Raw genomic sequence first — 52080 nt, 5'->3', positions numbered from 1 at the left:
GGGTGCGCAGGCAGAAAGGTGAAGCTGGAGCCTGGAAAGGGGCCTGGAGTTTCCTGGGCTGTAGTGAGAGCTTTGAACTTTATTTAAATGCACTGGAAAGCCTATCGATGTTAAGCAAGAGGGAGTGACATGATTCAGTGTATGTTTTTGAAATATCCCCCTGGCAGCTGCTCGCAGGGGGATTATAGGGGGCAGGTAGGAGCAGAGAGGCAGGCGAGGAGGCTGGGATGCCCTCTGGGGGGCTGGTGAAGGTGGCTCAGCCCAGGGGGCGGGGGCAGGGGAGGTGACAGGGGGGCAGGGGAGGTGGGGTGGGGCAGGGGAGGTGGAGGAGAGCATGATTCAAATGCATGTGGAGGAAGCACCCACAGTCCTTGCTTGCATCGGGAGCGTGGGCGCACACAGAGGGCGGAATCGAGATGAATCCCCAGGCTTTTGGTTTGAGTGGATGGAGTTGCCCTTAGCTGAGGTGGGGAAGCCTGGGTAGGAGCCAGCTGAGGGCAAAAAGTCACAAGTTCAGCACTGGCCAAATTATGTTGGAGAAACCTTTTAAGTATCCATGGTGATGTGGAAAAAATGAATACTTCAGTCAACACTCATTGCACACATTTTGCATCAGGCAATTTAATCCTTTCATCAACCCCTAGGAATAGATACCATTATTATGCCCATTTCCTTGATGAGGAAACTGAGGTTTGGAGTAGGATATAGCATAGAGGATGAGAAGAAAGCCAGGCAGAGTCTCAAGAAGCCGTCACATCTAAAAGACCACAGGCAGGGGGTGCCTCTGAAGGGAGTCCTGGGCTTCCCAGAAGGTAGTTCTTCTGGATCAGCCTGATGTGGCCAGGGGTCACGTGAGAGAAGGTTGGGATGACAGAGTGTCCAGGGGATGGAGACACAGCATGAACACAGAAGAGTTGGGGCCGGGAGCTGGATCACAAGAGGTCTGGGAGGAATGGGAAGGGGAGAGGAGGACAGAGAAAGTGGCCTCACACTTTCCAACGTCTAAGTCTGGCTGGGGAGGGCAGGAGAGAGATGGGGGCAGCTAACAGGGCCTGAGGGTCCTGGGCTGCCACCCTGCCCATCTGGGGGCAGGGACGCCCGCCGTTTGCCAGAGGGATGGACACTTCAGAATAACTTCCAGCCGATGGTGCTTCAGTGCTGTGTTAGCATGGAGCACTCCCTCCCGCCCTTGGATTTTCTTCAGGGGACCAAGGACAGAGCGTGGGGTTAGGGGAGGCGGATGACTCACTGTCACCTCTCTCAACCCTCAGTATTCCCACACAAACCAGGGCTTTGTCACAGCCAAGAGGTCTGTGGGGCGCCCTGGTGCTTCCCAGGGACTGTGGGCCCGTAGGAGACCAGCGTGCTCAAATGCCAGAACAAGGAGCCTCGCCTGGCTGCTGGACTAGGCACCCTCCACGCTCAGAAATTTAATATCAAGAGGAAGTGGGGTGATGGGGAGGAATTGGGAGATTGGGATTGACACATGAGTACTATTGATACCATGTATAAAACACATGACTTATGAGAACCTACTGGATAGCACAGGGAGCTCTACTTAATACACTGTGGGGACCTGAATGGGAAGGAAGTCCAAAACGGAGGGGATTTATGTACACGCGTGACTGGTACACTGTGCTATACAGTAGAAACTAATGCATTCTAAAGCAACTATATTCCAAAAAATCTAATTTAGAAAAAGAAAGAAACTAGTAAACACTTTCCTAACTTCAGAAAGTCCAGAGTGACCACAGCTCTCAGCTGAGTTAGCCATCCCCCTGGAAGTGTGCTCTGGGGAGTTTTAGGCCCAGAGTGGGGAAGGGTCTTGCCCAACACCTCATTCCATTGATCAATCCCTCCTTCATCAGTGCCACCAGATGATAATCCTCTGGCATTGTCACCTCCTCCTGGAAGCCTTCCCTGGTTCTCTTCCAGGCTGGGAGAGGGACTTCCCTTTCATTCCCAAAGTCCCTCAGGTATAACATCACCAGGCTTGCCTATCCAATTGCCTAACCGATTGCCTGCGTGTCCACTTGGCTCCACAGATTGAAGGCAGAGGCCACATCTGATCCACCCCAGTGCCCAGCTCAGGGTCTGCACAGAGCGGAGGTGTGAGTGTGTTTGTTGAACGGATCTCATCTAAACCGAACTGCCGGTGCCTTGTGAAGGGCCACAGACTTTGATCCTTCTCTGGCTCCCAGGCAGAGTACCACGTTTAGCATCCCTACCAAGTGGACATGCAGAGGCACAGAGGCCCTGAGAGATAGGAAACTGAAAGGGACATCAGGCTTCTCGTGCTCATGTTCCAGGGGAGGAAGCTGAAGCTCAGAGCGACAAAGGCACAGTCCATGGGCTGAAGATCAGAGGGCACAACATGAATCATGCTCAGATGGCCTTGGCCCTGTCCCATGGCTCTCCTCCCAGAAATGCTAAAGTCTAGGTTTCCTCATCTGCAAAACTGGGCTGGATGCAGCAGTCTCTGGAAGCTCAGCCACAGTCCAGTTCTGTGAACTCACAGACTCCAGGCGCCGCGGTAGGGGGAGGAGAGATCATTCCAGAGGCTGTTTATCATCTTGTCGTACCCCCTTGAGCTCTTGGAGCAAAACATTCCCAAGGAGCAGGGTGATTCATCACAGCACCATTTGCCAGTTCCAGAGAAAAGACAGACCATGAAATACATTCTGCAACTGTTAAACAGGAGACAAAGAAATTTAAAGATTAAGTTTCTCTTTAGCGGACAGAGACGGAATTGGGATATATATATACACTTTTTTTTTCCTCCCAGAGAATCAGGCTTTGAGGGAAGGAAACTATCATGGTTTGAGCCAAATTGTCCCAAAATGCAAGGTGGAATCCTCAGTGAACCCCAAGGACAACATTGCTTTTTAAACAACATGTGGACTGAACCTGACAACAGCCACTGTGAAGGCTGACTGGCCGGATGTGAGTTAAAACCAAATTAGGTTGACTGCTTTTGTTGTTCTTGGTACTAATCCATTCCAGAACTCTGATGGTCAAAAGGAAGATCAGAAACTTATCTTGCTTGCTCCACTTAAATTAAGCAAAGGAGAGCTTGCTGGATGGTTTGGACATCTTGTAACTCAAGAAGACAAGGAGGGAGGTAACAGGTGAGTCTGGTTGGGAAATCTAGGGGGAAGCATGGTTTAATTGTGGTGAACTTGAATGGTGAGCTTCCAGCATTCACAGGAAACCACCGGAACTGCTCCAGCAGTGCAGGGACAGATGGATAACCCCATCTCTTATTTTGAAGTCACTGGATATCAATGCCCTGAGTTTGCATCTCTTATAATATGACTGCTATATTCAAGTCTTTAAAAATGGTACTTTTTGTACATTGGTAGATGCCAGGGGTCAGGGTGAGAGGGGAGATGGGGAGTTAGTGTTTAATGGGGACAGAGTTTCAGTTTAGGAAGGTGAAAAACTCAGGAAATAGATGGTGGTAAGAGTTGCACAGTGTAAATGTACTTAGTGCCAATGAACTGTACAGATAAATATGGTTAAAATAGATGTGTTACATTATGTGACTTTTGCCTCAATAAAAAAACTTTGTTTTGGTCATAAATGATCTTTTTTAAGAATGCATATTCTCATGATTCAAAACCAAATACTTTAAAGGAATTGTATGCCTAATAAAAAGTGACATGAAAGTGTTTTAAAATTGTAATAAAAAACAAACATTTAAAAAACCTTTGTCTCTAGAAACACAGACTTTAAGGGTTAAAAGTAACTCCAAACTGTCAGTATTAAAAGCTCGCATCACAGGAACGTTTAATAAGCACTTACCAACAGATTACAACAATGGAGGTAGTTTAGTCTCTAAGTTGTGTCTGACTCTTGTGATCTCATGGACTGTAGCCTGCTAGGCTTCTCTGTTTGTGAGATTTTCCAGGAACAATACTGAAGTGGGTTAAAAAAATTTTTTTTTTAATTGTGTTTTTCACTCCCATGCCCCGACTGGGCAGAAGTGGGAGTGAACTTGACCTCTTTGACCAAGTGAGGTTGTGTGATAACAGTAAGAAATTTCCAGAGATATGGCTTCTAATTTGACTCTGATGTCAAGAAGCTAAGTCTCCTCACTGGGACTGAAGTTTCCCCACCTGTAAAATCATAGAGACGAGAATGGGTAGAGTGAAAAGAGAGGACCCCTGAGGCATGGGCTTTGAAATCACACTACCTGGATTCTGATCTCATTTTTCTAGCTGTGTGTCCTGAGGAAAGTTGCTTAACTTTTCTGAGCCTCAATTGTCACATCTGTAAAGCAGAGACAATAACATCTACCCATGGGATTTGCTGACAGGTTAAATAACATGATGTGTACAAAGAACATAGCTTAGTGTTTAGCCCATATGAATTTTTTTTTTTATGAAGGTGTGGTTTACACAGTGAAATGCTCAGACCTTCAGCATTCAACTTTGATGATTGCATAGCAAGATACAGAACATTTCAATCACTGCAGAAAGTTTTCTCATGCCCCTTCCTAGGCAGCCCTTCTCTGGGGGTGGGGGTGGGGGATGGGGTGGGGGGGCGGGAAACATCTGATTTCTATCACCACAGGTTAGTTTCATCTGTCTTACAATTCCTACAAATAGAACTAGGCAGTACACATTGTATGTGTGTGTTTGTGGGGATGTTTGGTTTCCCCAGCATGACAGTTTTGAGGGTCATTTCTATTACTCTGTGTATGAGTAGGATGCTTCCTTTATGGTATGTAGTATTTCATCACATAAATGCAGTACAACTTTTCCATTGTACTGGTGATGAGCCTCTGGGCTATTCCCTGTTTTTGCCTATTATGAGGAAAGCTGCTGTAAATCTTCTCATTAGAATTTAGTAGAAGACTTTCATGGACAGATATTTTCATTTCTCTTGGGTAGATACCTGGGAGTGGAATGTTGGATCATAGGGCAGATGTATGTTGCACCTTTGAAAGAAACTCCCAAATGATCTTCTAAAGGGGTTGTATAATTTCACATTTCCATCACTGATGTATGAGCATTCTAGTCACTTCAAACCCTCGCCAACATTTGGTGTGGTCAGTCTTATGGATTTTGGTCATTCTGGTATCACATTATGGTTTTAATTTGCATTTCCCCATGACTAATGAATTCCTGTCATGTGCTTACTTTGAAGATTTTCCAAGGTAGTTCCTCTCCCCTTTGCTGCCATGTAGCTTTCACCCTCTACGATTAGAAGGACTGATGAACAAATAAGGAAGGGGAAAACTGATGACCAAATCTACTGAAAATGTAAGTTCAGTTCAGTTCAGTCGCTCAGTCATGTCAGACTCTTTGCGACCCCATGAAAGGGCTCTACAAATACAAAATCAAACGTAAGCTCAGCCCTGGAACCCCTCCGCTGACTTGGGTTTCCCAGGACTGGGGAGCTAAGGACTTGTTTCTCTTGAATGAATTGGGGGACAAGATCATGGCTGATTTGACATCAGAATATTTTTTTTTTTGGCTGCACCATGTAGTGTGCGTGATTTTTAGTTTCCTGACCAGTGATTAAATGCCTGCCCCCTACAGTAGAAGTGCAGAGTCTTTTTTTAAAAAAAATATATTGTAGTATTATTTTGAGGTTTCCCAGGTAGCTTGTGGTAAAGAATCTGCCTGCAATGCAGGGAACATGGGTTCAATCCCTGAGTCAGGAAGATCCCCTGGAGAAGGAAATGGCAACCCACTCCAGTATTCTTGCCTAGGAAATCCTATGGACAGAGGATTCTGGCGGGCTACAGTCCATGGGGTCACAAAGAGTCGGAGACAACTTAGCCGCTAAACAACAAGTACTATTTTTAATTTTTTGAGGAGGCCCATACTATTCCACACAGTGACTGTACCAATTTATATTCCCATCAATAGTGCACAAGGGTTCACTTTTCTCCACATCCTAGTCAACCCTATTTATCTATTTTTGATAATAGACAAACTAAAAGATGTAAAGAGATATCTCAGTGATTGTAATTTGCATTTCCCTAATGATTAGCTGTAAGAGAGTTCCAGAAAAACATCTATTTCTGCTTTATTGACTATGCCAAAGCCTTTGACTGTGTGGATCACAATAAACTGTGGAAAATTCTGAAAGAGATGGGAATACCAGACCACCTGACCTGCCTCTTAAGAAACCTATATGCAGGACAGGAAGCAACAGTTAGAACTGGACGTGGAACAACAGACTGATTCCAATAGGAAAAGGAGTACATCAAGGCTCTGTATTATTACCCAGCTTATTTAACTTATATGCAGAGTACATCATGAGAAACGCTGGGCTGGAAAAAGCACAAGCTGGAATCAAGATTGCCGGGAGAAATATCAATAACCTCAGATATGCAGATGACACCACCCTAATGGCAGAAAGTGAAGAGGAACTAAAGAGCCTCTTGATGAAAGTGAAAGAGGAGAGTGAAAAGTTGGCTTAAAGCTCAACGTTCAGAAAACTAAGATCATGGCATCCGGTCCCATCACTTCATGGGAAATAGACAAGGAAACAGTGGAAACTGTCAAACTTTTTTTGGGGCTTCAAAATCACTGCAGATGGTGATTGTAGCCATGAAATTAAAAGACGCCTACTCCTTGGAAGGAAAGTTATGACCAACCTAGATAGCATATTAAAAAGCAGAGACATTACTTTGCCAACAAAGGTCCATCTAAGTCAAGGCTATGGTTTTTCCAGTGGTCATGTATAGATGTGAGAGTTGGACTGTGAAGAAAGCTGAGCGCCGAAAAATTGATGCTTTTGAACTGTGGTGTTGGAGAAGACTCTTAAGAGTCTCTTGGACTGCAAGGAGATCCAACCAGTCCATCCTAAAGGAGATCAGTCCTGGGTGTTCATTGGAAGGACTGATGCTAAAGCTGAAACTGCAATACTTTGGCCACCTCATGCAGAGTTGACTCATTGGAAAAGACCCTGATGCTGGGAGGGATTGGGGACAGGAGGAGAAGGGGACGACAGAGGATGAGATGGCTGGATGGCATCACCGACTCGATGGACATGAGTTTGAGTAAACTCCAGGAGTTTGTGATGGACAGGGAGGCCTGGCGTGCTGCGATTCATGGGGTCGCAAAAAGTAGGACACAACTGAGTGACTGAACTGAACTGAATGATTAGCCACATTGAGCATTCTTTCATGTACTTGTTGGACATTTATATATATAGTGGGAAAATGTCTATTCAGATCTGCTTATTTTCTAATTGGATTATTTGTGTTCTTTTATTGAGTTGTAGGCTTTCCTTATATATTTTGGATGTTGATTCATTATTAGATAGAGGACATGAAAATCTCTTTCTGCAGTTTCTCAGTTGCCTCCTCATTTTGTTGTTTCTTTTGTTGTGCAAAAGATTGTTGATACTTTTTTTCCTTTTTGTTGCTTGTTGGTACTGTAAATGATTTTTTTGGATAGGAAGCAGGGAGTCAACCACTGGACCACCAGGGAAGTTCCCAGAATGTTTTAATGATAAACTTGTCCCTGATTGAATAATCGTGTTCACTGCTACCATTTATAAACTGCCTGCTCTGCTCCAGTATTAGCATGGTACATGTATTTACACACAGTATGTATATTTTTACAATAACCCTGCAAGGTTGTTATATGATCTCTATTCGGTGGTCTCTAAACATCAGGTATGAATTTCTTTTCATGTGTTTACTTTTGGCTGCACTAGGTCTTCCTTGCCGCACACGGGCTTTCTCTAGTTGTGATCAGGGGCTACTCTTCATTGCGGTGCACGGGCTTCTCATTGCTGTGGCTTCTCTTATGGAGCACAGGTTCTAGGCACATGGGCTTCAGTGGTTGCAGCTCATGGGCCCTAGAGTGCAGGCTCAGTGATTGTGGCGCATGGGCTTTAGTTGCTCCGTGGCATGTGGAATCTTCCTGGAGCGGGGATAGAACCCATTTCTCCTGCATTTGCAAGCAGATTCTTATCCACAGACCAGGGAAGTCCAAAGATATGAATTTCTTTGCCTAACACCACACAGCTACATCTCCATGGGATCTAGATTCAAAATGCAACTGTGGCTCCAAAATCTCACTCAAGTTGCTTTTTATTCAGCTATGAAAAGGAATGAAGTGCTGATACATGCTGCAACATCTATGAGCCTCAGAAATATCGCGCTAAGCGGAAGATGGCAGACATAAATGGTCACAAGTGTGTGATTCCATTTATGCCAAATATCCAAAAAGGGTAAATCTACCTTTAGACGGATAGCGAGTGGGTGGTTGCCTGGGGCTGTGGGGAGAGAACAGGAGAAGTTGTTTAATGGCTGTAGGCTTTTCTCTTGGGGTGACAAAAATGGTTTGCAACTAGATGGAGACGGTGGTTACACAACACAGTAAATGTAATAAATGTCACTGAATACTTTAAAAAATTTATTTATTTGTTTGCACTGGGTCTTAGTTGCAGCACATGGGATCTTCAATCTTCATTGTGGCACGCAAAATCTTTAGTTGCAGCATGTGGAATCTAGTTCCCTGACCAGGGATTGAACCTTAACCTTCTGCATTGGGAGTACAGTCTTAGCCACTGGACCACGAGGGAAGTCCCTAAAATGGTTAATTCTATGTTACATGACTTTCACCTCAATAAAATTTTTTTAAAAACTAAACACTTCACCCTGCTGTCTTTTCCTCATTAATGAGCATAATCTTACCACGAATGATTAAGTCCTTGGGGTAGTAAAGTTCCCCAGCACTTGGTCCCAATCTTTTCTCTCCCAGAGAATTCCCTGCTTGCTTGAGAATTTCAGGGAGGAAATGGCAGCATGACCCGGAGAGTGGGCCCCACAGTCAGCCTGCCGGAGTTCAAGTGCAGGCACCTCCATGTTCTCATCTGTAAAATGGGGCTGCTACCAGGCTCATGGGGTTGTTTGGAGGATGGACCAGTATCAGGCATGTAGTGTCCGGTCACAGGGAATGTTTAGAGGTGATGTTTATTCACTAAGCTCTACTGTTAGGGCAGACCACCTGCTTCTACTGTCACCTGTGCTGCAAATATTTAATGAGCACCTGCTACATGCCAGGCACTCTTGTAGGCCTTGGGGATTCATCTCTAAGCAAGAACAATAAAATTCCTTTCTTCTTGGAGGTCACACTCCAATTGGGGTATAAGACAATAAACAGACTAAGTAAAATACATAGTATGTTGCATGTGTGTGTGTGCATGTTCAGTTGTTCAGCCATGTCCCGACTATTTGTGACCTCGTGGGCTGTAGCCTGCCAGGCTCCTCGGTCCATGGAATTCTCCAGGCAAGAATACTAGAGTGGGTTGTCATTTCCTTCTCCAGGGGCTCTTCCCAGCCCATACTAAAGAGGAAAAGATAAATAAAGGGTGTGGATAGGAAGTTTTGGAGAAAGATTAGGATTTTTTTTTTTTAATTGGGTTGGCAAGAGGTTTCCCTGAGTAATGTTCTGAGGGCAGTGAGGTGTTTTCATCTCTTCTTGCTGCTATAGCGAGTTAACACAAACTTAGTGGCTCAAAACCACACAAATGTAGTATTTTACATTTCTTGAGGTAGTTCAAAATGGGTCTCATGGGGCTGAAATCAAGGTGCTGGGGGAGCTGTGTTCCTTCCAGAGGCTCCAGGGAGAATTCGTACCTTGCCTTTGTGAGCTTCTAGAGGCTGCCCACATTCCTTGGCTCATAGGCCTGCATCATTCCAACATTCACCTGTCATCACATCTCCTTCTCTTTGACTTTTCCTACCTCCCTCTTTTCCTTATAAAGACCCTTGTGGGTGGGGCTTCACTGGCGGCTCAGTGGTAGAGAATCTGCCTGTCAATGCAGGAGACACAGCTCGATCCCTGATGCGGGAAGATCCCACATTGTGGAACAACTAAGCCCACGTGCCACAACTCCTGAGCCTGTGCTCTAGAGCCCAAGAGCCACAACTGCTGAAGTCCACGCACCTAGAGCCTATGCTCCTCAACAAGAGAAGCCACTGCAGTGAGAAGCCTGAGCACTACAACGAACTGCAGACCCCACACGCTGCAACTAGAGAAAAGCCTGAGCAGCGGTGAAGACCCAGCATAGCCAAAAATAATTAAATTTTATATATATGTATATACATAAGTATATATATAAAGACCCTTGTGGTTATATTGGGCCCACCTGGATAAACGAAAATACTCTCCCCATTTCAAAATCCTTAATCACATCTGCAAAGTCCCTTTTGCCGTGTAAGGTGACATAGTCACAGGTCCTAGGGATTAGGATGGGGACATCTTCAAGGAAGCTGTTCTGTCCACCATATGAGGCATAGAGGACAGCAAGTGCAAAGGCCCTGAGGCAGGGTTTGCCAGGCATGTTTGAGGAAGATGGAGACCAGTGAAGACCAAGAGGAGTGGGCAAGAGGGGAGTGGTCTCTCTTGAGGTCAGAGAGGGGAAGAAGGTACAATGGCTCTTGCAGATCCTTTTGGGTCCCAGTAAGGACTGTGACCTTTACCCAAATAAGTTGGGAGCAGGTGAGGGACAGGACCTTATGGGTTTTAACAGGATGCTTCTGGCTGCTGTGTTGAGAAAAGACTCTCCATTGGAGAGTCTGCAGGATATTGCAGGCGGCTGCAATATCCATGAGATGATGCCAGTTGGACCATGGCAATAGAGGGAAGCAGTGAGATGGGTCTCATTCTGGATTTTGAAGGTCAAGTTGCAAGGAACCACTTAAGAATCAAAAGTGAAGTGTCAAGGAAAGAGGGGAGTCAAGGATCAACAACTGAAAGGATTGAGATGCTCTCCAAGATGGGGAAGACCACAGAGTCAGGCCTGGGGCTGCCGGCAGCAGGACTTTGAGATGCCTGTTGGGTATCCAGAGGGAGATACCGAGTAGAAAGTCAGATTTATGAGTCTGGCGTTGGGCGGGGGGTCTGGAGGGATCTGTTGGCAAGATATCGGCATGTTGGTATTTAAAGCCATGAGCCTGGATGAGATCTCCCAGGAAGTACAGGCAGAGCGATCAAGGACTGAGACCTGAGTCCCTTTGCCGAGGAGGAACCAGTGATGTAGGAAGAAAACTAGGCCAGGGTGGGGTCCTGGAAGCCTAAAGAGTGCCAAATCCCACCAACACTGTCCAAAGTGAGTGCGGAGCGAGGCTGGTGGAGCAGAGAGTGACTACGTCACTTTCCTAGGGCTGTTCTCTGGCAAACAGCTTCTACGGGAGACAGTTTAAGGGAGATGGACCTACCGAGGCAGCCCTGCGATTCCAGAGCTGTCTCCCCTCCAGGCAGCTGGACGGATCTGCCCGAGAGGTCTGATCCCTGCTCTCCTCAGCATCATTCCCCTCTGGTCTTAGCTCCAGTTGAGCTTTTAAGGCTCAGCTCAGTTACTCCCCTCTGCCACGTGGCTGTGCTGCCCCCCCAAGGTTGAACCGGGGGCCCCCACCCACCTCCCACAGCTCCCCACTGGACAGCTCTCCACACCCAGCCTGTACACGTCTCTGTCTCCCACTGGGCCAGGAGCACACTGGGCTTCTCGGAAGCTTCCTGTTTGGGCATCGCCCGGGCTAGCGTGGCGTGAGGTGTCAGACCCTCAGTAAACGTCTGAGAACACCACACTCAGCAGAAGCCCCTTCCTCTGGGATGTGGCTGTGTCTAGTGCTTTGTCGTGCAGACGCCTCCATCCCCTGAAACTTGGGGTGCTGGGATCTTCCGGGGCCCCCGTGGCAGACCGGCCATCACAGCACCCACCTGCTGACACTCACTGAAGAGTTTTAAATATCAGGAAAGGGGCCAAGGACTGGGTCCAAACTCACGTCCTGGCACTCCCGAGGCGTCAGGACTTCAGTCTCCCACCTCTGAAAGGGAGAGGACACGCACTCATCCCTTAAGCTCCTCCTTCTCAGCTGTGACCTTCGGGAGAGTGTCTGGCAAACTGGACACCAGCCGGCCGTTCAGAGGTACCACGGTCGAGGCTCCTCCCTGGAGGCTGATTCAGGGCATGTGACTAGAACTGACCCACCCCAGGCCACGGAAGGCCTCCGAGTGGGTTCTCCTCAAGCCACTCTAAGGATAAGCGGCGTCCTCCTCAGGCAGCTGGACCAGGGACTGAGTGGGACCTGGCCTGCGCAAACTCTTAACACACAGGTGGATGTTCACAGCGTTTCCAGTGACAGTGACTTAAGGGCCACATGAAGCAGTTGGCTGGAACCTTCCTGAAACTCATCCCAGATCTGCTCTGACCAGATGTCCCCCACTCAGGCCACCCTCTTCTCCATGGGTGTGCCCTGCCTTACCCTCCAGGGCAGGGACCAGGATCCCCCTCAGCACAGACAACACACATGAGGCTCAGTGTGCGGGGCCATTCATTGACCTTTACTTCCCCAAATGACTATGGTCAGGGGTTGAAGGAATTGGAGGCAGAGGAGGGGATACAGACAGAAGCAAAAAGCTACACCCTCTATGTGCTGTGATGGGCTGAAGAGAGGTTCGTCTGCGACTGACAAGTCCCTGCCCCTACCCCCTATTTGAGATGCTCAGGAAGTCTGGGCTCAAGAATACACACTCATTCAAGCCAAATCCCTTCCATCAGCCGGAGGAGGACCAGGCCTCTTTAAGGCCTGGTTGCTGCACCAGTGGGACCATTGTGCTAATGGCTTTGGCGCCTTGACCTAAACAAACAGGGGAGGCCTGGCCTGGTTCCCTCTGCACAAGCAGAGACAAAGGTGACTGATTAGCAGGAGATCCGATCTGCGGGGCAAGGATAATGGCAGAGGGTGGTGCTTGCAGCAGTAGATAAGGACTCGAAAAACGTAGTGTAAACCTACAAGGTGGGCGACTAAAAGTAGAACACGGGGATTAAGTCAGAAAATGGAACTCTGTGAGCTGACCCAACTTTTCAAGAGGCTTCCAGGACAGTCTCTGTTCACAGGGTATTTCAGCCCCCTTGGCCCGAACCGCTCAGGAAGGCAGAAGGAAGAAGTGGAGGTCTGCCCGCCGGGGCCTGGGCGCTGTCATGATTGTCCAGATCTCTGTGGTCACAGGGCATGCCAGCCACCTGAGACCTTGTGCCCCAGGAGGGCTGCCCTCCAGGCCCTCATGCCAGGCTGCGAAGGCCGCCTCTTCTACCGCTTCTTCTTGGCCTCCTTCTTGGGTCTCTTGTTTGCAGAAGGAGCAGTGGCCTTGGGCTTCCTCATCACTTCTGCACTTCGGGGCTCGGATGGTTCTGCGTCCTGTGTGGTGACAGAAAGGAGAGTCCTGATTAGACAAATCAAGCCTGACACCAGCGGAATGAGATCATGTCTGAAATGACTCTGCAAACGGGAGCAGAGAAACCAGGGATCAAACCATCACCACAGGGACCTGGGAGTCCTGTGTTCCGGGACAATCCCCGGGGAGCAGGTGAAAGATAAGGGAGGAGGCCTGAGGGGAGGGGCGGCCGTTGGAGTCTCACAGGCCTGGGGGGCAATGAGGCTCCCCCAGTTCCAGCCAAGTGACCTTATGGGCAACCCCCCTCCCCTTTCTGCACCTTGGCTCACCCACCTGTGGGATGGAAACAGTGACGCGCACCTTGCAGGGCTGATGTGAGGAGGCAGAAATGCTGGGGAAGGACCCAGGGAACACAAATGCACCCAGGGGCTGATGGGACACAATGAGCAGGGCCTGGGCAGAGTGCGGGTGGGGAGGCGGCGGTGGGCAGACCTTCTGCGGCTTGCTCTCCTTCCGGCCCTGCCATCCCCTCCTCCCATTCAAGCCACAGAGGCGGGGGCAGGGAAGGGTGGAGAGCGCGGCCACTACACAGGGTTCTGAGGCGCCTGGCAGGGGTGCCCTGTGGGAAAGGGCAGAGGGCAGCCCCGGGGCACAACTCCAGACTCTATGTCCAGGGCAGCTCTGGTTTTTATCTGTCATGTACACTGTGATTTGTTCCCTGGACGATCTGGTTTAAACAAAGGCTCTGCTGCTGAAAAAAGGTTTAAAACCACAAAGCCAGCCCTGGCCTTCACGGGGCTGACAAAGGAAGTGGACTCTGGGGAGGGGACTTGGCCTGCCGCAGCTTCACAGGCTCCTGTCAGAGGAGACTCTGGAGTGGCCCCTGTCCTATCAGGAGTCTGCTCCTCCCTGGGGATAAGCCACACTCAGCTAGGAAGGATGCTAGAGTTCCCAGTTAGCGCAGAGAACACGAGCCATGGTCCGCAGGCCTGGTCAGGCCCACAGGCAGACCTCACTTGGCCTGCAGTGTTTATTTTTAGGAATTCAAGCCAGTTGGGAGATTTCCCATTCAACGTGGAGTCCCTGCTTTTCTTGAAAACTTTAAACATCCGGTGACACCGGCCTCATGGAAGCAATGGGCTGAGCAGTGGCTGTCCTTTATTCAGTGGCCCCCTCCCCCTCCCCAGCTCCCGCCACTCCACTGGCCCCGGCACTGTAGTCAAGAAACGTTTTCAGGACTTGTGTTCTTTTGTTTAAAAATGGGAAAACAAAAAGGAGACCCAGAAGACAAGGAGGGAGCATGGTGTTTCTAGAAAAGCGTTTCTTCGTGCCTAACTGGCCAGCTCCCAGCTTGCTTCACTCTCGGTCTTTCTCTGCTCACTGTCGGCTTCTGGCCCCAGCCTCTAGCTTCCGTCAGACAGAAGAGGGTGGACTGTGGCTGCAGACGGGCGGTCCCCACCTAAGGCCCAGTCCAAAGGTCCACCAGCTCCCTCTTATCAGCCTTCACTAGCTCTCCACCCTGCTCGCCTGCCAGCGGGGAAACCAGGCGTAAATGCCCAGCCCAGTTCCAAGCACCCATGGGTGATCCTCCCTAGATAATCAGGGGGCTGGCCTCTGGTTGGCCAGATCTCTGAGCTCATGCAGTCCCCTCGCTGTGATGCTGTTTATGAAAGAGAGGAAGGGAGGGTGGAAGGGAAGAAGGAAGGAAAGAGAAAAAAGAGAAGAAAAAAGTTACCCCATTAGAAAAACAAAGAAGAAAACCCTTAGAGGCGACACTGCCAAGCGCACGGGCTGACGGCTGCAGAGCCACAGGAGGGCGACGGCCTCAGGCCAGCTTCACAAGCACAGCGCCTCCGGAGACTATGGGAACTGGAAACCGCCCCCAGTCCAGTACCTGCGTGGCCAGTGGAAACCAGGCAATCCCTGCGTGCCCCAGGCAAACAAGATCCGATTAAACAAAAGGGTTTCTGCACAAGGGATTTTCCAGGCCTGCCAGGATCTCCAGGGATGGAGCCCCACTCTCAGTTCAAAGCTGGGGTCTTCTCCGATTTCAGTGGGGCAAGTTCAGAACCCAGAGGTGAGGACACCCAGCTGTCATCCCTTGTGCTTCCTTTACTCCACAGACCTTCTCTCGGGCACCTCATCCTGTCTGTCACCTCCCAGATCTCTCTCTTGACCCAGCATGGAACAGGCACCTCCCAGGCACTTCCAGCTCAAGTGCTGCAGACAGAGCATGGCCCCTCTGCAGCCGGCCTGGCCTTCCTCCTCCACCCCACCCCCTCCAGTAGGCAGAACAACCAGAGTCCCAGTGACCCCACCCTTCCTTTGCTCCCCTCCATCCAACAGTCACCAAATCCTGCTGACTTGACCTCCTCCACCTTGACTTGGCCACCGTCTTAAGCATCAAAGGCTCTAATTCTTTATGCCATGACTTGTGTACCTGCCAAAACAATTTTTCTAAAATGCAGATCCTCCCCACCTTAAACCTTTCAGTGGCTTCCATCACTCACAGTCTTCTGTCTCATACCTGGGATGGCAGCTAAGGAGGCCACCTCTCCAGCCTCCCCTGGGCTTCCACTGCTCAGCCCTAAGCAAGAGGAGCACCCTTCTTTCCTTGGCCACCCAGCAAACCCCTCCCCACGGTTTGCTGCCCCCCCTGCCCCCTGACCAGGAACACACTGCTACTCCCTGTCCAGCCTTTTTCCTCCACTCTTCCTCCAGCAGGTGCATGCTCTCCTCCACCCTGACGCACCAGGCATCCAGGAACCTCAACAATGCAATTACATGTGCTCATGATGGTCTCCCCTCCTAGCCTGTGAGCCCCTTAAACGGCTTCAACTGTTCCTGAATGAATGAATGAATGAAATAACACACAAGATCTCCCATAACCATGGGAACTTCACTCTTGCTTTATGTGCTTCATGAAAATACAGCACTTAAGACTAGATCTTGGGCTTCCTTGAGTGGCTCAGTCGGTAAGAATCTGCCTGCCAATGCAGGGGACGTGGGTTCGATCCCTCCTTTGGGAAGATCCCACATGCGGTGGAGGAAGGAAGCCTGTGTACCACAACTACTGAAGCCCACATGCCTTAGAGCCTGTGCTCTGCAACAAGAGAAGCCCAAAACGAAGAGCAGGCCCTGCTCACCACAACTAAAGAAAGCTCGCACACCACAGCCAAAAAACAATGTAAATAAATTAATTTTAAAAGACTAGGCCTCACTTTTTGCATAGAACAGAGGACACAGCAGATTTTAAACCCAATATATGCACCCTAAGTCAACATCTAGACATAGCCATCGATAAGGACAGTAACAGTAAGAGCCACAACGGCTGCTAATATTTACAACGTGCCAGGCTCCATGTTCTGTGGTCTGGACATGTTTTATTTTTCCCTCACAAAGTGCCGTAATGTGCCCCATTTTAAAGAAGAGACGTTCAGAGAGGTTATGTGACCTGCCTCCACTGGTAAGCAGCAGGGTCAGGATGACCTAAACTGTATGGTATATAGCTTCTTTCAGGTTTCCTAGGGACCTTGGGCTGATGGAGATCAAGACTCAGAGTGAACTATGAATCTACTTTCTCTCTGTTCAGCCAAATCTGAAAGCACGGGTGATGGTGGACTGACAAAAACAGCTTGTTCAGGATCCTGCTGATGGGTGGTTCAGGACCCCCTGCTTGTGGCAGGAGTCAGGAAAGTGGTTTAGTGCTCCTCGAGTCAGGCTTTGCTCCTACAGTTGACAGCAGCTCTCCACGGGCGCGTGGACACAGTCATTGAGTCATCCGAGTGACCTGCCTGTCTCCTCCTCACCCCAGACCTCCTCCTCTCTTCTCCAGCTCAGGTTCTAGCACTGTCACTCACCCAATTCCCCAAGCTACAAACCGCTGAGCCATTTCTGCGTTCTCGCCATTCCCTGCGTGCCCCCACATCCAATCTGTCACCATAGCCAGTCCATTTGGCTTTCCACAGAGCTCTCAGCTCTGCCTGGTCCCCTCTGGACACTCTACTGAGCCGGCTCAGACGACCCCTGCACCGCCCACCCCAACGCCCTGGTCTCCTGCCTGCCCACCTCAAGGTTTTCCTCACCATCCACCGCACTGCTTTCAGTCTATTCTCCTAAAACAATCGTCCTGACCAGCCTGTTCTCTGCTTTAAATGTGTTGCTGGTTCCCTCTTCGTATAAGGCAGATTCCAAGAACCTCTGAGTGGCCTCCAGAGCTATTCCAACTGCAGCTTTGGCCCTGTCCCTGGGCACGCCCCCTCATGCAGCCCACTCTGTCACTTCTGGGCGACTGGCCAGCCAGTAACTCCCAGATGCTCTGCGTCTTTCCAGCTCGGCACAGGTGCTCAGCACCCATCGGCCATCCATCTGCGCCCAGTGCACGCGGGTTCTGGGTCAGGGGAACCAAGAGGAGGTGCACTTCCTGATGTGTGCCATGTGACTGCCTCTCAAACATCAGCTGCTGCGCCTCCCACCACCCTGGTGAGCCCATCCCTGTGAGCCCTATCTCACAGGCCAGGAAACTGAGGCTAACCAAGACTTGGAGACTCAGCCAGTGGGGAAGAGCCCCTTCCCCGAAAGGGGCAGGGAAACGAAGGCAGCTGTTACACACGTGATTCAGCTGCTGGGGTCCTAGTCACACAGAGCAAGTTCCAAATTCTTAGCTAGCGAGAGTGACTCCAAATAAATGGCTGACTTCTCATTCCCCTTCAAATGTGCGTTGCTGGTGCAAGCCAGGCAGACGGCAGACTCCGAAGACGACAGCCCCACCTTTCAGTTGCGCCTCGTCTGCAGCAAGTGCCCCCCGCAATCTCACGTTAGGGGTGAATGAACCCCTCCACCCGGGGAGCTCCTGGGTCTGCGGAGGCGTCCTCTGTGACACAGGCCTCATCAATAATGAAGCAGCTCCACAGCCACTTATGAGGCCAGGAAATTGCTGCTATTCATCAGCTTCAAATAATCGAATCTGTGCCACAGTGCATCCAATCTCTTCCAGCAGGGAGAGCACACAGAATTTTTATAATTTCCATTATACAGTTCAGGGTGGACTGAGTCCAATAAATCAGGACAAAATGTCATTCTACACAGACTGAAGCTCTTCTCTCCTCTGAAATGATCCTGGCAAAGGAGACCCTGTGCTGTGCGCAGGCAGCCCCATGGGTCTTATCTCACCCGATCCTCAAGGATGGTGTGGGACAGACATATATACACGATCACGTATAAAATCAATAACTAATGAGAACCTACTGTATAGATACACTCAGGGAACTCTTCTCAATGCTCTGTGCTGTGCTTAGCCACTCAGTCATGTCTGACTCTGTGACCCCGTGGACTGCAGCCCACCAGGCTCCTCTGTCCATGCGATTCTCCAGGCAAGAATACTAGAGTGGGTTGCCATGCCCTCCTCTAAATCTTCCCCACCCAAGGACTGAACCCAAGTCTCCTGCATTGCAGGCGGATTCTTTACCGTCTGAGCCACCAGGAATCCCACTCAATGCTCTGTGGTGACCTAAACAGGAAGGAAACCCAAAAAAGAGGGGATATATGTGTATGTATGGCTGACTGACTTTCGGTACAGCAGAACACAATACTGTAAAGCCCCTATATTCTAATTTTTTTTAATTAAAAAAAAAAAAAGAACCACATGGGTCGAGTGTGAATGCCGTCCTTTTCTAGCTCAAAACATGGGCTCGGAGAGGGGAAGGTGCCCGGGGCTGAAGCTCCAGCCTGCCCTGCCGTGCGCTCTTGCCTGAAGCCCTGGGCAGGGTGGTGGCTGGGATACCCTGCGGGGCTGGGACTAGCACTGGCTTTGGGCAGGCGACAGGACTAGCTGAAATCAAGAGGGGGAAGCTGTTCATGTGAGTTCCACAGGCGAACAGAGACAGAGTCCAGGACACGCTTGGCAGGCGAGGAGAGCTGTGATTAGAGAGAATGGCCCACAGAGCTTACCCCAGACATGATTCAGCACCCCTGTGGGCCCCGCCCATCAGCTGGTCTGTGGCTTCATGCATGTCCGGCCGTCTCTCCCATGAGTTGGTAAGCCTCTCAAGACCCTGTTTAGACCTTTGCCCTACCCACTGCGTGGCAATCTCTTGAGAACGGCTCATTAAGTAAAAAACACCCTGCTGCCCAATTCAACTGCAAACCCCTCCCAAGCTTAAAAAAACACAGGGCAGAACTGCAGAGGTGGTTCTGTAAGACTACCCCCTGAGGTGTTGAGAATAGGCATACACCCTGCCCAAGTTAACTATTTACTACGGCAGCCTTCACTGGCAATCGGGGGCTGATTTAAAATCAAGACCTGGGACTTCCCTGGAAGTCCAGCGGTTAAGAGACTTTGAGTTCCCGATGGTGGGGGCACGGGTTCGATCCCTGACTGAGTAACTAAGATCCAGTTTGCTACACAGCATGACCAAGATAACAAAATAAAATCAAATCAAGACCTCCATGCTGGATTTCCCAACAGGAACTTCCAGGCATTGGCCCTACTACCTCAGGAAGGCTCCATCCATCTCAGGGCTTCCTGGTTGACAGTGAAGTCTACGTGGGCATCGCATGGAAAGCCACCACTCCTGCCATCAGTTCTGGTGAGCTCTTCTCCGCTGGATCACAGTGCTAAGCACCGGTTATCTTTGTCTGCCCCCCACCCCCGCTCCATCAAGGCCATGCTCTTTCCTTGTCCCATGTAATTCTGGGGGGCTCTCAGTCACTGTGGTCACAGCCATGGCCAGTTAAACATGGCCTGGCCAGAAATGGTACCCAATGTCTCTTCCCACCTATGAGGCAAAGTATAGACATGTGGCCAGGCCACAGCCAAGCAGAGGCCTTCCATGAGATCTGGAAAGTGAGCAGAGGCAAAGAAATGGCTTTCTTCACTTGTAAAGCATGAGCAACAAGGACACAGACTGGGGCTGCTGCAGCCACTCTGCTGATGTGTGGCAAGGACCTAAGAATAAAGACAACACTGGTGGGAAGGCAGGAGATGGTGAGACGAAGGGAGCCCTGATGATCTTCCAGCTTCTGAATCCAGCTGTGCCTTGAAACTCCCAGCTCTAAAAGCCAATACAGTCTCTCTCTCCTCCTTAACAAATTATTTATTTATTTATTTGGCTCTACTGGGTCCTAATGATGGCATTGGTACCTTTGTTGCCACAGGCGGGATCGTCCATAGGTGCGGCCTGTGGGATCTTCCCAAGCTCCCTGCCTTGGGAGCGTGGCATCTGAGCCACTGGACCACCACGAAAGTCCCCTACAGCCTCTTTCTAAGGAAACTGCTGGAGTCAAGTTTCTGAGTTTTCAACAGAAAGAGTCCCCATTAACAGAAGAGACTGAGGCAAGCCTGCAAAGATGGCAGGGTGGGAGTGAAGGCACCTGCTGAGGGGCTTGCGGCTGGCTAGGCATATGTGACATAAACATATGAAAACCTGAGAACAGTCAGCATTTAAACTACTAGGAGAGTTTGTGACTGGCAGATGAACTATTACTACCTACGACATGAGTCACTGAACAAAAAGCCAATACCTGCTTGCCCAAGATGGACAGGATCAACAGTCTGGGCAGAAACGAATCCAAAAGAAGCTTGGGGAGGACGCTCAGGTAGGCTGCGGGGAACATGGAGAGGACTCCTGACCTTCGCTTCCTCATTACCTACTCCTTCACTCCTGGAACGTGGCGCCCACCTCATTCAAACTACTGCCCTCCACTTGGGAGAAAAGCGATAGTTTATCTTCCCAGAAAATGTGACTAAGCATGGAAGCATTTTTGCACACAACTGCAGGAAGCTCACAGGTTTCTGCAGTCTTTATCGAGGGGCACCCTAGGGATCCAGCACTCTGCTAAGAATTTAGTTCTACTGAAACCCAGCTCTGAAGGAGGGCAGTCTGAACATGTCATCATCAGGTGGAGCAGCCTTTCCTCCATCACTCAGCCTAGTCTGTGTCCTCCTTGAACCACACAGGGGTTTGCAGCGAGACCACAGTCTTAGTCCTCTGTACACTAGTCTGCCCGTCTCCAAGAGAGTAAAAGGAATGGAGACCCCAGTTTTGTCTGCATGGCACTCCTGCTCCCTTGGGAATTGACTTCCCACTCCCGCCCAGAGGTCACACTGCAGGATGCTGCCCTCCCCAACACTGGCCACAGCGGTCCCAAGCTGGATCCCAGGTACAGCTCCTTCTCTGGGGATACTGGAACTGGGACCAAGCAGGCAGGCAGCCTCCAGAGGCTGCAGGTGAAAGATGCAAACTTGGGAATCTGTTAGTGGCCATGTTTTACCTTATCACAGGAACAGTGAGCAGAGGAAGGAGGGCAAGAGAAGTGAGAGACAGGAGACTCACAGGAAGGGAGTCAGAGGGGATGTGAGTGATCGGGTCCCACCCATTCCAGAGGCCCAGTTGCATCCCTGCTCAGGGAGACCACCCATATCTTCTCAGTATCTCTACACTGCACAAGAACTGCCTCAAGCAAGCCAGGCATGTCTCAAGTCCAGGCCTTCCCTGAATCTTCATTTCCCTTGAAAGGCTTAGCGACTCATTCTTAGGGTTTCAAGAAGTAATACTATGTTGGTTAAAATAATCCCCAGGTCTCCACCCCCAACTTCTTGCCAGCTTTTCCCTTCCCACTTGGATGCCACCTTTTATTACAAACTTGACACACACAGAACTGAACACCTCCTGGGCTCCCCAAATTGGTTTGTGCTTCAGGGAAACAGTCTAAGGACCAGTGGCTGCAAAACAGAATCACCTGGGCACTTGAAGAAATTTCTAATCCAAGGCTTCAGAGAACTGAACCAGAATCTCCATGGGTACAGAGCAGGCCTTTGAAAATTCCCCAGGTGGGAACAGCCAGAGAGAGAATCACAGACCAGACCAAGAAAAGGCGATTCATGATAACACTCGCCAGTCCCTAGCTCAAGGCAGACATCAACGAATAATTTCTTTACTGTGGAGCCTAAAAGCAGCCCCAGAATCCTTTCCACCACGGCCACCACACAAACAATCAGACTGAGCATGAGAGATGAAACACAGCTGCATCCTGGAACTGACAGAAACGGTACAAGGATCTACCTTCTTAGATTTTAGAACCTGGCCTACAAGAAAATGCTTGGATTAAATGTGGCTCAGGCCTCAATCAGGCTCAAACAAATGTTTGTTTTCTCGGGTCTTAGTTTAATGAGGTGTCAATGAGAAAACGTTCTCATCTGGCTTAGGATTCTAGGGGCTTTGGTTTTAATTTTACAAATTCGTTCTCGTTCCTACTACAGAAAAGAAAGGGGGGGTGGGGTGGGAAGCATTTCTCTATGTGTTCTTTTTTTCCTTCCCTGATTACCCCCAAAAGAGCTTTCAAATAATCTGCTAAGTATTGAAATACTGAAGTCATAAACTAGTTGCAGAAAATCGGCTTACTGGAGCAACAGGAAAGACATTCTTTTGCCTTTCAAAGCCTTTCCCATCATCTAGAGCCAAAAATATTATCTTCTGACCCAAAAAGCCACTAATAAACCTTGCTTCTATAGGCTAAGCAAGAGGCATGATTTTCCCCTAAGCAATGTGGCTGAGAGAACAAGACTGTTCTCTGGGCCCCCCACCCCACCCTCTCCCACCTCCTTGTCACCTTTAGCTTCCAGGTACCTTGCTCCTGCTCTCAAGCTGCCTAGAGTCCCCACAGCTGTCCCCATTCCCACAGGCTCCTTTCTTTCCTCCACAAGGGCGCCCCAGCCCCAAGTTAAAACCCCTTTCTTTTTCCCTCCCTATCCAAATTCCAGTCACAGCTAGCTGCTGAGCACAATCTCTAACCACAGTCTTAGCACTCATTCTCTCTTTGTAAGGCTGTTTATACACATAGAATTTGGTGTTTCCTTTCCATTTAGTTAAGAGTTTGGGAAAAGGCTGCCTTAGGGGGCATGCAGAGGAAAGCTAGCAATGGAATCCCTGCATAACTGAGGACCATTTTCGGGCATGACACATCAATAAAAAGTCAAATTAATGGTACCATATTTTTTGCTACTGATCCACTGAAAAACCAAAAAACAAACAGAAGCAAAAAACGTTAACACAGGAACCTTCAGTTACAAAGACATTTGTGTTCCTTACTCCCCTAAACTTGAAGATAAAAGAAAATGAGAAGTTTTGTACCACATTTGTATTTTAAAACATGAGGTTGTTACAGAGTAAAGTCAGAAAAAGAAAAACAAATACCGTTTATTAAGGCATATATACAGAATCTAGAAGAATGGTACTGCTGAACCTATCTGCAGGGCAGGAATAGAGACGCTGACACAGAGAATGGACTTGTGTACATGGGGAGGAGAGGGAGGGGCGGAGATGGTGGGATGGATTGAGAGAGTAGCATGGACATATGTACACTACCATGGGTAAAACAGAGAGCTGGTGGGAAGCTGCGCATAGCACAGGCAGCTCAGCTCGGTGCTCTGTGATGATCTAGAGGGGTGGGATGGGGGGTGGGAGGGAGGTTCCAGAGGGAGCGGGTACACGTGTGCATACAGCTGATGCACAATGTTGTACGGCAGAAACTGACACAAAATTGTAAAGCAATTATATTCTAATTTTTAAAAAAAGATGAGGTTGCTGATACCAAAACCAAAGATACCACAAATAAAGAAAATTAAAGGGTAATATCATTGATGAACACAGTGACACAAAAATCCTCAACAAAGTATTAGCAAACCAAATCCAACAGTATATTAAAAGGTTCATACACCATGATTAAGAGAGATTATCCAGGAGAGGCAAGGATTTTTCAAAATCCACAAATCAATCAACATGATATACCACATTAACAAACTGAAGAATATGAGCGTATGAGCAACCCAACAGATGCAGAAAAAGCTTTTGACAAAATTCAACATCCACTCATGATAAAAACTTTCCAGAAAGTAGGCCCAGAGAGGACATACTTCAACATAATAAAGGCCATATATGACAAACACACAGCTAATGTCATACTCTATGGTGAAAAGCTGAAACCATTTCCTCCAAGGTCAAGAACAACACAAGGATGCCTACTCTCACCACTTTAATCCAACACAACACTGGAAGTCCTAGCCAAAGCAATCAGATAAGAAAAAGAAATAAAAGGAATTCAAATTAGAAAAGAAGTAAAATTTCCCTGTCTGCAGATGATACTATCTGTCTACCATACACAGAAAATCCTGAAGAGGCCACCAGAGAACTCCAAGAGCTCATTAATGATACAGAAATCTGCTGTGTTTCTATACATCAACAATGAACTATCAGAAGAGCAATTAAGGAAGCAATCCCATCTCCCATGATGTCAAAAAAAAATAAAGCACCTAAGAATAAACCTACTAATACCTAAGGAGGCAAAAGGCCTGTACTTGGGAAACTATAAGACACTGACAAAAGAGATGGAAGATGACACAAACTGATGGAAAGAAATCCCACGCTCTTGGATTGGAAGAATCAATATTGTTAAAATGACCACACTACCCAAGGCAATCAGCAGAATCAGTGAAATCCTGTCAAAAACCAAGGGCATTTTTCACAGAACTAGAGCAAATAATTTTAAAACTTGTATGGCAACACATAAGACCCCAAATAGCCAAAACAACCGTGAGAAAGAAGAACAGAGCTGGAGGAATTATGCACTCTGACTTCAGACTATATAAAGCTACAGTAATCAAAGCGGTATTGTGATAACACATAGATAAATGGAACAGAACAGAGCTCAGAAACAAACCCATGCTCTTATGGTCAATTAATTTACAATGAAAGAAACAAGAATATATAGTTGTGAGAAGACAACATCTTCAATAAATGGTGCTGGGAAAACTGAAAGTGAAACAAGTAAAGCACTTATGACACAGGTGGGCTCAGAGACTTTCGCCCTCATGGTGGTTTTATTACAATCACTTTTACAGGGTGTTTCTCCCAGGTTTCCTTCAGCCGATAATCTTACTTTGCCTGGTTCCGAGTCTGTCCTTGGCATCACTGTATCTCAGGCCCTTCCATGTGTACCCATGCACCTCTTAGCCAAGATGGATTCTAGCGAAGGGGCCTATGGGTAAGCTGACATCACTTACTACAAGCTGACGCCTCTCTTGTTACCTCCAAGGAGCCTTTCTGGGCATGTGTAGTTGGGAAGGTCTCCTTGAGAATGAGAAATATGTGGTCTTTTATCTCTTTTCTGGGCAGGCTCAGCCCTTCTCTCTCCTGCTGTTTTGGAGCAGCTGTCCAGAGGGGAGAAACAAGCTGTTCACCCAGAGGCCCATCTAGCTCCTGCCTCTGCTCCACATTCCCTCCTAAGAGACCTCATCCTCTGTCATGGCTTTAACTATATCTTACTGACTCTCAAATGTTGATCAACACTCAGCACAGACCCTCCTCCTCATATACAACAGTAGATGCAACTGCCTACTTGATGGAATCACCTGGACATTTTAAAAGCCTTTGTTAAAGGCTTTTAAACCCATGTTTAAACCCAGCATGCTGCTTCCCAATCCTCACCCCAAACCCCCCTTTGCCAGAGTTCCTCCCAGTTACACCAGCAGGATCTCTGGGACACAGTCATCTCCAAGATATGTATCTCCAGAATATATTGTTAAATAAGGAAGCACATAAAACTGTGTTTAGTATCGTTTGTACATCAATGGGAGAAAATAAATGAATAAATAAAGAAATATCACACACACATATCCATTTGCATACATCTTCAGAAAAAAGAAACGAAAGGGGGATAAATTAAATAAAAATGGGTACCTACCAGGGGAGGAAGGGGAAAGGGTGGAAGATACAGAGATTCAAGGAAATTTCTGAAACTGCATCCTGTTACATAGTTTTGACTTTGGGAAAGTTTATAATATAAAAGTTTTACATAATTTTTAAATTAAATCAAAAGGAAAAACCTCTAAAAGTAAAAAACAAAATGAAGCAAATCAATGTTATGTCATGGTGGGAGTATACCAATGTGAAGAAAAGGCTTATAAACACAGTACTCTGAATATACATCCCTACTGGGACGTATTTTGGGGCACAGAAAGAAACATAAAGAAATGGTGAATTTCATTATAAATCTTACTGTTAATAGAGAAAAACAACATAGTTACTTGTAAGGTATAGTAAGTATGTTTCAGGTGTGCTGAACAAAGTTTACATTTTTTAAAAGAAGTAAACTGCAGTCCTTAGAAAACCCAGCTTGCAAAGTTGGCCCTTTGGCTGACATTTGGGAAACTGGATTTTGGGTGGTTCCCACAATTCCCAGAACTGATAAGAATGGCTCACTATGCCTAACCTGTCTGTGGAAACAATATGGTTTATGCTGAAAACCTGTCTTCCTGCTGGAAGTCTGGAATTTTGGTTTGTGTTAGGCAGAGGGTGCGTATGTGACCTGTCCCCACTAAAACCCTAGGCAATGAGTCTCTAATGGGTTCCCTTGGTAGACAGTCGTTCACACAACTGGATGGGGTTCCCATTGAAAATCAAAGCTTTATTGGTCAAGACTGGAGGTTGCTAGAGTCCAAACTCACAATTCTGAAAACTAATAGAGGGAAAGAATCAAGCATTTATCCTGCCTTTTACTATGAACAGCATTTCAGACTAATCATATAGGCATGATGAAAAGATCTTCTTGACTGAAGAATTCCAGCTAATAAAATGCAGAAGGAAAGAATGGCTCTAAGCAATGATCAATGGATGCTAAAATCATTTAGGTGAAAGAGGGATGAAGATTTTGTAACAGAGGGATCAGCTATAACCACCTGAACCCACAGGTATCTTAGAATCTCTATATGACAAAGAGACACTAAGTGCCTGTTGATTTCAAAGAGCAAGACATTCACAGCACTAGCTATGAGGTGTTCTCACTAAATAACTGGATCTGAACTGAATCAAGCCTCTAGACTGCATTTCTCATTGACAGAAAATACGAGGAACAAGTTGAACATGTCAAATGACACCACACAGAAGCAATCAGCCAAATCCTGGATGTGGTAGATGACAACCTACCTTCTCCAACAAATCAATGTCACGAGAAAAGTGAAGGTAGGGTGGAGGAAGGAGGCTGTAGAGCTACAGAATAAACAGACCTAATGAACAAAAGTCGAAATAACAAGAAAGTCAATCTGATTACATCACTCTCTTCTTTAAAACCCCTGGGCCCCCACCCCCACTCTTCTGGCTGTACCTCTCATCACGTCCCCTCTGTGCTCTGGCCGCAGGCACCTGCATTCAGGGGTGAGCCCATTCCTTCATTCTTCGGGTCCTTACACATGCAGTTCCTTCTCCTTGGGGGAGGAGTGTAAGTTCAGGTCCTCCCCCTGTTACACACCTTCTCAGTACCCTGTACTTCACAGGGAAACGTGTATCTGTTTCATATCTGCCCTTCTCCCAAAGACTAGAAGTTCTTTGAGGGCAGACCCCACATCTTTCAGCAGAGTCTGACACATAGTAAGTAGGTACTAAATAAAAATCTGTTTCACACATATGCAAACAAATAAGGTATGAACCACGTGGCCCAATGCCACCAGGTGGGAATTTGGAGACACTTTAAATCAATCAAGCCCCTCATAATCCCTGCTAGTCTTCACTGCTGTGAAGTCTGTAATTTTCAGGACCCAGAACCCAGCCCGAGGAGCTGAGGCTCACAGGGAAAGACTCACCGCCTCGTGGGACTTGGGAACGGGAATGATGATGGCCAGCACGCAGATGAGCTGGAAGATGGCCCCCAGGAAGAGTCCGTACCGCAGCAGGTTCTCCAGGAACGTGGGCTCGGGAACCTCGGGAGGGGAGAAGTCCAGTTCGGAGGCCATGGCCCCAGCTGCCTGCTGCCTGAGGTCCCCTCCAACTCACTGCTATCCAGAGCCAGCTTCTAAATTCAAAGAGTTAATGTCACGTTTCTACAACTGATGTTTAAACGGGTCCACTTACACAAACACGCCCACATACATGCAAGAATATGTAAAGCAACTGTGGTGAAATGTTAACAGCTCTTGAATCTAAATGGAGGATATGCGGAGAGTCACTGGACCATTCTTTCAACTTTCTTGTACGTTTTCAATCTTTTCCAAATACGAAGTTACAGAAAATAAATAAATGCAAACACTTCAACAAAAATCTCAAGTCAACATACATTTGCTGAAGGTCTACTCTGTTTCAGGCTTCTTTACTTGTTCATTTATACATCCAGTCATTCACTCAACAAATACCCATTGAACACCAAGCACTGAAGGCTGAGCAAAACAGTCTTCTCTTCTCTCAAGGCCGACCTCTAAGGACAGAAGGACAGAGGCAGACAAAGAACTCATCCAGATGGAACATGCCAGCTAGTGGTCACTGTTTTGACAAAAAGCTTCAGAAGGGCATCACTTTATTTTGTATAGAGTGATAAGAAGACAAGACAGGAACGAAGTGGTGGAGACAGGAAGCGTGAGAGTGAGGCGGGGTGGCATCTCTGGGAAGCATATCCCAAGAGAGAAAAGCAAGTGTAGAGGCCCCTGGTCAGGGATATGAGCCCAAAATGACCAGAGAGGAATGCAGGGAGGAGAGGACGAGGTACGACAGAGAGGAGTGGAACTGACCTGGAAGCACCCTGACCCTCTGATTTTACGAAGTCAAATGTAAAGCCACAGAAGGGTTTTGAGCAGAAAAGTGACATGATCTGACTTACATTTTAAGTGGGGCAAGAGTGGACACGGGGAGACCCATGAGGAGGCTACTATCAGTAATCCAAATAAGAGATGCTGGGGACACAGATGACAGGAGCAGTGGTGGTCAGTGGTGGCAGGTCCAGTCTCAATCCACCTCTCCAGACTCTCCTCTCACCAGAGCCCCCAACCCCTAACACCCTAGTCGAGCTGAAAGACCTGCCTGTAATTCTCCAAGAGCACTGAGCTCTCTCAAATCCTGGGCCTTTACCCAAATTGCATCCTCTGTCGAGAACGCCCTTTCCCACTCTGACCGCTTGGCCAAGTCCCCACTCTACCTCTAAGGCTGAACTCATGTCACCTCCCCAGCATGCTTTTCTTACCGCCCTCCTCCTATCCTGTAGGATTGAACTGCTCCCCCTCTACCACAGCACCCATGAGTGGCTTCCTCTGGCCCACCCCAATTTTCTCAAGAAAGGGGAAAACTTTGGGGAAACAGACCCATCTGACTCCAAAGCCCTTTGTGTTTTCAGGAATCTGTGCCACAAGGCAACTTTCTGCTAAATCTAAGCTGCCTGATATCACGGTCAAGAGCCACATGTGGCTATGGAGAGTTGAAACACAGCTAGTCCAAACTGAGATGGCTGTTAAGTTAGATACACACTCAATTTATAAGTTAGGATGATCATAAGAATGCAAAATATCTCACTAGAAATGTTTTATATTGAATCCATATTGATGGCATGTTGAAAAGATACACTGGGCTAAATAAATTATTAACTTCATCTATCTTGAAAAAGAACAAAGTTGGAGGATTCACTTTCTGATTTCAAAATGTGAAATCTGATTTCAAAACAAAGCTACAATAATCAAAAGAATGTGATACTGGCATAAGAATCTAGGCCAATGGAACAGAATAAAGACCACAGAAGTAAATCCTCCCATATACAGTCAACTGATCTCTGAACAAAGGTACCAAGACCATCCAATGGGAAAAGATAGTTTTGTTAACAAACAGTGCTAGGAAAACTAGAAATCCACATGCAGAAGAATGAACGGAAGTTAACCCAAAATGTTTCAAAGAACTAAACTTAAAAGCTAAAACTATTAAACTTATTGAAGAAACATAGGAGGAATCTTTATGACATTGGATTTGGCAATGACTTCTTAGATGCCAAACCACAGGCAACAAAAGAAAAAAAAAACTGGACTACATCAGAACTGAAAATTTTTGTGCATCCAAGGGCATTATGAAGAGGGTGAAAGACAAACTGGAAAACAGTTTGGCAGATTCTAAAAAACTTAAACCTAAAATTATCATATGATCCAGCAATTTCACTCCTAGGTATATATACCCAATACAATTGAAAGCATGGACTCAGATACTTGTACCCCAATGTTCACAGCTACACTATACACAATAATGAGAAGATGGAAACAACAAAGTATTGATCAACAGATGAACTGATAAACGAAATGTGGTATATATACACACACAAAGACACACACATATTTACTCAGCTATTAATACTGAGATGAATAAAATTCTGACACATGCTACTACATGAATGAATCATGAAAACACAGTAAGTGAAATAAGCCAGACGCAAAAGGACAATATTACATGATTCCACTTGCTAGGTACCTAGGATAGGCAAACTCATAGAGACAGAAACTAGACTATAAGGTTACAGGGACCTGAGGAGGAGGAATGGAGAGTTACTGTTTAACGGGTACAGAGTTTCAGTCTGGCATTATGAAAAAGTTCTGGAAATAGTGGTGATGGTAACACATACTGTACACTTACAAGTGGTTAAAATGATAAATTTTATGCTATGGATACTGCACCACACACAAAAAACTGTACCTGTTTCTTCTTACTTTTTAAATATGGCTACTAGAAAACTAGATTAAACACGTGGCCTGCATTACACCCCTATGTGTGGCTCTGTGTTTGCCCGAAAAGCTTCCTCCAGTTTGGCTCTGACGCTTCATTGCTCTGCAACATTCTTCCAACATGAATGCGGAGTGACTAAAGGATGACAAAAATGATCTTTGAAGTGAATAGGCTGGGGGGTTTATGCAAATACACATGGCCTTTTAACCTAGTCTCTTAGGAAGGTCACGCACCTGTGCTGACAAGGTGGCCATTGTTCCACACCACTCCTGTCTCCCTTGGGAATGGTTTTCAAAGTCTGAGGTTCACTCCCCTGCCCCCAAACCCTCAGAGCTGGCAGATCTTATCCTCCCAGAAAAGATCTGACTTCTGGAAAGAACCCAACATCATCTGGATCCCAGGGTGGTGAATCAGGTGGCGCCTCAAGCCCAGGAATACCATTTTTGGTCAAATACAAGGTATGACACTCAGAGCCTCAGCAGATTGTTTGTGGCGGCTCAGACACTGGCTCTGAAGTGAATTCCAAGGCAGCTGCAAGAACAGCTTCACTAGAGGAAACGTACAGCCCCAACAGGGCACTGTATCCTCGTGCTGTGTGAACTGTAAGGTATAAAAAAAAGCTCTCTCATTTCTTCAGTTACACCTCATAAATACACACTTTTTAAAAATGCCCTTGGCCTTAAACTTTACCTTTAAGGCTGTAACCAGCCTAGGGGGGCTTATCAATATTTAGATTTATTAGTGTTACTAACAGCAACATTGTTAAGAATATTTCTAATACAATAAAAACATAGGGCCAAGAGTAAGGCTAAGGGCACAGACTCTGCTTCTATTACCAATTAGCTACACTTTGGACCAATCTAGAGACTTGATGTTCTCAGGAGCCAAACAATAATGTATTCAAAGCTATAATACATTTAGGCTTTTTTTTTTTTTAATAGCAATTAGGCAATACATAACAAGAGTCATAAAAGTGATTATTATAGCCTTTGACTGAGTAACTCACTTCCTAGAATTTACAGTAAGGAAACAATTCAAAAGAAGAAAAAGACTTCAGGTACAAAAAGACTTCATGGCAGTGCTATTCATAATACTGAAAACCAGGAAGCAACTCAAGTGTCCAACAATAAAGAAGCCGTTAACCCAATTATGGTACATCAAGGCATATTGCCCCTTGGCTTAAATAGCAAATACAGATGTTGCGTATCAGGCCAGCAGAAAGTCTTTGCAAAATTATGTTACACGAAAAAAGAAAACAATTACATAAACACTATCACTGCAACCATGTAAAAATTGTGATTTCACTGGCTAAAGATCAAAAGAGGCCATAATAAAATGCAAATAGTTGCTATTAAAAGTGAAGGGGCCATAAGTTTTAATTCAGGGGAGAATCTTATTGAAAAAAATTAATACAATCTGAAAGAAAAATCCATGCCCTATCTGCTCTCTTCATAAGACTTTTATAGAGTCTAATGAAATGTTAAAAAGCAGAGACATTACTTTGTCAACAAAGGTCTGTCTAGTCAAGGCTACGGTTTTTCCAGTGGTCATGTATGGATGTGAAAGTTGGACTATAAAGAAAGCTGAGCACCGAAGAATTGATGCTCTTGAACTGGGGTGTTGGAGAAGACTCTTGAGAGTCCCTTGGACAGCAAGGAGATCCAACCAGTCCATCCTAAAGATCAGTCCTGGGTGTTCATTGGAAGGACTGATGCTGAAGCTGAAACTCCAATACTTTGGCCACCTGATGCAAAGAGCTGACTCATTTGAAAAAGACCCTGATGCTGGAAAGACTGGGACAGGAGGAGGACGACAGAGGATAAGATGGTTGGATGGCATCGCTGACTCAATGAAGATGGGTTTGGGTGGACTCTGGGAGTTGGTGATGGACACGGAGGCCTGGCGTGCTGAAGTTCATGGGGTTGCAAGGAGTCGGACACAACTGAGCGACTGAACTGAACACATTAAAATGCTGCCCAGGAGAACTTTCTGCAATGCCCGAAATCTTCTATACTTGTGCTCTCCAATATGGTAGCCACATGTGGCTAGTAAGCACTTAAAGGAGAATTGAGGAACTGAATTTTTCATTTTAACTTCAATTAATTTATAAATCATCACATGTGGTTAGAGGACTCCCAGACTGGACAGCACACGTATAATCAGAGGGTGGCTGTAGTAAAGTTCAAGAAAACATAAAATGCTCTATACAGCTTGTGTGTCTGCCTAAGAACTTCTGTCTCGTTTTCTTTGCACCCAGGCTTTACTTCCCCGCCTGCCTGCCTGGGTTTCTGGGTTTTCCTTTCCTGACTACAGAAGTCACAAGAGTGCTACTCATCCTTCGGCTCCCTACGAAGAGGCTCTCAGCTCTCAGACTCTGTGACAGGCTTTGCTCCTCCACCCCCTCCACTGTCACAGCAGATCACCTGCCAGATGAGCACAGCACTTTACAGTCTAACTCATTCAATTCACAACCACTATGGACAGGGGGTATTACTAATGAGGACAAGGAAACCAAGGCTCAAAGAGGTTATGTGGCCTACCCAGGGATCACTTGGCTGAAAAGTGGCAAAGTCGGGATCCAAACTGGCTGGTGGGTAAGACTGAAAACTCACCGGGGGTCAATGGTTCTCAAACTGCAGGTTTTGGCCCATTAGTGAGCCATGGAAACCATTAAGAGGGCTGCCGCTGGCACTTTTTAATTTTATTAGCCAGTACAATAGAAAATATCACATTAGTAAGGGTGAGCATTATATCTTGAAGCTTTTTTTTTTCCAGTTATATCCATCTACATCCCAGCATGCATGTACTGGATCAAAATTCACTTCTTACTATTTGAGAAATACCATACAGTCTAATGTTCGTATTGTTCCACTATAAGCTCCTGAGGTAGTTGGAACCGAGGGTCCATTTTGAGTTTGTTCCAGGGCCTGACACAAATATCTGGTAACTGATCAAACCTACGCTTGTTTCCCATCTTTAAAGAGCAGCCTCATTTAACAAGGAGGGGGAGCTGAGAGGCACAGGGCTTATGCAGGCTCACCCACTGAATCAGGGCAAAGCTGAACATCCCGCTATGTCTCTAACCCTGTGGTGCTCCAGACTTGCTTAAGAGCAAAGGTTTTGTTTTTTTTCTTTACACATGGGGAAACTCATACCCCTACTGGAATTTAATAAAAAGTACAGACCCATTTATTATCAAACATGGAAAAGATAATTTCATAAGGTCATCAGACCTTATGGGTTTGGGGGTCCTGAGACCCCTTGAGGCTCATCCGTGAATATCAGACACCAGTGGTCTGAGACATTCATTCACTGAACACAGAGTTACTAAGTCCCTGCTGTGGAGTTTCCATCCAATCAGAGGCACCCAAACACATAAAGATAGAATGCAATGTTGGCAGTGAGTAGTATGAGAAAATATAGAGAGGGAGGTAAGGGGTGCTATTCTATATGAGGGGATCAGGGAAAGGCCACCCTGAGAAGGCAACATTTCAGCAGAGGCAAAGAAGAAAGCGAAAGAACAAGTTATTTCAACATGTTAGGTACCCCAAGATGGAGGAGAGCAAGGGATAAGGTCTGAGGCGGAAATGAACTTTATGATCAGAGGAATGTAAAATGAGCAGCTGTGTAAGACCAGTAGGACTCTGGGTAAAAGGGGAGCCTCTGGAAGGTTCTTAGCAAAGAAACATCATCATCTGACTCATTTTTAAAGGGTCCCTGTGGCTGCTGTATTGAGAACAGATCGCAGAGGGACAAGAATCTGAAACAGGGAAACCAGTTAAGAGGCTACTATACTAGTCAAAGGGCTTCCCAGATGGCTCGTGGTAAAGAACTGAGTCCTTTACCTGCAATGCAAGAGACCCAGGATCAATCCTTGGGTAGGGAAGATCCGCTGGAGAAGGAAATGGCAACCCACTCCAGTATTCTAGCCTGGGAAATCCCACAGACAGAGAAGCCTGTTAGGCTACAGTCCGTGGAGTCGCAAAAGAGTCGGACATGACTTAGCAACTAAACAATAATTACTAGTCAAAAAGACACACGTGCACCAGGCAGCAGTGGAGGCGGTAAATTCTCAGGTTATAGATACATTTTAAAGAGAGGGCCAACAGGATTTCTGGGATGAAATCTCAAAGAGAGAAATTACCAATAAGACCTCAAGGTGAAATTATTCTGTATGATACTGCAACGGTGAATCTAAGACTGTAAGTATTTGTCAAAACCCACAGAACTTTATAGCACAAAGGGTAAACTTTAATGTACACAAATATTTTTCAAAAAATCATTTAGGTGTCCAGGATGGAATGTAGAATGTGACATTCTGAGTCTAAATATATTACAAATGGATGAGGTAATTTCACTGAAGAGGTAGGGGGAATGAGGTGCTGACCTCAGTAACTGTGGAAACAGATGGAATTTAGAAGACTAAAAGCAAGAGGAACTGTACATGGGCTCTGTTGTTTTCCACATGGGATACAGATTAACAATTCTGAAACTATACACATACACTGGAATTGCACAATTAAGTAAATGGATGGTAGATGGTGGAAGCCAGGTTTGTTACAGTTGGGAGTAGAAGGTTATAGATAAGCCAGAGGAGGCTAGATGATGCACGTGGATAGATAAGCATTGTGGATATCAGTACAAAGTCATATTTAGATTATTATAGATACAGACAGCTACATATATATATATATATAGAGAGAGAGAGAGAGACAGAGACAGAGAGGGCGGGGAAGGAGAGGCTAGTCTATACACATACATCTCTTGCTATGTGTTTACTGAGAGGGCCTAGAAACGTGGGCATACCAAACAGTAGCAATAAGCACATGGAGTACCCAGATCTTGGTGTCTAATACGATTCTCCAAGAAAATGAACCAGGGGCTCCTCAGAGAAATGGTTAACTCTAGGACTGAAGCAGGAAATATATAAGACAAGCCTGTAACAGAAAGTAAGAAAGTGTTCAAAAAAACAAAACACATTGATCAAGGTGTGTCAAAGAGATATAAGACCCACTTCGATTGCCAAAGCCAGAACAATCTGCACAGCAAAACAAATTGAGTAGCCCTGGATTATAATTCGAAGTATGAAAAGAATTATTCAAGGCCGTACTGATATTATTTAATAAGCAAACAAACCTCCCAAGATTTTAAAATAATTTATGTAGATAATCTGTCTTAAAGTGTGAAGTATAACTCCACACTCCTTAAGGATGGGCTGTGCATAATGACTTCCTTCCAGGAGTACAATATGGAAAAGTGGTGGAAGGAGAATAAATTTATAGTGGAAGAACTTGACTACTTCAAGCTAGTGATCTGGGTTAACATCAACATTGGTGACATATACTGACAGTATGTACCCTACTATGACAGTGTGAGGTACATACAGGATAGTGTATACTCTGTGAGGTGATAAAAATGGCACTTTACCTCCGGGATCTTCCTCCCCCAAACCTGTTACTCCAATGCCATCATAAGAAAAACATCAGACAAATCCCAAACAAGAGTCATTTTATAAGACATCTGACCAGTAATACTCAAAACTGTCAAGTTTATCTACAAGAAAAGTCTGAGAAACTACTACAGTCCTAGAAACCTAAGGAGAAATGACTAAACGTAATGTGGGATCTGAGCAAAGAGACTAAGCAAAGAGAAAACTGAGCAAATCTGAAGAAAGCATGGACTTTAGTTAGTTACCAATACTGCTTCATTAATTGTGACATTAGTATTATACTAATGTAAGATGTTAATAGGGAAAATTGTGGGGGGACATATGGGAACTCACTGTAGTATCTTCACAGTAATTTTGAAAATCTAAAATTATTCTAAAATTAAGTTTATTGGAAAAAAGTCAACATTTCAAAATAAATAACCCTTCAGACATGTATAGATGTCCAGACTTAGCAAACAGAAATTAAGTCTTGTCTAACACAGAAAAACCCAGATTCCAAGTATCTTGGTAGGGGATCCTTGGCTTCTGAAGAAATGACTTTAAAATTCTGCTCTGAGACTTCAACTGGAACAGAATGGGGAATAGAAAATCAGTGTCAGGAATTACTACCCTGGGCTGTTTACCCAGACCCCTCCCATTACAACAAATTCCCAAGAACTGCTCAAAACTGAGTTCGAATTCTGTCCTATGCAAAGATAAGCCATCTCCCAAAGTAGTAAAAGCTGTCAGCCAATGGGCTGAAAAAGACGGGCAGATGTCCTGTAAAATGTCATTCTGATGCGGCAAGTGTGATTGCCACAAGAAAAAGTGTGGTTTCATAGATTCATTTCTCACTTCTCTCAAAAAAAAAAAAAAAAAAATCCAGCAAACACGCATTGTGCACTTACTAATCCTTTTGCATTCACCATCTCATTTAATCCTACAAGCAATTCTATGCACCCATTTTACAGAGAAGAAAACAGAACTAGAGAAGCAACCAGAGCTCGCCCACAGTTACCGAGTAATACGGTACACTAAGGACTCGAACCCCAGCCAGACTGACTCCGGAGCTCCTCTGAATGCTCCGCCCTTGAGAAGAAAGGCCAGGTCACAACTGTGAGGAGCACCAGGTCTGGTCCCAACTCAGAGCTAAGGCGCTGGACACAAGCAAAGCAAGGCCCTCGGCCCCTGGGAGTCAAACTGCCCTCCGCAAGTAACTTCCGAACAAGCGACCCAGGAAGTTATTTGCGCCAAACACGGAGCAGTCCCCGGGCCAGCAGAACAGCGCCTCCGGGTCAGGAGCAGCGGCGCCGGAGCCTAATCCCCGTTCCTGTACCACAGCCTCGGCGACTACGCCCCGCCCTGAAGCCCGGACCGACCGCGGGCGCCTCGGTACTCACCTCCCGCGCCGCCGCGCCGCGTCCCCGGAAATGATTTCTTGAGACCTTGGGGCCCGGAAGTGACGCTCCTGAGCAACCAGAGGGCTCGGTTCCGCCCCTCAGCGTTGCTAGGGTTGACGGATCTAGGCTGCCGGGCTTTGTTAGCCTTTTGTCCCAACCCTGTGGTTTGGAGCTGGAGAGAGAGGCCTGCAGAAGTGAAAGCCAGGTTCCCTCGATTCTCTAAGGCGCTGTATCACAGCCCATTTCAGCAAACATTTATACACGTTTATAGACGCCTTAATTTTTTTTTTTTTGGAAGTTTGATTTACAAAGTAGTTTGTAAGTTTTAGGTGTGTTTGTAGTGGTGTGTAGGTTTTAGGTGTACAACAAAGTGATTCAGCTATATATATATATATATATTTTTTTTTTCAGATCCTTTTCCATTATAGGTTGTTATAAAGTATTGAATATAGTTCCCTGTGCTATACAGTAGGCCCTTATTGTTTATCTATTTATCTATCTATCTATTTATCTATCTATTTATTGTTTATCAATTTAATAACGTTTGTTATTGTTGTTGTTGAGTCGCTGAGCCATGTGGATTCTTTACCACTGAACCTCTAGAGAAGCCCATTCTACACAGTGTATCTGTTAATCCCAGACTCCTAATTTATCCCTTCCCCTCATCCTGTTTGGTAATCATAAATTTGATTTCTATGTCTGTGAGTCTATTTCTGTTTTGTAAATAAGTTCATTTGTATCGTTTTTTAAAAGATTCCACATGGAGGTGATATCACATGGTATTTGGGTTCCCCTGGTGGCTCAGATGGTAAAGAATCTGCCTGCAATGCTGGAGACCTGGGTTCAATCCCTGGGTTGGGAAGATTCACCTGGAGGAGGGCATGGCAACCCACTCTAGTATTCCTGCCTGGAGAATCCCCATGGACAGAGGAGCCTGGTGGGCCAAAGTCCATGGGATCACATAGAGTCAAACACAACGGAGTGACTAAGCACAGCACACATGGTACTTGGCTTTCTCTGACTGACTTCACTTAGTATGACTGTCTCTAGGTCCGTCCATATTGCTGCAAATGGCAATGTTTTTCTTTTTATGACTGAGTAATATTCCATTGTATGTACATACCACATCTTTATCCATTCAGCAATTAATGGACATTTAGGTTGTTTCCATGTCTTTGCTATTGTAAATAGTGCTGCTGTGAACATTGGGGTGTATGTATCCTTTTGAATTAGAGTTTTCTTGGATATATGCCCAGCAGTGGGATTGCTAGATCATTTGGTAACTCTGGTTTTTTTAAGGAATTTCCATACTTTTCTCCATAGTGACTGCAGCAAATTTACATTCCCACCAACAGTATAGGAGGGTTCCCTTTTCTCCACATCCTCTCTAGCATTTGTTATTTGTAGACTTTTTAATGATGGTCCTTCTGACCAATCGTGAGGTGATACTTCATTGTAGTTGATTTACATTGTATAGATAGATGCCTTAATTCTGTGTGGGACCCTGAGCTAGGAGCCTGCAATGCAGAAAGGAGACAGACAAGCACAGTTTTGTAATTCAGACAGAAGCAAATTATTAAAATTCATTCAAAACATTCACCAAGTACCTACTCTATGGCTTGTGCTGGTTGTTCAGCTAGACAGATGGAGTCTCTGCCCTCACAAAGCTTACAATTTGAACACACTATAGTATAATGTGATGAGTGTTTAGATGGCAGTACAGTTCCTGACTGAGTATGGGTTGGGCAAATAATGAGGGGGGAGGGGAACTCTAGTTGGACATGGTAATCAGCCTCCACTTTGGACCTGAATGATTCTTGAATCTTGGGATCCATGCCCTTGTGTAGCCCCTTCTCACACTGAATAAGGCTAACAGATATGGTTAATAGGATATTATGGAAATCATGGAGTATGAGTTCCAAGATTAAGACAAACAGATATTGTTCTTCCTCTTTGCACTCTCTTCATCATTCATGAGGGATCCATATTATGAGGATACTCAAGCAGCCCTGGGGAGAGGCTTGCAAGAATAATAACTGAGTCTCTTGCCAACAAGCATCTCCAACTTGCCAGTCATATGTGTGAGTTATCTTGGGAATGGATCCTCCAGCCCCAGCCGAGCCTTCAGATGACTCCATCCCTGGCTAAAATCTTTAATATAATTGAGAGACCTTGAGCCAAAAACAACAAAATCACTCTTCAATTCCTGACCTATGGAAATGATTTTAAACTTCTAAGTTCCAGGGTAATTTGCTTTCAGCATATAGAACTAGTACAGAGAAGATCCAGGAGGAGGAGAGGGGGATGCTAGAGATTCAAAAAAAAAAGAATGAGACCTGATCTTTCCCTCAAGGAGTTCACTGTCTCCTAGAGGACACAGACAGAAATAATTATAATTCACTCAACATCCTCCATCACCCTTACTGTGTGAGATGATATGGAGGATCCAAGGATGTGTTGTTTCTTCATTCATTCAACAGATATCTATAGAGTTTCCACTCTGAATCATACACCTATGGAATCAGAAAGGCAATAATGAGTAGGTTGGTCTCTACCCTCACTGTGTTTAGAAGTTAGGGGTTATCTGACACCTTCATTAATTAATTGCAAAGAAATGTATATTTATTAACCATGAGATGTGTAAAGAAGAAAGAAGAGGAAACCATGAGAGAATAAATAACCTGGGAAATGCAATCAAGAAAGGGTGATCAGAGAAGGTCTCTCTGTGGAGGTAACATTTAAACTAAGAAACAAAGGATGGATGGGAATTTGCCAGGCAAAAGAGGCATAAGGATGGTAGGAGGTGGAAAGGCTGTTGAAAAGGCTTGGCGCATAAAAGAGTGGAGAGAAGCCAAGGCCTGAAAGGTACAGATATTTAGGGGAAGTCCCTGATGATCCAGTGGTTAGGACTTAGCACTTTCAGAGCCCAGGTTCAATCCCTGGTAGGGGAACTAAGATCCCACAAGCTACACAGCATGGCCAAAAAAAATAAAGAGAAAGTAATGTACAGATATTTAAGATAAGACTCAGTGTTTGTCCTGGAGGGGCTCACGGTGGGGTGTGGATGAGGAGGGCCATAGGAGACGGAGATGTCTTACATGTTGAATTGTGTCCCCCAAAAATGGATGAGGAGGGCCATAGGAGACGGAGATGTCTTACATGTTGAATTGTGTCCCCCAAAAATGATTTGGTACAGAACAAACCCCAGTACCTCAGAATGTGATTGTATGCAGAGACAGGGTCTTCGCAGAGGTAATCAAATTAAACTGAGGTTATTAGGATGGACCCTAACCCAATATGACTGGTGTCTTTATTAAAGGGAGAAATTTGCACCCCACGCACACTTAGGGAGAATGCCATGTGAAGATGGAATCAGAGGCCAGGGTGATGCTTTTACAAGCCTAGGAGACAAAGATGCCAGAAAACCACTGGAAACCGTGGGAGAGACCTGGAGGGGATCTCTCCCCACATCCTTGCTTTCTGATTCCTAGCTGGCACAACTGTGAGAAAATAATTACCTCTTGTTGAAGACACCCAGTTTGTGGTACCGCGTTATGGCAGCCCTAGCAAACTAATGCAGATGTGCAGGTGCTTTGAAACCTGTTAGTATCAGTATCCAAATGTGAAAGATTCCCAGCACGGCTGCTGCAAGCACAGCTACTTCCTTACTCTCTGGAAGCTTCTGGAGGGATCCAGCTGAGTCTTACTCATCTCTGCGCCCTGCCTGGCTTCATTAGCACCACAGCACAGTGGAGAACTCTGTGGCGTGCTCATTCTTATCCATAACATCTTTGCGAGGCATACTGCTTGCACGATGAAAGAGAAAAAGTTGCAAAAAGCATGGTGTCTGCTCTGAGAAACATTTCTAAACTATATGAACACGACGGGGTGAACCAGTTTGAAATTATTAATTATAGCGGCTATTTATCAAGTATTCACCAGGTGCCTAGCACTTTACATATATCAATATTCTCCCAGCAGCTTCCCTGTAAGGCAGGTATTATTATTCTCATCTACAGGTGACGAAAAGTAGGGCTGGAGAAGTTAAGCAACTTCCCCAAGGCCCCACAGAGATGGTGTGCATAACCACCGAGCTACCTAACCAAGCTGTTCAAGCCAGATGGGCATTCCAGGATTGAGTGCTCTAGGATGAAGGGAAGGATCAACAGGGAACGAGGTATCAGGAGGGCTTCATGAGGAAGGTGGCTCGATGTGGGTCCTGGATGATGGGCTGGATTTGGATATGGGCAAAGGAAAGTGGAGTTTCCTGGTGGCTCAGATGGTAAAGAATCCACCTGTCATGCAAGAGACCCGGGTTCAGTCCCTGGGTCAGGAAGATCCCCTGGAGAAGGGAATGGCTACCCACTCCAGTATTCTTACCTGGAGAATTCCCTGGACAGAGGAGCCTGGTAGGCTACAATCCACCAAGTCTCAAAGAGTCGGACAAGACTGAGTGATTAACACATACACAAAGAAAAGTGAGGCACAAGACTTGCTTTTCCACCTCCAAACCTTTGCCTTTGTTGATGTCTTCGCCTCTTCTCACAGCTCTTCACAAGACAGGCTCATTCGCATCCCCCAGGTCTCATCCCAAACACTACCTTTTCAGAAACATCTCCCATGATCAGCTTTTGCAGCTAGTTATTTTTTTCTAGAAACGACTCCAGCAGTGTTGTTCATCCCACAGGGTCTTTTCTGCCCTATGATTGCTTGGACCAACTGCATACAGTGAAAGAGTTGCTGCGTCCATTTCAGACGTGGCACCCAACTGGCCTGAAAGTCAGACATCAGCTGAGGTATGACCAGGCCTAGACCAGTGAGCTGTGAGAAGTCCAAGCCACATGGGGAGGAAGGGAATCTGAGCAGACACCAGACCAAGAAGTGAAGAAGCCGTTTGGAGAGGCAGAAAGATAGATAGATATGTGATAAAGCAAAGATGGCAGAATGTTAAGTGTAGAATCTAAGTGGTAGCATAGCATGTGCTATACAATTCTTTCAACTTTTTTTTTTTTTAATATTTGAAATTTTTCACCACAAAGTTGTGAGCAAAAAAGAAACCATCTTGGAAGGGGACGCCTCAGCCCCAAACACCTCAACTGATCCCACTTGAAGCAGAGGTGAACCTCTCGGCCCAGCCTTTCCCGAATTCCTGACCCACAAAATCATGCATGGATATTTTAAGCCACTAAGTTTTGGGGAATAGATTACAAAATGTCTCTAAGTAGATCTCTTTTACTTTCTATCACAGCTTCCTGCCTATTTCCTTTATAGCATCTATCACAGGTTGTCTTATGTGCTTGTTTGTCATCAGTCTCTCCCCCTCTAGGATGTAAACTCTATCTCCTTCATTCACTCCTACCTCCCAGCACCTAGCACCCTGCCTGGGGTACGTGTAGGTTCAAATGAAAGTTTGTTGAGTGAGCAGGACATGGAGCTCTTCTGAAGAGTACTAGAAGAGAATATGGAGTTCACGGAGTTGGGGGGAAACTGCTATTTGTCTCTTGGGCTGCCCAAAATCTGAACCCCCATTTGTGGGAATCCCAAGAGGTAGGAGGAGATGGGCCCCCCTCACTATGGCAGATGGACGGGATGGACACACCCTCTCCTCGGTCCCTGCTGGAGCAAAGATGCTGAACTTAACCACAACCCATCGGAAACCCCCACTCCAGATTCTGAGCCTGGAGGCAGGAGTGCCAGCTCGAAGGGTCCCAAATCCAGGGCCTTGTTCAGAGCAAGTGGATCTTGGCCACACCTGGCCTTGGGTGGCTCCTGCCTGAGCTCCTTCAGTCCTGCTGTGTTCCATTAACTCCTTCTCTGCCCTTAGGCTCGGCTCCAGCAAGAAACTAGGAATGTTGAGTGTGGTGCATCCTGGTGAATCCAGAATATATCCATTGGTGAGGAGGCATATTTTATGTATTTTCCTCCAAATGGGGAGGATGTACTCTATGTGCCAGAAAGGCAAGGGACATATTCATCTTGGAGCCAGCAGAACCTAAACAATAGTAGAGGCTCATCATATTCTGATCTCTTTCTCTGGGCCTCCAGGACCCTTCTAGCAGATAACCAACTTTGATAGTCCATTGCCTGTTCTGTTGCTTTCTACAAGGTGTGAAATTGAACTAAAGGCTTGATTTCACACTTGAGTGTCTATAAACCCGTGGTGGACCTCCTTGGTGGTCTAGTGGTTAAGAACCTCCTGTCAGTGCAGGGGACATGGATTTGATCTCTAGTCCAGGAAGATTCCATATGCTGTGGGGCAACCGGGCCCATGCGCCACAACTCCTAAGCCTGTGCTCTAGAGCCCGTGCTTCACAAAAGAGAAGCCACTGTAATGAGAAGCTCATGTATCACAACTAGAGAGTAGCCCCCACTCATGGCAACTAAAGAAGACCCACACACATCAATCAAGACCCAGCACAGCCAAAAATAAATTAATTCATTAAAAAATTATAAACCCATGGTTTTTTGTTGTTGTTGTCCAGTCACTAAATCATGTCCAACTCTCTGCAGCCCCATGGACTGCAGCATACCAGGCTTCCCTGTCCTTCACTATCTCCCAGAGTTTGCGCAGAATCATGTCCATTGAGTCACTGATGTTATCTAACCATCTCAACCTCTGCCTCCCTCTTCTTTTGCTTTCAATCTTTCCCAGCGTCAAGGTCTGTTCCAATGATGGTCATTGGTCATCGAGGTCAGCTCCTCGCATCAGGTGGCCCAAGTATTGGAGCTGCAGCTTCAGCATCAGTAAACCCAGATCCTAATTCTGTGCTTTAGGATATCCCGGGAACATGTCTGCTTCAGAGGAGGAGAGGTTCACCCACGGGCTCATGAAGTCATCACACAGAACTTCCATCAGAAGGTAGAGTGCACATCAACACCACAGAGGGTTTGCCCTTCCCAGGAAAATCCAAATGCTATAACTTGTTCTTGAGACCCCAGGTTTCCCACAGTTTTGAAACCTGAAAAGTTTTATCCAGTAGGCATTCACTGAGAGCCAACTATATGTCAGGGAAACACTAGGAAGAAGATCTTAGGCTCTGGTGAGAGAGGCGGACATAGACACACACTAACACAATAGGATATTTTGAGTTTCTACAAAAGAAGTATGTGCAGAACGACATAAAAACCCAGAAGAAGCATCAGACTTTGCTTTCATTGATCATGGAGGGCATCCTAGAGTAGGTGACATTCAATCTCCAGGAGGTTACAGCTGAAGCAAAGGCCAGGCCAGGACTCATACTTCCAGAGTACTGAAGTTCTGGAAAGAGTCCAGAGCTTCATCTCCTTGAAAATCCTTCAGCCATGGAAGCAACAAAAACTTCACAGGGATCCAGCATCTGGATGGTGCTAATTACCTCCACCTTTATGAAGTGCTGCATTAAATTAGGCACATGAAAAGATGTTCTGCATCGCTAATTATCAGAGAAATGCAAATCAAAACTACAATAATATATCACCTCACACCAGCCAGGATGGCTATCATCAAAAAACCCACAAACAATAAATGCTGGAGAGCGTATGGGAACCCTCCACACTGTTGGGTAGGAATGTAGATTGGTACAGCCACTATGGAGAACAGATCGGAGGTTCCTTCAAAAACTAAAACTAGAGCTACCATATGACCCTGCAATCCCACTCCTGGGCATATATCTGGAGAAAAACATGATCCAAAAAGATACAAGCACCCCAGTGTTCATTGCAGCACTGTTTACAATAGTCAAGACATGGAAGCAACCTAAATGTCCATCAGCAGAGAAATGGATAAAGAATATGTGATACATATATACAATTGAATAATTACTCAGCCATTAAAAAGAATGAAATAATAACATTTGTGGCAACATGAATGGACCTAGAGAATGTCATACTGAATGAAGTAAGTCAGACAGAGAAGGAGAAATATATGACATCCCTTATGTGTGGAATATAAAAAGAAATGATACAAATGAGCTTAATCACAAAACAAAAGCAGACTCACAGACTTCATGAAGGAGACTATGGCTGCCATGGGGAAGAATGAGGGGAAGGGATAGTTAGGGAGTTTGGGATGGACATGTACACACTGTTCTATTTAAAATGGATAACTAACAAGGACCAACTGTATAGCACATGGGACTCTGCTCAATGTCATGCAGCAGGCTGGATGGGAGCGGAGTTTGGGGGAGAATGTATCTTTAGTTGCTCCATCACATCTGACTATTTGCAGCCCCATGGACTGTATGTAGGCCTCCAGGCTCCTCTGTTCATGGGATTTTTCCAGGCAAGAATACTGGAACAGGTTGTCATTTCCTTCTCCAGGAGATCTTCCTGACCCGGGGATCAAACCCATGTCTCTTGTGTCTCCTGCATTGGCAAGCAGATTCTTTACCACTAACACCACCTGGGAAGCCCTTGAGGGAGAATGGATACATGTATATGAATGTCCGGTCACTGCTCACCTGAAACTATCACAACACTGTTTGTTAATCAGCTATACTCCAATACAAAATTTTTTTAAAAATTTCTTTAAAGAAAAACTTGACTCTAACCAAACAGCATAGGTTTGGGACAACCTATTTAACCCTAGGTTAAATCCACACTAAATATTCAATTACGCACAATACAAGCAGAGTCATATTTGGTGGAGATCAGTTCACTTGTTCTGTGAAGGCACTTTTCCAGCTGAATAATGATGGTGGCTTTTAATTGTGCACTATCTTCCTTCTTGGGGGCTTTAAGTGGGACCATCTCCCCAGAGGAAGCCAGAAACTGGGTATATCATCTCCATTTTGTAGTTGGATGATCTCAGTAAAGAGATCTGGCCCTAGCTACACAAACTGGAATCTTAACTCCTCCCCAGGGCCCAGCTCAAATTACCTTGTCTTAGAAGATTTTTTTGTTTCCCCCATCAGAATTCCCCTGCCGTACATGACCCTAGAAGAAGCTGAGAGAAGTGGCTGAGCTTTACTTTCTACAGACCTTGTGTTGAATACTTGATCTGCAATCACTCACTTGATCCTCCCAACAACTAGGAGAGTGTGTTCCCATTTCACAGCCAAGGAAACTGAGGCACAGAGATGCTGAGTGATGGGTCTTCGATTATACAACTAATAAGTGTTAGAGTCAGGATTCAAGCCCAGGCCTCCAAGCCCTTTGTCTTAACCACACAGAATCCTGGCCCATTCATTCATTCATTCAACAACTATTTGTTGAGCATCTACTGTACACCCAGTGTTTGCTAGGAGTATAATACTTGCTAGGGATGCAGTAGGGAAGAAAACACAGTCCCTGCCCTAACAGAGATTATCACCTAGCAGCGAAGACAGATATGAAACACTTTCACAAACAATTATTTAATTACATATCAGGCGTCAGGTAATGTTAGCAGAATTTAATTGAACTAGGTAAGACACTAGCAGGGCAAGAAAAGAAATCAGGTCTCTGGGTAGCTCTTTCTTGTCTGCAATTCAGAGACAGTCAACTCTTCCTTTTTTCTTAGATTCAGTAGCTAAGCAATGCCTGCAGATGCACACAACTGCTTTGGGAGTTTCCACAGACCACACTTCCTTCTCTGAATCATGGAGTTCCCAGGCTTTAAAATGGGGATGAAAATAGCAAAAGACTGGAAGTAACCCAAATATCCATCAACAGGGGACCACTTAAATAAGTGATGGTACATCTACAACCATGGAATATGCAGCTATTAAAAAGCATGAGGCAACTCTAAATGCTAGAGAAGGATCACTAAGATCTGGATCCCAGTGAGTCATGGGGTAACATATTCTTTTTAAAAAATTATTTTATTTTTTTGGCTGTACTGGGTCTTTGTTGCTGAGCGGACTTCTCATTGTGGTGGCTTCTCTTATTGAAGAGCATTGGGTCTAGGGCACGTAGGCACGCTAGTCACAGTTCACAGGCTTAGTTGCCCCCACCACATGTGGAATCTTCCTGGATCAGGGATCAAACCCATGTCCCCTGCATTGGCAAGCAGATTTTTAACCGCTGGGCCACCAGGGAAGTTCACAACTTACTCTTAGTGTGTGCCATTCTGTACCTTTTGAATTTTGTACTCTATGCAGGTACCTCATCAAAATATAAATTAATCAATTCAAGAACATTTTAATACAGCATTTTGATGGCTATATAAAAAAAAACAGTAAAATAGCCCTACTCACATCGGCCCATTTCATGGTGTTATTGTTAGTTTCAAAGGAGAGGTTAGATTTGGCAGCCCTTGGAAAATCTAAAACAATTAGAACACATGTTGCTCCTAATGAGATGAGAGGAATAAGGGCCAAACAGAGAAGAAAGGAGGAGGAAAAGAGGAGAAAAACAAAGAGGCCAGGCAGAGACTGGCAGAGAAAAAAATCCACAATTACTTTAGTGCCACTGAGCCCCCGAGGCAGCTGCGCTACCTGCTTCTTTCTAGCCAGCTGCCAGGTTGCCATGGTGATGTAATAGCCTGTGATAGGCTTATTTATGATTCTGAAAACATTAAAAAAAAAAAAAACCCACCAGCAAGCTGCAGATATGCTGCAATGAGCAGAGAAGATGCCCGCATGAAAGGAGGTGTCAAGGTGACCTTCCTGAAGATTGAGGTCCTCCCTTGAAAACTGGTGGGGTCAGCCTAGAGCAGAGGGTCACAAACCTGAGCATGAAGCCAAATCACCTGATGTGCTGTGCTCTGCTTAGCCTCTCGGTCGTGTTCGACTCTTTGAGACCGCATGGACTGTAGCCCACCAGGCTCCTCTGTCCATGGGGATTCTCCAGGCAAGAATACTGGAATGGGTTGCCATGCCCTCCCCCAGGGTATCTTTCCAACCCGGGCATCGAAAACACAGATTGTGGGACTTCCCTGATGGTCCAGTGGTTGGGAATCCGTCTTCCAATACAGGGAACACGGGTTCGATCCCTGGTCAGGAAACGGGGATCCCGCATGCCACAGGGCAACTGAGCCTGCGCACCACAGCTAAAGACCCCGAGCGCCACAACTAGGGAACCTGCACACTCTAGAGCCCATGTGCTGCTACGCGAGAGCCGCGAACCACAAGGAAAACCTAGTGCAGCAGGAAAAAAAATTTTTTTAATTAAATGATAATAATAATAATGATTTAAAACACACACACACAGATTGCCGTACCCATCCCCAGAGATTCAGCTTCAATGGGTATGAGGTGGAGCGTTTCTAACAAGTTGCCAGGAGGTACAGAAACTGAGGCTTGGAGACCACCATCCTAACCGTCTCAAAAGGCCTCTTGTACTGAGGACTCCATGAGCTTTGGGCTCCACCTCCTGCTTGCCCTGAAACAGGAAATGATGCTTCAGTCTTTCGGGGTAAAGCACGTCCATCCCCTCCATCAGCTCCTCTGTTAACTAAGGAGCTACAACACCCAGTGTGGGTTGTAAGGTAGCCCAAAACACCTGGTGGGCCAAGGCCTTCAAGGGCAGTTTCCAAAGCCGAGGCCAATGCCCCACACAAGCAATTGCCTGGGAAGATTGGCCAGCATACCAGCCGCCTCTGCCAGAACGCTCTCGTGGGGCCAATTAACTGGGTGTGATGGCCAACAGGTGTCACGGGGCCAGAGGAAAGGCGGCTGCCAGTCAAGACTGTGGTTGAGCTAGGGCCAGGGCTGGTGGGAGAGGATTTGAAACTGACAGAAGCCAAATCTTCAGGCGCTATAATTTCCCGCAGTGGGATTCTGACGCCCCACAGAAATGGAAGCAGGCAGACAAGTCCAAACACCCAACCCCATTTAGTGCACACAGCATCCCGAGTGAGAAAGCTCCCAGCTGGGGCAGAATGCAATTTTAGTGATATGTACCTTCAAATTCAGGATTTCTTGTACATTCAACAAATATCTGTAAAGCACCAGTGATGTGCCAGACGCTGTGATGGGTGATGCACATGTGGGCAGCGGGCAAGAGGGGCCCTGGCCATTATGGAGCCTACATTTAAGTAAAAGGAGACAGACATTATTCAAAGAATCAGACAGTTTAATTGTGCTGTGGTTTTTGTAAGTGAATGATTTTGTTCTCAGGAAATAATACTTAAGTATTTCAGGGTAAAGGGGCAAGATATCTGCAACATCTCAAGAAGTTCAGAAAAATAATCATATATCATATATTATCTATACATTTATGATTGTATATATTACCCATGTAATCTATTATATATATACATACATGGAGAGAGACAGAGAGAGACAATGATAAAGCAAATGAGATAAAATACTAACAATTGTTGAATGGAGACAGAGTATATGGGAAGGAGTTCTTTGTACTGATATTATTCCTAGAATTTTTCTGAAAGCTTGAAGTTATTTCAAAATTTGAATTTTAAAAAAGGCTCACATTATGAAATTGCAGCTTGTCCTTTCTCTTAGCATTACAGGTTTTGCCAAAAGAACATTTTTGCGTCAAATATTGATGTGTGGAAATGAGGGAGCTGGTCTGCTAAACCAGTAGTTTGAGATACTAAACTATCATTTTTGCTACCTTTGAATACTTGAAAGGCCGACTTTGTACAAACGTATCCTCTGGTTTCCTATATGTTGGAGATATTTAGACCATAATTTCATTATAAGTAAACAAATAAATATTCAAAAAATAAAAAAGGATCACATAAATACACGACAAATTATAAACAGTGAAGAGTGCTGTTTTTTTTTTTTTCTTCCAAGTATGTAATGGTGGTGAGGACCTAAAGAAGTGGTTTGTCTTAGATAGGGAGATCAAGGAGGGCTTCCTGGAGGTGGCAGGTTTGAGCTGAGGTCTAAGTGGAAGTTGACCAGAGGAGAAGAGTTACCTTCCAGGCAGATGACACAGCTCTGGCAAAAGCTCTTTGTAGGAAAGAGCACAGCTCATTAGAGGAATTGAAGAAAAGAAACGGCAGCTGGAGCTGAGCTCAACACACCCTCTCCTCTGCAGCGTGATGGTGGGGAAGGGTGGGGGGTCAGGGTTTCTGGAAAAGGCTGCTCTTCTGGCCCCAGACGGGGTCTGTTTTGTTTCTCCCCTACCTTTCTGCCCTTTCCAGCTCACGTTCTCATGTATCTTCCTCTGGCTCCCCACCGAACCCAAGTCCTAAGATTCTGCTCGAACGCAGCTCCCCAGGCTGAGGCCCAGAATCCCAGCAGCATATGGCAACGTGATCTGACAGCTTCCCACTGGCCCCTTCCCTGTAGCTCCCTCTCAGCCTCCAATCCCTGGTTGCCATCCATCAACCCTTTTACCTGCCATACAAAAACCATCGGGCTGTCATTTAAACTTATTTCTACAATTTGCTTCCTGGGCCTCAGGCAACCAGCTCCATCTGCGGATGGCTCCGTGCAGTTTCCATCTGGTCTCCATCCACTGCTGCTTTTCCCGAGAGCTCACATGGAGCCACCTTTCAGATCTCTTCCGGGTCTCAACCGAGAGCAACCGCGGGTGATTTTGGAGCACGAACCTGCCTGATGATAAAAGCATGGCATCCTTCATCTAGGTTAGCCACGCCTTTTGCAGACACAGGTAATATCATACCATACCCCGGTAACGCTTTGTAAACTCCGGGGCATGAGTGCCATTTCATTAGGTATTCATTGAATCACAGAATTAAAAGCTTAAAAGGGAACTTCTTAGGGTCTAACACCCTCATGTTGCAGATCAGCTCAGAGAGGGGAAGTAACCTGGCCAAGATCCCAGAGCAAGTTCGTAGAGGAGCTGGACCTAGAAAGCAGGTTTCCTGAAGCCCAGGGTAAGAGTCCTGTCCAGCTGATGCTCCAAGTAATAAACAATACACAGGACCTCCCAGAAAGCGAATGTCCTCACAGCAGCTGCAAGACAGTCCTTATCTATGAAGTGAGCGGTCTGGAGAGCCTTAGTGGGAAACCAGCCCCATGAATCTGTCTTGTTACGTTTAGCAGCTACTCACTGTGTTATTTTTATCCGTTTCGTTTCACTTTAGACCTGGTTCCCATTTCACATTTATGACTAAAGGCCCTTGTGTGAGGAAAAAGGAAGTTGGAAAGAAGATTCTTTTCTTTTGTACTCTGCAAACCTTTCCAGACTTTTTTTTTCTAATAGCATTTCCATTCCAAGCCCCCAGAGCTTCTCAAATCTCTTGCATTTCCAATCCCCTGTTCAGCCTTCACTGTAATTATCTTGGGAAAATTTAAATTCCTTATCGTGGTTCTGTGACAATACTGGCTAAAGATAAGCACATTCTGAGGTCTTGTCAAATTGCCCTCAATAGGTTCAGTTAATGGGAATTACAGTTAGATTTTTCTTTAAGTGTGATAACGGTATTGTGACGATGTTAAAGAGTGAGTCCTTATCATATTGAGATATGGACTGAAATATTTGTGGATGATGTGATATGAAGTCTGGGATTTGCTTCAGAATATTCTTATGGGGGGAGATAAAGAAAAACCTGCTCCCTTCATTCAAAGCTCTCCACTGGTATTCTCTAGTTTCTTTTGCAGCCTCTTCCCCTCCCCCAATCTATGAATCTGTGCATTCCCTATCTGGGGGTGGGATTTGTCTCCTGGGGTCGCAGCCCGGAAGAGAGCCTATAGATGCTGGAGCCAAAGAGGCTTAGATTCAAAATCCCAGCTCCACCCTCATGAGCA

General features: G+C 46.0%; 1 protein-coding gene and 1 long non-coding RNA gene across 2 annotated transcripts; both read right to left on the bottom strand.

The window, feature by feature from the left end:
* Positions 1–596: 596 nt before the first annotated feature.
* Positions 597–5473, bottom strand: LOC139036762 (uncharacterized). Its single transcript, XR_011489616.1, has 2 exons — positions 3805–5473; positions 597–2687 (listed from the first exon to the last, which is right to left on the bottom strand). It is a non-coding gene; the product is annotated as an uncharacterized lncRNA (long non-coding RNA).
* Positions 5474–12299: 6826 nt separating this feature from the next.
* On the bottom strand, positions 12300–37584 carry MANBAL (mannosidase beta like). The gene is made up of 3 exons (XM_020892105.2): positions 37496–37584; positions 27787–27995; positions 12300–13177 (listed from the first exon to the last, which is right to left on the bottom strand). The coding sequence occupies exons 2-3, from the start codon at positions 27934–27936 to the stop codon at positions 13070–13072; spliced, it is 258 nt and encodes an 85-aa protein (XP_020747764.1). The 5' UTR covers positions 27937–27995; positions 37496–37584; the 3' UTR covers positions 12300–13069.
* Positions 37585–52080: the final 14496 nt, after the last annotated feature.

Source organism: Odocoileus virginianus, chromosome 9 (assembly GCF_023699985.2).
Source record: "Odocoileus virginianus isolate 20LAN1187 ecotype Illinois chromosome 9, Ovbor_1.2, whole genome shotgun sequence".
Lineage (NCBI taxonomy): Eukaryota > Metazoa > Chordata > Mammalia > Artiodactyla > Cervidae > Odocoileus > Odocoileus virginianus.
Note: the sequence above shows the minus strand (reverse complement) of the source record. Positions and strands in the feature narration are given on the sequence as shown.

Excerpts from the sequence above, each read along its gene's own strand:
- MANBAL (XM_020892105.2), bottom strand. The coding sequence starts at position 27,936 with ATGGCCTCCGAACTGGACTTCTCCCCTCCCGAGGTTCCCGAGCCCACG. Across the intron at positions 13,178-27,786 it reads TTCCCAAGTCCCACGAGGCG|GACGCAGAACCATCCGAGCC; the intron begins GTGAGTCTTTCC and ends GTCACCACACAG.